General features: G+C 33.6%; 2 protein-coding genes and 1 long non-coding RNA gene across 3 annotated transcripts in view; 2 read left to right on the top strand and 1 right to left on the bottom strand.

The window, feature by feature from the left end:
* The window catches only part of LOC115965870 (myb-related protein 306), a 1,970-nt gene extending 18 nt beyond the window's left edge, over positions 1-1,952 (bottom strand). The window contains exons 1-3 of the mRNA XM_031085162.1: positions 1,651-1,952; positions 1,231-1,360; positions 1-980 (exon numbers count right to left, since the gene is read on the bottom strand). The exon at positions 1-980 is cut by the window's left edge and continues 18 nt beyond it. Coding sequence (XP_030941022.1) covers positions 272-980; positions 1,231-1,360; positions 1,651-1,783 — 972 coding nt within the window. The 5' untranslated portion in view covers positions 1,784-1,952 and the 3' untranslated portion in view covers positions 1-271. The remainder of the gene's footprint in view (positions 981-1,230; positions 1,361-1,650) is intronic.
* A 38,703-nt stretch (positions 1,953-40,655) lies between these two features.
* LOC115964424 lies at positions 40,656-41,171 on the top strand. Its single transcript, XM_031083735.1, has one exon. It carries the CDS (start codon positions 40,656-40,658, stop codon positions 41,169-41,171), a length of 516 nt encoding a protein of 171 aa, XP_030939595.1.
* Positions 41,172-46,682: 5,511 nt separating this feature from the next.
* On the top strand, positions 46,683-47,823 carry LOC115966109. Its single transcript, XR_004086309.1, has 2 exons — positions 46,683-46,958; positions 47,552-47,823. It is a non-coding gene; the product is annotated as an uncharacterized LOC115966109 (long non-coding RNA).
* Positions 47,824-72,089: the final 24,266 nt, after the last annotated feature.

The raw sequence follows: 72,089 nt of genomic DNA, 5'->3' as shown, positions 1-72,089 counted from the left end.
ATTTTCAATATTCTTTAGATATACCAAAAAACAGGAGCACAAAGTACAGTTATCAGCTTAGCTCTAAGAAGATAAGAAGAGGTTTATTACTATTTTCCAGTACACATAGCGTATAATATAGATGAACTTATTAATTTACAGTTTTACTTCCTCCAGTGAGGGATTGTTATCTTTCTGCTTGGGCTAGAAAGGAGTTATACAAAAGCTTAAAGACCTAAACCACAAAAAACAAAGGGGAAACCCCTAAAAACCTAGGCAGCTGGACTTCATTTTAGAAAAACACTGCATTGTCCTCTAGTGGCATGTTAATTAGGTCATCTTGCCCCTGAGTTGTGCCATCATCAAACAACCACTTCTCTATCAATTGGAGAGGGACTTGAGTCTCCATATTTGACTTGCTTTCATCTTGGAAGAGGCTGGTTTCTGGTGTCAAATTCGCTGTCTCATCCACCGACACAGATTCAGAGGTGGAAGAATTGAAGCTCAACAGTGAGTCAAAAGCTTGATCTGGTGTTGTGGCACTTTGTGCCCCTTCACTAGAACTGGAACCAGTTGCCCCAAGGTTGTTGTTTGAGGAATTCTGAGTGGTTTCTGAGTTTGTCTGAGCTGATTTTGGTGATGAATTTTTCTTCCAGTTCTCGAGCAATCGAGCTATGTTGTCAGCACTTGATGCATATGTGGATGATGCTTGATATGGTTTGGTAAAAGGGTGATAGCTACTATTAGAGGGCTTTGAATCAGGCAATTGGGTTGGTTTGTCAAGGGATAAAGCCTCACATAGAGCTTGCTTAGCCATATGGATATCTGTCTGGAGCCTTCTCTCCCACTGACCCTTCGGCTGTGAGGATAAGAACCCATCTTGTTTTTGTCCATCAGGACCAGAATTAAGCTTGCTGAGTTTCTTTTTTAAATGGGTGTTCCAATAATTTTTTATATCATTGTCTGTTCTCTGTGGAAGATAGGATGCTATGGCTGCCCATCTGCAACAATTTATAATAAAAAAAATTCACATCAACATATGGAAATAAAATATCTCACTTTCACTCCCACAAAAATAATTAAGCAACTTAAAAAGCACATCTAAAATCATTACTTTTCATTAAAAAAAAATAACAATGAAGGAATCTTCCTGTTGGGATTTGGAAACCTAACAAATGAAAATCATAACCGAAAATTTTGGAAACCATGAATTTCCACTTCACCTCAGCTAGGGAGAGAGAGATTTTTTACCTATTACCCAAAAGAGCTTGGAGGTGGACTATCATCTTCTCCTCATGATCAGTGAAGTTACCACGCTTAATACCAGGCCTGAGGTAATTAGTCCATCTAAGTCTGCAGCTCTTACTGCATCTGAGCAAACCTGAAAACCAGTGAGTAAAACCAGTGAGTAAAGAATACAAACCAGTGAGTAAAACCAATTCTACCATAGAAAGAAACTAAAAACTCTTCAATATATTACAATTTACTACCAAGAAAAAGAAAGAAAAAAAAGCGACAAAGAGGACAGTAAGGAAGGTACACGGGTATTAATTACTTAACTTTAATGATCAAACCAACCCAAAAGCAAACAAAAAGCATAGAAAACGGGGTAAAATTTACTATCCCAGAAGAAGAAACTTTAAATAGAGAGAAAAATGTAATTAATTTTACCTGTATTGGTGGGAACTGATCTCCAATTTCCTGGACCATGTTCTTGAATGTAAGAGACCAATATTATGTCTTCCTCTGGAGTCCACGGACCTTTCTTCACTCCAACTTTGTCACAGCAAGGTGGCCTTCCCATCTCTCTCTCTTTCTCTCTCACTCAAAGTTTTCAAAGATTCCTCAACAAATAGTCTTCCTTGTGATCTCTATAAGGTCTCCTTTCTTTCTAATAAGAGATGTATAGACAGGAGTCCAAGGTAGAGTGTGCCTTTTCTAAAGGGCATACCTAATACTGAATATATATAGAGAGCGCGAGAGAGAGAGAGAAGGCTAAAAAACTGTTTATTACACGCTGACCAACAAAGAGAGGTAAAAGGGTTTGCAACAGGAGTCAAAATGGACAGCAAAGGGCATTTACTCATTGCTTGTAAAAAGTCAGCTATGCCAACACACACTCTCTTTCTCTCTGTCTAAACCGTGTGGCGTTGAATATCGATCCAGTGGCGGCACCGAAAAGGAAAAAAAGAAAAAAAGGAAAGAACCCTAATTTACTGTTCTCTTCTTAATCGGATATGTATTAATATGAAGTGGGGAAGCGGCTAGCTTTTCTAGCAAAATCCTTGGCATTTTTTACACAAATGAAGTTGTTTTCTTTTTTTTTTTGGTTAAAGAGGATGAAGTTGTTTTCCTGGATTTGAACTTCAATCCTCGTGAAGTGTGCAAAATGTTGATGTGGCCTTTTTAACTTCTCATAGATATGATGAATAAAAACTATTCCATTTGTATTACTGTATTGTTCTGGTTCTAGAATTATGTGTCAAAATTAATCTTGTCTTTCTAAATTATTGACTGTGTTAATTCAAAAAAAAAATTTTAATTTTTTTCCCATGGTTATAGAAAATGCTAAAACTTAAACTATTATAATTTTTACCATATAAAACTATCATTTAATTTGTTTTGGTCAGTCATCAGTGATGGAGTCCGAATTTTTTTTTGGGGAGGATCATGGTTAACCTTAAGAGAAAAAAGAATGAATATCACAAAACTGCGTGCCTAATAACAAATTTTAGGTCATTATTATTTTGATTTTATTAACATATATCCTTTTATATATATTATCTTGTTAGTCTATATCTCATATCAAATTTAATTTTTCTATTAATGAGTTTCATGATTTACATATGTTAATATGGAGAATGTGATACTTTTCCAATATATTCGTAAGTATACATCGTAGCATGGATATTCTTAAAAACTGTTTTTTTTTTTTTTTTTTTTTTTTTAATTTGAGAAGAAGTTGGAAAATTCATACCATAAAACTTGTGTACTTTGATCTATAAGAAAGTGAGCACTTTTTATGATTTCCTTTAATGGTTTATATTTTTGTGCAAGTCCTCCAGTAGTTTATAGGATATAGAAGAAATATTTTTGAAATTTATTAGTAAATGATAAAATAAATTATGAAGTAGTATATAACACATAACTAAAATTAACCCACCTAATTTGCCGAATTAAAACTGCCCAAATTTTCAACCACAAGAATTTTTCCAACCCACTAATTATAGCTTCATTAAAATTTTTTCCCTCAACCCATCGAATCCAACTGTACACCCCTAAGACCAAGTGGTATGTTTTTAAAGGTCTACATACAAATACTTGACTTTATCACAATAAAAATACATAATTTTAAAAGAAATTAGGAAAGGGGGAGGGACATTACAATAAAATAGTCTACATGTGGCTCCACCACCAAACAACAAAGAGTCAAGCAGTATTTATTCTTGACAGATCTCATGTCCATTTGGCAGGATTAATTTTGTCAACTTATTTTACTATTCAACTTATTTTTATTACTATTTATGGGTTCCATTTCACTTTTTCGTACTATTTATGGATTTCACTATATTATTTTAGTTAACTTTTACATTTATTTAAGTACTTTCAAATTCAATAAAAAGTTTTCAATTTTAATAAAATAAGTGGATTCTAAACAAACTCCTTGTTACATCACAATCTGAATTTTTTTTTTTTTTTTAGAGAAAGTTTGAAATCCTTTTAATTACGCATGCATGTGAATTAATTAGAAGAAAAAGGAAGCTAATTTTTATGGATAATTAATACTAAAATATATAAAAATCACTTTTGCAAGATTTTTCTTGATGATGGAGTGGAATATTCTTTGGTTCTTAAAAGTACGATTGAATTATCAAAACGTGTCATGGTTTATATATCTTTTTTTGAGAAAGACATGGTTTATATATCTTATTTTAAAAAATGTCACAGTTATTAATTTCATGATAAATCTTAAGTCTGAAATTATTATTGATTTTAATTTGAGCCTATCACTCGTATCAGTTTTTTATTCACTAGTAATAATCTAACACTTAGAGTTTATTCTAAAATTGTTGTAATTAAATATATGATGGACGTACCATTACTCTAATATTAGATTTTAAATCATGACTTGAAATATTTTTAATGTTATTCAAATTAAGTGTGTGTTTGTATAGGCCGATGCAAACTTGTATTTTAAGTTTAAAATAAGTATTTATAAAAAAAAGAAAAAAAATTATGAGAAATTACTGTTGCAAAATTATATTTTAGATTTTAAAAATGGTCTTTTTAAGCTCCCAAATCACCTAACCGGACCCTAACTAAACAAAGAATTATCCTGAAAACTAACAAATGAAAGGGAAAAAGAAATGGAATCAAACATAGCTGCGATTGGTTCTTGGTTACATCATAATGAAAAGGACTGAGAGCAAGAGTAGATAGCATCTCGAGTTCTAGAAGATTAATAGTACATATACAGAGAACTTGACACTGTTAATTTTTTACTGACATGTGATACGATGACGTATAACTAATTTGGATTTTTATGTGTGATGCACTGATGTGCAGACAATTGGACGATCTACAGCGAGAAATTTATATGTAAGAGAGAGAGAGAGAGAGAGAGAGAGAGCTATGTCAAGAAAAAAACACAGAATAAATGATAGTGTGAGAAACATACTGTGCCTAGTGGGAAACAAGGTATCTCAGTACAATTTTATGACCCTATTTTCTCACTTATATATGTGGAACTCACAGATTATATAATATATATGGTATGAGTGAAAGAGATTGAACCATTCCAAAATTTTCTACACTCATCTTTTATTTTTAGATAGGATAGAATTAAACTTATAGTATCTCTTAATATTTAGGTCAAGACACGAGTTGTTTTACGACGATGTAGACTGAGTTTGAACTCTAAATTTTTTATTCAAGCATAACAAAATTTATTTGTTCAAGAGCTAATTACTCGAGTTTTTTTTTTTTCTTTTTTCTTGAACCATTTGTTTCCGACAATAGGAAATAAGGGTAACTAAACATGAACATTAAATTACTACAAAATAATGTTTAGATATAAAGAATTCAATACATTTCTACACACACATATTTTTTATATTTTTTGTGTCACAATGAATTCCTATATGTTCATGATTGGTGGGAGTTTCTTGTGTGTCATTAAGAATGATTGATAGGAGTCACTCAAGTTTGATTCCAAATCCTGTGGTTTCCATCCCCATGAATGGATTCCAAATATTCAATAATTTTTATACCTAGCAAGCGCTCGCACGATCGTATTTAATAAATTGACGTTCATCTCATTGATTATTATATACAACTAATTTTTTTCTTTGAATTGATTATTCAAGTGATGCTAACATGAAGCAAAATGATTTAATTTGCAATGTTGTACCGATTTTTAGCCTTATATTTTATTGGTATACCAGACAGAAAAAAAATGGGACTTGTGATTCTCATTTCATTTATTTATTCTTATTTTCCTTTTGGGAGAATAAGGAGAAAAATTATTCAGTACTCGAGCATACTACTAGGATAATTCATTCTTTTTTGGAAGTAAATTCGCATAAACAAAAAAATAAAAACATAACAAAACAACAATATTTAACATGTTTTAGTTAGCTCAATGCCTACATCTACAAGAAATGCTAATCAAACCCACTTTTAATGATTTGATTAATAACCACTTTTAACCAAATCTCACAAATACAAACCAACCCAAAACCATATATACAAAGATATTCTCACACTAACACACAAAAACAAAGTCTTATCTTCCAAAAACATAAATTAACCTAAATCTCCAAGATACCCTAAATTGCTCACAGTAATACACAGAGTCTTGTCATCTAACTCTTACACTAGACACAATTTTATTTCTCTCATGACGCATACCAAAACTACACCAGTAAATCCCTTATACATGTACTGCCTATTCCTTGATTGCCAAATAAAATAACATTATTTATTTGATAATGAATAAACTTGTCTTCCACTAAGAAAACTTAAATAAGTAACCAAGTCAAATTACCCATGAGATGCCTTCACTAGTACCTTTTTGGATACCCTCTTTGCACCTCTCTGTGGGTAGGAGTTTTGCACCACATACTTATCAAGAGATGTGCTAAATTGAGTTCAAGTAATGCTTGAGTGTTTGCTTACTGACCAATAGTATAGTTACTATGTTTTCATATAAAAGAATAAGCACGGTTAAAAACAATAGGGATTGCACCAAAAAGTAGTAAACTATAAACATATTATATGTATTAAGACCAAGGTTGTCAAAATTCTGATTTGGATCCTACGATCCTATGATTTTACGATCTCACATGCTCAAAACAATCCGGATCTTTCAAGGATTTTTGCGATCGTTCAGGATTGATAGGATCATACGATTCAGACGATTCCAAATGATTTTGGTTTCTTGTAATCTTCTTTAACTTGACAAAAGGCTCAGTTGAATCCAAATAAAAAATAACATCTCAATAGACCAAGTTTTACTATTCAAATGTAGAGAGATAGAATGTCAGTTAGACTCAAATAAAAAATAACCTCCCAATATGCAATACAATGTCATGTTTTGAGATTTTTTGTCTCTTTAAATGATACTTACAAATGGATGTAATGATGTATGGTAATAACATCAAATGGATGCACATTTTTGGTTTTTTTCTTTTAATTTTTTATTTTTTTTATGAATGAATGTATAATTTATGTAATTATTTAACATACCAATATGTTTTTTTTATTATTAAATAATGTAGGATCTTACGATCTACAATCCAATCCTACGATCTACGATCCCACCTACCTCCCACAATCCTATGTAGGATCCTAATTTTAATAACCTTAATTAAGACGATGCTTAGTAGTAGTACCTTCCTTCATGTACAATTGATAAAACTCTTTCCTCAATTACGAGTGATTCATAAGCAATTTCGACAGGTGTATCATTTTCATTCCACATGCTTTAGTTTACAATTGAGATAGGATTCAAAAATTTCCCATTCATTATGATGATTAGTTGTTGTAGGGACGGAGCCAGAACTTAGAATTAGAGAGGGCGGCTTTGTTGTTGGTTGTGTGCAGTAACTTCGACCTTCAATTTTGTTGCTACTTAGTAGCTTAGCTACTAGTTGTTTAAAATTTTTTAAAGGCCAGATTGTTTGTTTTAGGTAAAATTGGTTGACTAGGCTTAATTAGTTAATTTTTTTTTTTTTTTTTTACTATTGATAATTTTTGTTTTTGTACAAATCTTTTTGGGCTTGTATATTTCTTTTTTTAGATTTTAGACTTATAAATATTTTTTAATGGTCTTTAAAATGAGGAAAATGTTTGAACTACAAACTTTTTTACAAATGTTGATAATGTAAGTGGTGAGCCCAAATGTGAACTAATAAGAATTTGCTAGGGCCATTCCCCCCCCCCCCAAAGTCCAATCATGCCTCCGTCCATGGTTGTCGGCTTCTTTGACTTTTTAAACAATACATTAAACAATCCTTTTGTTATATCCCTAACACTATTTTTTTTAGACAAGAAACATAACATTAATTTTAATTTGTTGAAAATGAATAAACATAACCACCACGATCCTAATTAAGATCCCGGTTTTAACAACCTTAATTAAGACAATGCTTAGTAGTAGTACCTTCCTTCATGTACAATTGATAAAACTCTTTCTTCAATTACGAGTGATTCATAAGCAATTTCGATAGGTGTATCATTTTCATTCCACATGTTTTAGTTTACAATTGAGGTAGGATTCAAAAATTTCCCATTCATTATCATGATTAGTTGTTGGCAGGGACGGAGCCAGAACTTAGAGTTAGGGGGGGCGGCTTTGCTGTTGGTTGTGTAAGCGATTTCGACATTCGATTTTGTTGCTACTTATTCGCTTAACTGCTAGTTATTTAAAATTTTTTAAAGGGTCAGATTGTTTGTTTTAGGTAAAATTGGTTGACTAGGCTTAATTTTTTTTTATATTATTTACTATTGATAATTTTTGTTGTTGTACTAATTTTTTTGGGCTTGTATATATCTTTTTTAGATTTTAGACTTTTAAATATTTTTTTAATGGTTTTTAAAATGAGGAAAATGTTTGAACTACAATTTTTTTTACAAATTGTTGATAATATAAGTGGTGAGCCCAAATGTGAACCAATAAGAATTTGCTACCTTAACAGTTTGTAAAAATGTTATTGAAAAATTTGTGACTATAACAATACTCTTAAAAGAATCAATGATATTTTTAAGGGAGCAGAAGTGTAATTTTCTAAAACAAAATTGCTAAAATTAGTACCCATATATATAATAATATTTGTTTTAAAAAAATTTGGGGGCCATTGCCACCCCCCCCCCCCCAAAGTCCAATCATGGCTCCGTCCATGGTTGTCGGCTTCTTTGACTTTTCAAACAATACATTAAACAATCCTTTTGTTATATCCCTGGTACTATTTTTTTTAAGACAAAAAACATAACATTAATTTTAATTTGTTGAAAATGAATAAACATAACCACCACGATCCAAATTAAGATTCCGATTTTAACAACCTTAATTAAGACGATGCTTAGTAGTAGTACCTTCCTTCATGTACAATTGATAAAACTCTTTCCTCAATTACGAGTGATTCATAAGCAATTTCGACAGGTGTATCATTTTCATTCCACATGCTTAGGTGTATCATTTTTCATTCCACATGTTTTAGTTTACAATTGAGGTAGGATTCAAAAATTTCCCATTCATTATCATGATTAGTTGTTGTAGGGACAGAGCTAGAACTTAGAATTAGGGGGGGTGGCTTTGTTGTTGGTTGTGTGCAGTAACTTCGACCTTCAATTTTGTTGCTACTTAGTCGCTTAGCTGCTAGTTGTTTAAAATTTTTTAAAAGGCCAGATTGTTTGTTTTAGGTAAAATTGGTTGACTAGGCTTAATTAGTTAATTTTTTTTTTTTTTTTACTATTGATAATTTTTGATTTTGTACAAATCTTTTTGGGCTTGTATATTTCTTTTTTAGATTTTAGACTTATAAATATTTTTTAATGGTCTTTAAAATGAGGAAAATGTTTGAACTACAAACTTTTTTACAAATTGTTGATAATGTAAGTGGTGAGCCCAAATGTGAACTAATAAGAATTTGCTAGGGCCATTCCCCCCCCCCCCCCCCAAAGTCCAATCATGCCTCCGTCCATGGTTGTCGGCTTCTTTGACTTTTTAAACAATACATTAAACAATCCTTTTGTTATATCCCTAACACTATTTTTTTTAGACAAGAAACATAACATTAATTTTAATTTGTTGAAAATGAATAAACATAACCACCACGATCCTAATTAAGATCCCGGTTTTAACAACCTTAATTAAGACAATGCTTAGTAGTAGTACCTTCCTTCATGTACAATTGATAAAACTCTTTCTTCAATTACGAGTGATTCATAAGCAATTTCGATAGGTGTATCATTTTCATTCCACATGTTTTAGTTTACAATTGAGGTAGGATTCAAAAATTTCCCATTCATTATCATGATTAGTTGTTGGCAGGGACGGAGCCAGAACTTAGAGTTAGGGGGGGCGGCTTTGCTGTTGGTTGTGTAAGCGATTTCGACATTCGATTTTGTTGCTACTTATTCGCTTAACTGCTAGTTATTTAAAATTTTTTAAAGGGTCAGATTGTTTGTTTTAGGTAAAATTGGTTGACTAGGCTTAATTTTTTTTTATATTATTTACTATTGATAATTTTTGTTGTTGTACTAATTTTTTTGGGCTTGTATATATCTTTTTTAGATTTTAGACTTTTAAATATTTTTTTAATGGTTTTTAAAATGAGGAAAATGTTTGAACTACAATTTTTTTTACAAATTGTTGATAATATAAGTGGTGAGCCCAAATGTGAACCAATAAGAATTTGCTACCTTAACAGTTTGTAAAAATGTTATTGAAAAATTTGTGACTATAACAATACTCTTAAAAGAATCAATGATATTTTTAAGGGAGCAGAAGTGTAATTTTCTAAAACAAAATTGCTAAAATTAGTACCCATATATATAATAATATTTGTTTTAAAAAAATTTGGGGGCCATTGCCACCCCCCCCCCCCCAAAGTCCAATCATGGCTCCGTCCATGGTTGTCGGCTTCTTTGACTTTTCAAACAATACATTAAACAATCCTTTTGTTATATCCCTGGTACTATTTTTTTTAAGACAAAAAACATAACATTAATTTTAATTTGTTGAAAATGAATAAACATAACCACCACGATCCAAATTAAGATTCCGATTTTAACAACCTTAATTAAGACGATGCTTAGTAGTAGTACCTTCCTTCATGTACAATTGATAAAACTCTTTCCTCAATTACGAGTGATTCATAAGCAATTTCGACAGGTGTATCATTTTCATTCCACATGCTTAGGTGTATCATTTTTCATTCCACATGTTTTAGTTTACAATTGAGGTAGGATTCAAAAATTTCCCATTCATTATCATGATTAGTTGTTGTAGGGACAGAGCTAGAACTTAGAATTAGGGGGGGTGGCTTTGTTGTTGGTTGTGTGCAGTAACTTCGACCTTCAATTTTGTTGCTACTTAGTCGCTTAGCTGCTAGTTGTTTAAAATTTTTTAAAAGGCCAGATTGTTTGTTTTAGGTAAAATTGGTTGACTAGGCTTAATTAGTTAATTTTTTTTTTTTTTTTACTATTGATAATTTTTGATTTTGTACAAATCTTTTTGGGCTTGTATATTTCTTTTTTAGATTTTAGACTTATAAATATTTTTTAATGGTCTTTAAAATGAGGAAAATGTTTGAACTACAAACTTTTTTACAAATTGCTGATAATGTAAGTGGTGAGCCCAAATGTGAACTAATAAGAATTTGCTGGGGCCATTCCCCCCTCCCCCCCCCCCCAAGTCCAATCATGGCTCCGTCCATGGTTGTCAACTTCTTTGACTTTTCAAACAATACATTAAACAATCCTTTTGTTATATCCCTAACACTATTTTTTTTAGACAAGAAACATAACATTAATTTTAATTTGTTGAAAATGAATAAAGATAACCACCACGATCCTAATTAAGATCCCGGTTTTAACAACCTTAATTAAGACAATGCTTAGTAGTAGTACCTTCCTTCATGTACAATTGATAAAACTCTTTCTTCAATTACGAGTGATTCATAAGCAATTTCGATAGGTGTATCATTTTCATTCCACATGCTTTAGTTTACAATTGAGGTAGGATTCAAAAATTTCCCATTCATTATCATGATTAGCTGTTGGCAGGGACGGAGCCAAAACTTAGAGTTAGGGGGGCGGCTTTGCTGTTGGTTGTGTACAGTGATTTCGACATTCGATTTTGTTGCTACTTATTCGCTTAACTGCTAGTTGTTTAAAATTTTTTAAAGGGTCAGATTATTTGTTTTAGGTAAAATTGGTTGACTAGGCTTAATTTTTTTATTTATTATTTACTATTGATAATTTTTGTTGTTGTACTAATTTTTTTGGGCTTGTATATTTCTTTTTTAGATTTTAGACTTATAAATATTTTTTTAATGGTCTTTAAAATGAGGAAAATGTTTGAACTACAATTTTTTTTTACAAATTGCTGATAATGTAAGTGGTGAGCCCAAATGTGAACCAATAAGAATTTGCTACCTGAACAGTTTGTAAAAATGTTATTGAAAAATTTGTGACTATAACAATACTCTTAAAAGAATCAATGATATTTTTAAGGGAGCAAAAGTGTAATTTTCTAAAACAAAATTACTAAAATTAGTACCCATATATATAATAATATTTGTTTTAAAAAAATTTGGGGGCCATTGCCCCCCCCCCCCCCCCTTCCCCAAGTCCAATCATGGCTCCGTCCATGGTTGTTGGCTTCTTCAACTTTTCAAACAATACATTAAACAATCCTTTTGTTATATCCCTAGTACTATTTTTTTTTAGACAAAAAACATAACATTAATTTTAATTTGTTGAAAATGAATAAACATAACCACCACGATCCTAATTAAGATTCCGATTGTAACAACCTTAATTAAGACGATGCTTAGTAGTAGTACCTTCCTTCATGTACAATTGATAAAACTCTTTCTTCAATTACGAGTGATTCACAAGCAATTTTGACAGGTGTATCATTTTCATTCCATGTGCTTTAGTTTACAATTGAGGTAGGATTCAAAAATTTCCCATTCATTATCATGATTAGTTGTTGGCAGGGATGGAGCCAGAACTTAGAGTTAAAGGGGGTGGCTTTGCTGTTGGTTATGTGCAGTGACTTCGGCCTTCAATTTTGTTGCTACTTAGTTACTTAGTTGCTAGATGTTTAAAATTTTTTAAAGGGTCAGATTGTTTGTTTTAGGTAAAATTGGTTGACTAGGCTTATTTTTTATTTTTTATTTTTTACTATTGATAATTTTTGTTGTTGTACTAATTTTTTTGGGCTTGAATATTTCTTTTTTAGATTTTAGACTTATAAATATTTTTTAATGGTCTTTAAAATGAGGAAAATGTTTGAACTGCAATTTTTTTTACAAATTGCTGATAATGTAAGTGGTGAGCCTAAATGTGAACCAATAAGAATTTGTAACCTTAACAATTTGTAAAAATGTTATTGAAAAATTTATGACTATAACAATACTCTTAAAAGAATCAATGATATTTTTAAGGGAGCAAAAGTGTAATTTTCTAAAATAAAATTGCTAAAATTAGTACCCATATATATAATAATATTTGTTTAAAAAAATTTGGGGGCCATTCCCCCTCCCCCCCCCCCTCCAAGTCCAATCATGGCTCCGTCCATGGTTGTCGGCTTCTTCGACTTTTCAAACAATACATTAAACAATCCTTTTGTTATATCCCTAGCACTATTTTTTTAGTCAAGAAACATAACATTAATTTTAATTTGTTGAAAATGAATAAACATAACCACCACAATCCTAATTAAAATCCCGATTTTAACAACCTTAATTAAGACAATGCTTAGTAGTAGTACCTTCCTTCATGTACAATTGATAAAACTCTTTCTTCAATTACAAGTGATTCATAAGCAATTTCGACAGGTGTATCATTTTCATTCAACATGCTTTAGTTTACAGTTGAGGTAGGATTCAAAAATTTCCCATTCATTATCATGAATAGTTGTTAGTAGAAACGAAACCAGAACTTAGAGTTAGGGAGGCAGTTTTGCTGTTGGTTGTATGTAGTAATTTCGGCATTCGACTTTGTTGCTACTTAGTCGCTTAACTGTTAGTTGTTTAAATTTTTTTAAAGGGTCAGATTGTTTGTTTTAGGTAAAATTGGTTGACTAGACTTAATTATTATTATTATTATTTATTTATTTTTTTTTTACTATTGATAATTTTTGTTGTTGTACTAATTTTTTTTGGGCTTGTATATTTCTTTTTTAGATTTTAGACTTATAAATATTTTTTAATGGTCTTTAAAATGAGGAAAATGTTTGAACTACAAATTTTTTTATAAATTGCTGGTAATGTAAGTGGTGAGCCCAAATGCGAATTAATAAGAATTTGCTACCTTAATAGTTTGTAAAAATGTTATAGAAAAACTTGTGACTATAACAATACTTTTAAAAGAATCAATAATATTTTTAAGTGAGAAAAAGTGTAATTTTCTAAAACAAAATTGCTAAAATTAGTACCTATATATAATAATATATATTTTTAATTTAGGGGGCCATTCCTCCCCACTCCCCAAAGTCCAACCATGGCTCCGTCCATGATTGTTGGCTTCTTCGCCTTTTCAAACAATACATTAAACAATCCTTTTGTTTTTGTTTTGGGTCCTAGAATATCCCTAGTACTATTTTCTTAGACAAGAAACGTAACATTAATTTTAATCCGTTGAAAATGAATAAAATTTTTCTTCCAAAATAGGAACACAAATTAGAAAAAATACTGTAGTTTCAGCAATTTTGATATAAAAAGGGAAAAAGGGAAAAAAAAGAAAGAAAGAAAGAAAGTATATATCCCACCTCATGTTTTATATTATTAGGACAACATATACATGCGATATATGCTTGAATGCTGCATTAGAAGGTTGTAAGAAAGTCAAAAAGTGATAAGAAATACACAAATCGTAGTATGATGCTAACTATGTTGAGTCTCTGTATTGTTACACGTATGTCGACATTTAATTGTCTTTGTTGATGGTATTCGATTAATGATAATGGATCTAAGTACTACTTATCTTTAGAAGGAAGAAGATAGAGACTTCTTGTTCGGACTCAATTAAACTCTTACGACTATTTCTTACTCTAAAGTCCAAGTATTTATTGGCCGGGGAAGCCGATGTGGACCCATCAAAATTACAAATTCCAGTACGTCATGTAATTTTTAGTCTACGTTCATTAATGTTTGATAACAAACATGAAAACAAACGAGGCTTATCTTGGCTTACAAGCGTTGCGATTTCATGTTCAAACTATTCAAAAAGGAAGTAGAGGTCACAGGTAAGTAGGTACATGATTTGTTTATGGAATTTGTTTTTATCTATGTATTTATAGGCATGGCCGATCTTCCTTCTGTTTTCTTCTTCAATTTCAATTGCATTTCACATTGTTGACTTGTAGATATGTAGTACTAGTGGGGGTTGAGGAGACATAATTGGGAGCTAGGCAAATTATACAAAACACACTTCCATTTCCAACCAAGAAAACTTTTTGTTTCATATATTATAGCATAAATATCACATGTCAAAAAGATTAAAAAAAAAAAAAAATTGTAGTAGAAAGCTCGGTTTGGATCACGGCACGTCTGCATTTTTGCTTTTTTTTTTTTTTTTTTACCAGCGTCTCTTACACTATTCATAAGACATGAACAATGCATTAAGGCAAAGTTATAGTGTTTTCAACAGTGAACAATAACTCAAAAATGATTTTTTTTTATTATTTTCAGTAATAAGTTTTTAATTTTTAATAAAATAAACGATATTCAAATATACACAAAATGTTACTTAGGGGGGTTTGATAGCTTTAATTCTATGATAATAATGTTTGGAAACATCATATCAACAAAAAAGAAAAAGAAAAAGAAAAGAAAAGAAAAGTTTATTGTATTATAACCACATCTAATAATAACTTCACTATAGAGTCTGTAGTGTTAACTGTTAGCAAATAGTAGAGAAGCTTAAGATCCTATCTATCTATCTTGAAATGAATCGATTAACTTTTGCCATGATATTAATAATTTAAACAAATAACAAAATTATGTCAATCACACGATTGACATTATTTAAATTATTTAAATGTTTATCACAGGATTCTTATCCACACACACACATATATATATATATATATATATATCTCACATGGTAGAATTTAATTAATTCACTCATATTAAAACTAATAGATAGGGTTTTAGAAACTCCAAACTAAGGTCACTCTTGGACTCTAAAAAATCCTAATTTGTTGGCCTTTGTAGTTTAGTAAATAGTCATTCATCCCATATTATTGATCATTTTTAGAAAATTTAAATTTAGGTAATACCATTTAATGAATTGTATTTTTAAATAAAAGGTACAAATTTTCAAAACCATCTCTTTTAATTTAAATTTTAAAATTAAAAGTTAAACTCTAGTGAATGAAGGGTATTGAATTAAAGCAAAGAGTAAAGAAGAAAATTCATTGATTAACTTTTCAAAGAAGCCCACTTGAGATATTTTAAAATAAAATAGAGAACTAACAATTTGAGACAGATGGAGTATATTTGGCAAAGTTTATGTTTTCTACAGTTTTTTTTGCTTAAATGTGAGATATAAAATGACTTAAAGCAAATAAGTTAATTTTTTAAAAGAAAATAAACCTTTTTACTTGTTTAAAGTCATTTTCTTCCTCACATTTAAGTTTAAGCTACCAAAATATAACCTACCCAAACTCACTCAATTTTCTTGAAAAAAATCTTAGATTTAATTTTAAGTATCAGAATTATAATCCAACATAGACAACAGAGCTAATAACACAATATAATTGTTTAAGGGGCCATTTGGTAACATTATTCTAATAACGTTGTTTATATTTTTTGGAAATATATATTAGTGAAAAAGTGTGTAAAAATACATATAATGTTGTTTAAAAACTGAAAAATGTTTCTTAAACTACCAATGTCACAAACTTACATTTGTTATTTTGATTATAACACATTGTTAAGTTTCTTTCTTGTTTCCATTCATTTTCTATTTAGGTCTTGAACTACAATTTTCAATGAACAATTAAAGATGCAACACTTCCTTCCTAACTTGAGAAGCCCTGTTGTCAACATAGTAAGTGTGCAAGTGGTGCAATTGTAACCTCTCTAAAAAAAATACTATTATACACTTTGATCTTTGTAATTAACTAAGCCTCCCGATTTTCGAGCTATTGTTATCCCACATAAAATTTGGGCCCACAAGCGCCATGTTATCCATACATGTGGCATTACAGGACTGGTGAATGGTCAGAAATCAAGCCAACGTGGAATTTACATGTATGTAGAACTTTCAGGAGAACAAAAGGAACAAATAAGAATTTGCCACGCAACCCAAACCCAGCCACTTTCATAAAGTATACTCACATCAAACAAACGGATCAAGTCTGCCATGATTGGGCTTATTAGGAGCCCACCACTCGAGCATGGATTTCTTTATCCCAAAAACGACTTTTGCCTATTATATTTTCATAATAAATTATAAGTTATAAATTAATAAAAAAAAAATAACATTAATGATAGTCTCAAAAATAAAATCCGTATCAACTTATTATAATTTATTTATAAAAATAGTGTGAACGCAACTTTTCTATATATGGATTATTTCGGTAGGATTTGTCTTTTGTTTGGTGTCAGGTGTCACAATCATGACGCAATAGGAATTTAAAAGTAAGGTTGTTTATATGGGCACTGTTTACATTCAGATAAACTAGATGAAGGTGAAGATGATAATGTAGGTAATAGAGTTTTTTGGGGGTTCACACCTATAAAATGTGAAGGGTAGACACGTGGGAACTGTTGGGTCCCACTGCCGACAAATGATTCAATATAGTTTTATTTATTTGATTTGATTTGGATTCAATGTAGTTTTGATAGATGCGAAGGTGTTGTTGTTGACTGAGTCCCCCTTGATACTGAAATGATGAGTCGAAGGTTAGGTTTAATGTGTGGCCTACAAGTCAGAGTCTCTGTGCATGGATTTTCACAACTAAAAGCGTGCATTTGCAAACAGTATTTTTGCCTTTTTACGTTTTAAATTTTTAGTCTCACGTTACTGTTTACGGTTCAGCTAACTTATTAAAAAACACAATAATAAATTTGCTACAGTATTTTATGTTTTAAAAATTATTTTATTATAATATTTTCAGTAATAAATTTTTAATAAAATAGATAGTATCCAAAAAACCAAAAAAAAAAAGGCATAATTTTTATTGTAATTTCCTTAATAAATTGTGAGGGTTGGAAAATAAATAATAAACCTATATAACCTATCACGTAAAATAATTATAATAAAAGTTTTGATTTTTTATATGATACTGGGATTATTCGTTGGTACCTATCATGCATGCATTGCATATGCAAAGTTTCCTTTTCTGCTGAAAAGGCTCTCATTTATTAGGCGAATTGTAATCACCACCTAAAGGTGTCATAAATTGATAACAATTTCAGAATTCTCCTAGCTAGTTTTCACATATGCTTAGAAACTTGATGTACCTATGGTTTAGTTTTTTATTTTTATTTTTTTATTTATTTTTTTTTTAAGAGTGTATTTAACTTCTTCATTTATCTCGAGTTTCCTAAATCTTCACTCTTTCTTTTTAAATTACAAATGTGTTATGTCTGTTTTCAATTAAAAATAAAAAGTTAATTCTAATTTATTCTATAAAAAAGTATCAACGTTTAGAATTTTTTATTTTTTATGTTAGGACATATGTGATTCAATGTTAGGAACATATGTCAACATTTTATGTAACTAGCTAATCATTTGACAAAACATACTTTATTTGTAATTGGGTAGATCTAAAATGTGTTTAATGTTTCAAGAAATAAGGTTTCAAGTTCAAGTCTTAAAACCATGCAAATTTGTCTAAGAATCAAGTCAGAAAATGCAGGATTTTAAAGTTCGACAGCTAGCATTTATAGAGATTTAAAAGCTGCTGAAACTCGTGGCTCGACAGCTAGCTCGATAGATGGCTATCTATCGAGGTTTATGAAACTCAGTTTTTCAGGACTATTTTTCATCCAATTTGTGAATGTATGTTTGGGCTTTCTTTTCTCACAACTCTAAACATATATAAGGATTATTTTGAGGGGCATAAAAGGTTACACAAGTTGCATAAGAGCAAATTCCACAAGTGTGAAGAAAGGTGTGACCGGAAACCTAGTTTGTCCTAGTTCTTGAAGAAACTGCTGTGTTTGTATACCATAGGATTTTGTGACCAAGCAACTTCATGATCTTCATCGTGTGATGAACAGAAGAACTTTGCAACCAACATCCTTCTCTAGTTGGTGATCAAGTTGCGTACTAGGATCTGCGTATCTATTGGTTAGTCACGTACTGGGAGTCGTGCATTGAAAAGAGAGACTGTCACTACAGAATAAGTCCAATCGGGTATTGGGGTAAGGGTTCAATTGTAGGTTGGTATAAGGTACTAGGATTCCTTTACTCGTAACCGCTTGTTTTGATAATAGTGAATTATCGGGAGTGGTGACTTTAAAATTACCCGATGAGGTTTTTGCTGTGTAAGTTTTCCCTATTCGTAAACAAATCACTGTATCAATTTATTTTCCGCTGCATACTTTAGTTAATTGGTGATTTATTTGTGCTGCCACGTGCAATTGCATGTTAATTAGATTAATTAATAAACTTGGTTAATTAATCAATTAATTAATCACAAGGGGTCAATTCGTCTTTGGCCTATCAAGTGGTATCAAAGTAGGCACACTCTGATTAGGGTTAATCTTTGTTGTGTGATCCATTAACTCCTGTTATCATGGAAATTCTTGATTGTTTTGATTTGCATGATCTTGTGTTGAATGATGATGATGATATTCAAGATGCCTATTGTAAGTGTTATAATTTTTGTATGAGATCTCTTAAAAGTTCTACAAATTTAAAAGCTAAATTTAAAAATGTCAAGCTTGAAAAGGATGATTTGATTGCAAAATTGGATGAAGCCAATAATTTGAATGAGAATTATAAAAATCAAATTTCATCTTAAGTGGACAAAATTAAGAGTTTGGAAGAGCAACTAGTTGAATTTAAAACTGAAGTTGAAAAATTAACTAGTGTCAAACTTGTTGTTGAGCCTAACTCAAAAGAAAAATATTTTTATATTATTCAATTTTGAAGGAATAATGAAGAGTTGAAGGCTAATATTGCTAAGATAGACAAAGGTAAATATTTTGATATTAGCGCTAAAATTTCTAAATCTATGTCTAAAACTCCTCCTAGGAAGAATAAAAATTCTGAATTTGTCCCCACTTGTCTTCATTGTCATATTGTTGGTCATATTAGGCCATACTGTCCTAAATTAAGGTCTTTGTCAACCTCTAAGGTTAGACTACCTTCTAGGAAGCATAGTAGTTCAAAAACTACTCATGTTTATCACTATTGTGGTTTTTCTGGTCACACTTGTCCTAATTATTTCAAGTTTTTTCCTCATAAGCGAGTGTGTAATAGGTCTCATCCTTTGTCTAAAGGCTCTGTACCTATTCTTGGTGAGTTATTAAAAACTTTGAGCTTTTTGACTTAATTTCAGGGGAATTCTAATTCCTCTACGTCCTTTAGTAGTCATACTAGGACATGTGCCTTTTCATCTTCACGGCTAAAGACTCATGTTGTGTGGGTGATGAAGGATCCTAAGACTTAATTGTCTTTCTGTTTGTCCTCTGCTTTTATTCTTTCTATCTAGAGTAGGACTCTCTTGCTTGTTTTCTTATCTTTTTGGAATCATACTTTTATGCTTTTGCATCTAGTTTTTATGCTATGCTTTGTTTAACATGTTTTTGTTTGTTTGTTTTCAGTTTTTGCTTTATTTTGTTTTTCATAAAAATAAATAAATAAATTGAAAAATTAGAAAAATACAAAAATAGTGTGTGTTTTGAGTACATTGGTACTTGTGTACCTTGGATGGCCATTGAAACACAGTTTTCTAAACTTTGTATCTTTTGTAACTTAGATGAACATCTCTATGCACAACTAAGCAAGTGAGCTTTGTGGCTCGTGTTTGTGATGAGTAAGGTTAAGTGATCTCTTGTACTTAACACTCATATCATTCTTTTTGACGAGAAGGACTAGAAAATCTTAAGAGAAAAACATAAATAATCATCTCACCACTGTTGACCGCCAATCATGAAATGACATTTGTATGCTTCGGCAAAAGTGGACTGTCAAATACTTAATAGAATTAGGTATTTCTTTTCTCTCTCTTATATACCCATGCATGGTTTGCTTAAAAAGAAAAATATGCAAAGAAAAAATAAAAGCAAAAAGATCAAAATGCTTTATATATGATTGCAAACGTGTATTCTAGGAGATGTGGGAGTTATAAGATGTACCTTGATGGTGATAATCCCCATCAAACAGTTATGATTGTGTGTGAGTTAAAGTGATTTTCTCATATCTCAAATCGTCATAACATGTTGACACTTATGCAATCTTGCAATGTTTTTCACATACAACACACAATATTCTTTACTACTCTTGATACATGTGCAGGTACAATATGATTTGATCATCACAAGAAATATATGTGTTAATGTATGCTCACTAAACTGTCGTAACTTGTTTTTGAAATATAAAATTGGTTAGACGTGTTTAGTGTGTGTGTGTGTGTGTTTTGGATCTATGTGCATAACATTTTTCTTGTTGAGAGATGCTTTTGAGAGGTTAAAACGTTGTTTGGATCCTTAGTTGAGTTGCATGTTTGATTACATTTATGTCTATGTTTTTCTCTTTTTGAAAAACCGTTTTTAAGCAATCTTGATAGCTTCTTGACACCTCTCGGCACCTGGTTTATCTATTGAGCTCTTCAGCTTCTTTTTATCGCAATCTCGACAGTTTCTCGATAGCTCCTTGATCCATCGAGAAAGTTTCTCTTTCCTTGATAGAAGCTCGATAGCTGTTCGATCCATCAAGGTTTGCTTGATAGCTGCTTGACAGCTTCTCGATCTGTCGAGATCCTCTTGCATGCATTGTTTTTTACATGTTTTGCATCTTTTTATTATCTTGTCATCCATAGCATCTTGTTTCTCTTTTTCGTGTAGGCCTATGGTTCCTTGTTCTCCTCGTTCCCTCTATGTCTGTTTTCTGTCTGTCTCCTGTCATGTCTTTTGGCTTTTTATGTCCTTTGACAATCATGTCAAAAAGGGGGAGAAATTTGAGAATTAAATGTCTTTCCTCAGGGGGAGTAATAGATTTAGGGGGAGAACTTCATGTTAAAGGGAAGAAAATTTTTATTGTAACTAAATTAAGGGGAGAGTAAGTTTGATACACTTTGATATTGATATAATTTTTTTGTTGTGTATTTTTTGGTTTTGTAACCATTTACATACATCATGTCTTGTTTCTATATTTGATGATGATGTATGTGTTTCACTCTTTATCTCACATGTGTTATTTCTTTTTTCTATTTATACACGTGTTTCTTGTTTATTTAACTTGTCATTATTTTCCACATGGTACCTTGATGTGTTTTGTTTAGTGCCTTTCGGGAAAGACAAGTTAAAGCCAAGTCAAGATTCCGAACCTTCTTCTTGCAGCAACTTCCAAGGTTCAGATCTTTTAGACTAGACTTATTTATTCTGTAATCTTGAGTAGAATGTATTTTAGGACATTCAATGTACTTCTGTGGTTTTGTCACGGATTGCCAAAGGGGGAGATTGTTAGGACATATGCGATTCAATGTTAGGAACATATGTCAACATTTTATGTAATTGGTTAATCTTTTGACAAAACGCACTTTACTTGTAATTGGGTAGATCTAGGATATATTTAATACTTCAAGAAATAAGGTTTCAAGTTCAAGTGTTAAATCCATACAAGTCTGTCCAAGAATCAAGTCAGAAAGTGCTGGATTTTAAAGGTTGACAGCTAGCTCGACAGCTAGCATTTATTGAGATTTAAAAGCTGCTGAAACCCATGGCTATCTATCGAGGTTTATGAAACTCAGTTTTTTAAGACTGTTTTTCATCCAATCCGTGAATGTATGTTTATGCTTTTTTTTTTTTCTCACAACCTTAAACATATATAAGGATTATTTTGAGGGCCGTAAAAGGTTACACAAGTTGCACAAGAGCAAATTCCACAAGTGCAAATTCCACAAGTGTGAAGAAAGGTGTGACTGGAAATCTAGTTTGCCCTAGTTCTTGAAGAAACTACTGTGTTTGTATATCATAGGATTTTGTGACCAAGCAACTTTATGATCTTCATCGTGTGATGAACAGAAGAACTTTGCAGCCAACATCCTTCTCTAGTTGGTGATCAAGTCGCGTACTGGGATCTGCACATCTATTGGTTTGTCACGTACTGGGAGTCGTGTATTGAAAAGAGAGATTGTCACTATAGAAAAAGTCCGATCGGATATTGGGGTAAGGGTTCAATTGTATGTTGGTATAAAGTACTAGGAATCTTTTACTTGTAACCGCTTGTTTTGATAATAGTGGATTCTCGGGAGTGGTGACCTTAAAATCATTCAGTGGGGTTTTTGCCGTGTAGGTTTTCCCCATTCGTAAACAAATCACTGTGTCAATTTATTTTCCCTTGCATATTTTAGTTAATTGATGATTTGTTTGTACTGCCACGTACAATTGCATGTTAATTTGATTAATTAATAAACTTGGCTAATTAATCAATTAATTCATCACAAGGAGTCAATTCGTCTTTAGCTTATCATTTTAGTTTTTGAGCTTAAAGCTATTTTTTTGGAGTTATGATAGAGGCCATGTATTAGGTATGATTTCAAAACAATCTTGGTTTATTTTTGATAGAAAAGTCAATAATATATAAATTTTGTACAATTTTTATTTATTTATTTTAAATTATCTTTTTGACAAAGAAAAGTCTTTTTTCAATCTTCCATCACCAAATTTGGTCTTTCTAGTCTTCTCCTAAATAAATATATTGTCGGCCATGGCGGCTCTAGAATTTTTTTCTAGAGGGGTAAATAAGAAGATGTATCTTAGGAGGAGATATATCTTGCGATCTACGTGGTTTCTTTATTCAAATTTGTACATAGTACTTGTAAGAGAATAAAAGATATACTATAAGTTCTTTAGGCATATTGTTTCTTAATATAATGAACATACTAATTATTGCTTCTAAGATTAAATATCGGAAATCATCTATTGTTTTTATATACAATAAACATGTTAAGTTTTGTTGTTAAGTGAATTTTAATTATTAAAACTTAGAATGTTTTATTTATTAGTTTATGTCTATACTCTTACAATTATTTGATTTAACAATTCAACTTCACTTTGATAACAATTGGTCTTTGTAATTGTATTAAAGAAAATTTTTGTTGTGTTAACATTTGCTTTTATCTTCAGCCAATCAATCTCCTATCCCACACCCCTGGTCTAATTTTTTTTTTAATTTTTTTTAAGAATCACCATCTATCTAATTATTTGATCCTCTTTTAGTGTTAGCATTTGTTACGCACTAACTGATTGATCCACACCCCTAGTCCCCACTCAAGAAATAACAAATTAAAGGTACATTCAAATTTAGCCACTCTAGTCACATATTTGGTCAAAACTATAAATTACTTGAGAATTGTTATACCTACAACATTTTCACAATAAATTCTTGGTGCTAAGTTGTTTCTAATTCTAATTTGAAACTACCACTGAAATTACTTTTTTACCTAATAGTAATAGCCAGTAACAACTTGCCACTTAATTTTTTTTTTGTAAAAATGCTGTGAAAATGTTATGAACATAGAATTTCTCAAATTAATTATAACGTTATTTGCAAAAGTAGATTGTTAATAGGGTCATTTTCAAGCTTATATCAATTGAGCCTAAAAAAAATTAGAGTTAGGGTGTTGAAAATTTTATTTTAGGAAGTCGAAAGCTACTCAAAACATTTTTTTTTTAAAAAAAATATTATATAAAAAAAAAGTTGCCATCAAATGAACTCCCCTGAACTAAAGGTGGCGCCTTTGTCGGTCATGACAAATGGATTACATGTGTAAGTACTCCTCTATTTTTCAGGAGATTCTGGCATTTTACCCTTAATTTTAAAAAAAATTGGCAATATGCTCCTATTTGCAAATTATATAGGAGAGTGCCCCTGTTTCAATACTCGATTATCCTAAAATTGAGTTCAATTAAATACTCGATTTATAGAAAATTGAGTTATGCCTGATCAAACTTAAAAAAAAAAAAAAAATTGCATGGAACTCGAGTTCCATGCAAATTTTTTTTTCTAAGTGTGATTGCCCCATATTCAGGGAGTCCTATAGTGGCGTTTTTAAGCCCTATAGTGACGTTTTAAAGCCCTATAGCGGCGTTTTCTTGCAAATTTTTTATAAGTATGATTTGCCCATATTCAGGGTGCTCTATAGTGGCGTTTTTAAGCCCTATAGTGACGTGTTAAAGCCCTATAGCGGCGTTTTCCTGCAAATTTTTTTTATAAGTATGATTGCCCTGTTCTGGGAGCCCTATAGTGGCGTTTTTTAAGCCCTATAGTGACATTTTAGAGCCCTATAGCGGCGTTTTCCTGCAAAATTTTTTTTCTAACTCCCCATTCCAAGTTCAAGGGGACCTATAGTGGCGTTTTTAAGCCCTATAGTGACGTTTTAAAGTCCTATAACGGCGTTTTGGAACTTGACATCCCTAAAATGAAGTTCCATGTTTTTTTTTTTTTTTTTTTTTTTAAAGTTTTATTTGGCATAACTCGATTTTCTACGAATCGAGTATTTAATTGAAACTCGATTTTAAGGTAATCGAGTATCGAAATAAGGGTATATCCCTATATAGTTTTGAAATAGGGGCATATTGCTAAATTTTTTAAAAATTAAGGGCAAAAGGCTAGAATCTCCCTATTTTTCATACAAAAGTGCTTTAGGTATTCTCATTTTATACCATATTTTGTCCCTCATCTTATAACCTACCCCTTCCCTTTTTTCTTTAAACAAACTCCTGTGTAAGCCGACTATTCAATCATATCATAAAGTATTTAATTCTATGTCTTATCTTAGCAAAAATATATATATATATATATGTATATATATCATAAGCATTTTACCTTTTGCTCCTCTTGATAAATTTTTTACTTCGAATAGTTATTAATGGGGAAACTAATCCTCCATCTTATTTTACAAGAGAAAATGGCCGCACCATAGAGTTAAACTTAAAGGTCATAAGCATAACAATCCTCCTCTTCGAATATACCTTAAGACACTTGATTTGCTAGTACGTAGAAACAATTTATCCATTAAAAAAAACAAAAAAAAAAAAAAAATCTAATTATCCATTTCAAAACCTCTAGTACATAGCGATGGCAACACTAGAAACTTTGTGGCTGTAGCGCAGAGGAGGGGGACAAAGGGATTGAGGAGGGCATAGAATTAATTTTTTTTTTTTTTAATTTGAAAAAAAAAATAGTGATATCTAATATTATCTATTGTAAAATAAAAATGGTGCCCTACACTTTGATTGCGTCAACTAGAAGTCTTCTCTCATTCTTTCCTTATATTTTCTTTTTCGTTTTTTCTTCTTATATCATATGAATAGTCTTTAACTCATTTATAATGCACAAGTAGAACCTTTTTTTTTCTTATCCTGATAACAAAAGAATTCTCAACTCATAATTATATTAAAATTATCAAGTTAATTTTTCTATGAGTGTGTCTCAATAAGCTTAATTTTGTTTGAAAATTAATTTGTACTTAAAAAAAAAAATGTCAAGTTTTAAAAAAAATACATAAACTGGAAAATAAGTTCATCCAAACATGCCACCCAAAACTCTATTACCAAAGTCCCAAGTATTTTAAACTTCAATTAAAATTTTACTACTAAAAGTTTGAAATAATTTTTTTAAAATCACTATTTATTTCAAATTAAAAATATTTGGTCGTTCACTATATATATATATATATATATATTTTGTCATGTATCTTTATGTAGATGTTTATTAACTACTTTATTACTCAATTTTGATGATATTTGACGTATGAATTTTAATTAATCTATGCATCATAAGGAAATAATGCTAGCTAGTTTGAATAATTATTTTTTCTTTTATTTTTATTTTTATTTTTGATGAACTAGTTTGAATAATTCTAGCTGGGAACAAACATAATTTTGTATATTTATTAAACACTTTAACTAAAACCATTAACTTTATTGTGGCTTCCCTTATAATTGTAATGGTGACTTCAAGAGTTCCTCAACAATTCTCACCTCTACTTTCATTCAAATATAATAGCAAGAGCTAGATGATGCATGTATCGCAAAATGTGAACTATTCGTATATCTGTATAAGTGAAATATCATTACAGCACTGCAAGACCAGACCTAACCAAGTTGAAACAGTTGCATGGAGGCCCCAATAATTGATTGGCCGAATGAAAATAATGTACTTAACATCAAAATAACCAAACCAACCCTCGTAAACAAATAACAATCCCCCATTTTTAAAAGTTTAAGGACTGGTTTGGTGTGTTTTAGGTTATGATACATTACATATTAACACTGTTAATTATCATTTATGAAATTCTAGTTTCAAATACGTGATAAGGTTCAGCTTGACCAAAACAGAAAAGCATTAATGTCCATAACATGCGTGCACATCTAGAATTCGTACATTTTTATCTTTTCATGGTGTCTAATAGTTTTGGATTCTTAAATGCTACGTACCCAAAGTTAGATTCATGTTCTACCTCAACAGCTATATAGGCATTGTGAAATGTTTGCCTATGCACATTCTTCACAAGAATCGTGAAAGCTTTATTTTGACCAATAGTGTGTGTCAAATCAAACAGAAAAACTGTTTAATTTGTGTATTTCCGAGGAACACGAATGAAGATGCATCTTATGAACACCGTATCATACTTTATTTTAGTTGTAGGTCTAAATCGCATTACTTGTACTGATGAGAGCTTGCTCTATGGTCATACGTTGGTACAACCATGAATATATGTAGCTAGGAGTTATGGGTCGTGGTCGCTTTAACCTGAAAATGATAATGTTACCTTTTTATTATTTACTTTTTCCCTAGAAAAACATTGATCAAAAGCCAGGTGAGAGTGACGAGTGAGTGATAAGGATTGGATTTGGATTTGGGCGTCCCAATCACATCCCAGGTGTTTTTTCATTCTTTATTTTTCAACTCACCTCTCTTTCTTTTTTTTTCTCTCTCTCTCTCTCAAAAGACAAAAGACCAAAAAAAAAAAAAAAGTCTATAAAAACAATTTTCCAAAAATAGAAAACTATAAACAACTTTCTAGCTACAACTCTAAAATAACATTAAGCTTGTTCAAAAATTTTTACTTATTTCACATATTCACTTTTCAAAATACCTCGTATCAAATTATTTATTTTATACTATATTTTATTAAGAGATTAATTTTTTTTTTTTTAATTTCTCTTTCTTGGCACACAACAATCATTCACCTTTTTCCTTTATCCAAACTACATAAAGATGGAGTTATGATTGAGCATCTCTCCAATTGATTTTTTAGGGAAATTATGAGTGATCCCTCATAATTAATTTGGAAGTAAGTCTTTGTTTCTACAATGCTACTATTGTTATTGTATTGAGATTTGATCACGGGGATTCACTTTTTCATTGGAATTTAAAGTTTAAACTCCCTTAATTTTATATATTTATTGTAATTTACCCATTTCAAAAGTTGGGACTCACCTTTTATTTTAAAATACATGTTTATTACACATAAACTATTTATTTTAAAGGAGTACTGCATCACAAAGTACCTAATAATTATCCGTATTTGACAAAAGATTATTGTGAATTTAATTTGTGCAAAGAAAAAAAATTCATACATAAAAAAAGAAAAGAAAAAAAGAAAAGGAAAAGGATATGTGAGGATGATGGGAATTGAGAAGTATGTTTGGCCCCAATTTTAGAGAGCAAAAAATAAATTTTAACCAAAAATGTAAAAAAATGTTGTGTTTGGGTCCATTAGATTTTACTATTTTAGAGAAGCTACATCTTCAAAACACCCCAAAATTACATTTTAAAATAGGGAAGTATTTGTTGCACACAAATTATTTTACATAATTTTACACAACTAAAAAAACAACTAAAGTCACAATTTCCAAGTTTCCTATCTCTCACGTTTATGGTAAATTTCACTAATTAAATTTATAGTAGGGTTGATCATAAATATAAGAGAAAAGAATACTATGTCACCGTATTTCAAGAGTATCTAATAATTTTCCGTTAAACACCTACCACATATAAGAAGTAATAGTTCTAATGCACAAATTTCCCTTTTATGCATTTGCGCAACATTATATTCTATCATTTACGGGTGCTAGAGGTAGATTTTGTAGTATTTTTTTTTCATAGTGCATATTCTGCTTTTCCTTAAGCATTGTTATGAGGCATCCCCTCCGTGGTTCAATTTCTAAAATTGACATCATGGCTAGTTTTTTTCAAGTAATCTTCCGGCTCCAATAATCTTTTATGATGATAAGAAACCAAAAACAATAAATATTACTAATAGAACTTTCAATTTCCATTTTATAGTCCTTTAACAAAAAGAAGAAGTTGGGATTTTCAACTTTCAACTTTCAACTTCCATTCCATATATAGAGAGCTTTCCTTAAAATTTTGGTATTGCGTTTCAATTCTGATGGAAACATTGCTTGGGAGTTGGGAGTTAGGAGCATATATAGGACAAGGGTTGGTTTTGTTTTGGTTCTTTTGGTTTTAAAATAAGAATTAAAGGAAACCGCAATCCAATTGACGAGTCCGCTAACACACACCACATCTTTGATTTTGGTATGGAAACCAATTAATGATGGAGAAATTTTCAATGATTTTAATTTTTTTTAAAATCTTTCTCGTTTTCCTTCCTTTTTTGAATGTCAGTAGCATTCTTGGCTGAAATTCTTCATATTCCTTCCTCTTTCCAACTGTTTTAGCTAAATTGTTTGATGGACTAATGTCTCTTCCTTTTTATTGTGTGTGGAAGAAGTAGTTCAGATTAGATTTTTTATTTTTTATCTTTTATTTTTTTGTGTGGAAAATTCGATAATTGGGGAAGAAGAACCTAAATCTTGGATGTCTCCATTGAATGTATTAAGAAATGTCAATCAGTTGAGTCGCAACTAGTTAAAATCTGTTATAATTAATTGCTTAAAAAAGAGAGAAGAGGGGAGGAAAAAGAATTGAGTGAATATAGGAAGAAAAGTGGGAAGAATAACGGGCAAACATGACGAAGATAGCTAGACAACTTCGAGTATGAGAATGATCAAGATTATTGTACAATATAATTGTTTTTATTGTTAAATTATATTTATCATCAAAGTAAGTGCCTAAAATCTGATATTTGGTGCGTAAGAGAACAAGAAAGATCAGTTGAAAATGAGTAATGTTATATAGAAAAATCAGAGGATAATGTATATATATGTGTGTTCTACAATCCTGTGTAGTGAATTCAAAATACGTAATTCTTGCTAGAAATATAAGTGCAACAAATTCAACTTTTGTAAGTGTTGACATTTATCTCTACATGAGAAAGATTATAATAACATGAAGAATTGAATGAATTAAGCACATATCTTGTAAAAGCCAATTAGGCAATACAATATTCAACTCAAAATAAACTTACCATAAGAATCAAATAATCATCATGCCCATAAAATATCTTTCATCAACATGATTTGTTAACATAAAATCCATGTCAATATAGGATTTTAAAAATCTCACAAATATTTCTAGGCATTCATCATTATGATAATGAACAAATTAAATGGTGAAATTACAAATTCTTAGGGATCAATTGAGTGAATTAAGAGTGTTGCATGTAATAGTTGTTCATAGTGAAGAGCAGAAGCGCAACGTTTACTATTAACTTGTTGTAAAATGAAAGAAATAGCTAGTATAGATAAAAAAAAAAAAAATTGAAAGATACAAAAACTAGTTCTTTCAGGTATTCTATATTATTCATTCCTTTTATTGGCATAGAGTTATAATGATTGAATACTTTAAAGGTGAGAAATTTAACCTAGGAGAAGTCAATGAATGCCTTAAAGATATCAGTTTAGAAAGTATTTTTAGAAATTTTTATGAGAAAAGAAAAAGGTAATTAAAAATTTTGATATTTTTTCGTATTTTTCATAAAACTGGTATCAATATTTTCTTAAAATGGTCGATTAACAAATACCCTAATGACATTTTTTAACCGAACCTTTTAACTAAAACCGAACCCAAGACAAGAGGTAGAAACTGAAGTGATGGAAACCAAAGTGATTGAAACTCAAATGGACATTCACTACCATTATATTAATTGAAAGGTTGTCATTGACTAGTAATACCGACTGAGTTAGAAATTTTTTTAGGGACAGTGGCGGCTCCAAAATTTTTTTTGAGAGTCGTCATTGAGAAACTTAAATTATACAAGATCTAATAAAAATAGAACTTCATATATTAACAAAAAAAAAAAAAAACGAACGCACACACACACATAAATGCAAACACATAAAGTCTAACAATTTCCTTTTTCAAATTTTCTTATTTTGAAATTGTTATATGATAGTTTCATTATCAATGTTGCAAGCTACATCTTTTTTAAAATTTTAGTTAAATAAAATTTTTTGAACTTTTTTTTTTTTTTTTTTAATGTAAGGACCTAATATATTATTAAGGGGACTAAAGTTTAAGGACAAATTTGTCTACAAACTAAGTTGTAGCACAAGGCTACAACTCTCACTAAACAAATTAACATTGTTAGAACATATATGAATTATGTTAGGAACATAAGTCATCTAGAATTGGTTAATACTTTGACAAAATGCACTTTATTTGTAATTGAGTAGATCTAAGATGTGTTTAATACTTCAAGGAATAAGAGTTCAAGTCCAAGTGTTAAAGCTAAGTAAACCTGTCCAAGAAACAAGTGAAAAAGTGCTAAATTTTAAAACTCGACAGATAGCATCTATCGAGGTCTAAAAGGCAAACTTAGCCTGATGCTCGACAACTGCTCGATAGATAACCTATCTATTGAGATTTATGAAAATCAGTTTTTCAGATTTAATTTCACACATATCTATGTATACATGTTTAGGCTTTCTTTTCTCACAACCCTAAATATATATAAGTATTATTTTAAGAACCGTCGCAGCTGATAAAAGTGGATGCAACTTAATGCAAAAGTTTTTCACAAGCATATTATGATCGGAGACATATGTCCTAGTTCATTTTTCTCTTAAAGAAGCTGTTGCGTTTGTATGCCGTAGGGTTCTGTAACCAAGGAGCTTCGTGATCTTCATCATGTTGATGAACTGAAGAACTTTGCAGCCAACATTCTTCTCAAATTGGTGGTTTGTCACGTACTTGGATCTGTGCATCAATTGGTTAGTCACGTACTAGGAGCCGTGCATTGAAAATGAGAGATTGTCACTACAGAACAAGTCTAATTGAGTATTGGGGTAAGAGTTCAACTGTATATTGGTATAAGTACTGTGATTCCTTTTCTTCTAACCGCTTGTTATGATAATAGTGAATTCTAGGGAGCAGTGACCTTAAAATCACCCAATGAGGTTTTTACTTTAGATGTTTTCCCCGTTTGTTAACAAATCACTGTGCTAATTTTATTTTCCGCTGCATATTAACTTAATTGGTGATTTGTTTGTGTTACCATACGTTTTGCATATTAATTGAATTAATTAATTAACTTGGCTAATTAATTGGTTAATTTATCACAAGGGGTCAATACATTCTTAGCACATTACTACATATTTTGCAAATCTAATTGTTGAATTGCATGTTCTCTATATTCTTAAAATACATGTTAAGTTTCATGTTAATCAGGTGTTATTTAATATTTGATCCATAACTTATTTTTTATGTATAATTTTAGATTACAAAAACTTGAAATTTAGACATTTGATTGATGACATAGTTATTGATCTTTGATTTTTTTTTGAAATTTTGTAAGTGTGGGGACCGTTCGATTGATGGGCCCATAGGGTTCAGAATTGGTTCGGGATTGTTGGGCCCGTGGCCCATCCGAGGCCGTAAACCCGTCCGAGGGCACCATGCTCCTCGGCATTATGCGTCCGAGGACGATCGCATCCGAGGACGATCAGGACGTGGTCTCACTGTGATCAGGTCTCAGAATTAGGTCACCACAATGGATAGAGTAGCCGACTAAAGATGAAAGAGATAAGGCAAACAAATATCTGTAACTACAGCTGCCTCCGCATTAATGACCTCTCAACCAACTCTCTAGCCGCATTAATGTGGAGGTGATACCTGAACAGTAAGGAAGCAGCCTTACAGCTGCCCATAGGAAGTTCCAGGAGATACCAGATGGGACAGGAAGAAATCCCCCGGACACAACCAACACGTGTGCGGTAAGGATAGAGCGCAAATGGGAGTATATAAACTAAAAGAATAGCCTGAGGAGAAGGATCGGGACAGAAAAAGAAAAAAGAAGAACAGACGTAAACTAGCAAGAAGAAAGTGAGAGAAGAAAGAGAGAGTTGCACTATTCACTAAAGAAAAACATCCATTATACCAATTTTAAACCTTGATCGTACTAGAGAGTAAGTCTTTGGAGGAGATATTACAGTTAACCTAGTTCTTTACACCCACGCTCTAAAATCATATTGTCTGGGCCTTTTACGTATGAACCCAATACTGTTTAGGTTCGTCACCAAATCGTGTCCTTACAGTAAGTATAAAGGATATAAGAAGAAAATGTAATTAAATTGTGGATATGTTAAAATTCACAACCAATAAAAAAAAAATATTGAATGGAGTTGTAGCCTTAACTTACAACAAAGTTTGTTGCCAAATTTTGTCCAAAGTTTAGTTATGTTGGGCCTAAAAAAAATTTAGGGTTGTCACAAATTTTTTTTAAGGTTAAAAAAATTGTAAATTTTTAAAATTTATCCATAATAATTATTATTTTTTCCAGGCCAAGGTGATTTTGTGACCACCCTAGACTCTATGTAGAGCCGCAAGTGTTTAGGGAACCAAACTATATATATATATATATATATATATATATAAATAGAGGTAGTTATTGGCTACCATAGTCGTGTGTTGAATTTTATTTATGATTTCTTGTTTTGATAATCCATCTATATTCCATTCATAGAGTTTATTAGAAGATATTGAGAACTGGTTGTTGACATTTTTCTCTTCAAACTGGAGATTAGGGGGTGTTGGTCTAGGATACCAATTTTTGGTAAGATTGGTTAAGGTTACTCTTCGGTGGTAAAGTTTATTTACTTGTAGTCCTTAGAATTGGTTTTCTAGTTTTTCTATTTCCTCTTGAGTTTCTTTGATTTTATGTTGAAGGTCGTTAACTGTGATTTCTTTCTTAGCTTTGGTAAACCTATTGAAGATTTTCCCCAGGTTACCTGGAGGTTCAGAGTGCTTTGATTTGGTTTCCTTTGTTTGTCTGACTAAAGTTTTCTAAAACTGGCTAAGATATTGGGCTTTAACAACTGTCTTTACATCCTATCCAGATGTTTAGACTACTAGAGATGCTGGATGACTCTCTAGTCACTAGAAGATGATGACTGGTTTATTTGGAAAATCTCATGATCACTACAACTGCTGAAGAACTCATTGTCTGTGTGGTTAAGTTCTAGGAGCTTGAAAATTTCATCTTTGCTGGTTTGGTCCCCTTGGAGAGTGTTGATTAAAGCTTTAGCTTTGGATTTACACTCAGACCTAAAATGACCTTTCTTGCCACACTTATAACATTTGCTATACTTCTTATCAAATGTTTTTTGTGCTAGATTTTTTCTTTTACTATTGACCTTATGGTAATCTCTGGACTTCTTGCTTTTCTTATAGAAATCATTTCTGCTGAAGTTGTTGGGTTTCTTATGACTTTTATAATACTTGAAGACTGTTCTTTTCCTAGGGTATTCTTTTTCCCTAGGTTTTCTCTTGGATGGGGCTATGGAAGGTAAGCCATACTGAGTACAAAAGTTTCCTACTTCGTACTTAACTTTTCTTTTGTCCTTATTGGCCTGGTTTTGGATTTTCATATCTATGTACATCTTCAGCCTTTCCTTGCGGATGACACTAGATATGTCTTCATAGGTTAGGTCATCATAATTTATGACACCTGAGGTGTTGCTGAGGGTTTCTCTAATCTTATGACAAAAAGACTGGGTAAGCCATTGATAAACTTCTCCTCCCAAAAGGGGGAGTTACAATCATTTCTGTGCATAACTCTGGTGGTAAAGACATCTTCATACCACCTGTAGTCACTAAGGGTAGGACACCTAAGGTTACTTAACTAGTCATGTATCTTGGTTGTAATGTTGCTAGGGGTTCCTATGAAATGTCTTGTAATGGTATAGATTATGGTGTTTACTCCATCTAGGACACCTCGACCTATGGTTTCATCAAAGACTAGACGTCCATCCTCATCTTTCTAGACTACACTTTTGATGTTTGCCTTTGATTCTTCAGTTAGGTAGTGGTTCCACCATGATAGAAGTTTTCCTGTGAAACCTAAGACCAGAAGTTCAACTACTTCAGTATGGGGACGATTTTCATTGAGGTAGTTATTGGTCACCATAGTCATGTGCTGAATTTTATTTATGATTTCTTGTTCTGATAATCCATCTATATTCCATTCATAGAGTTTATCAGAAGATACTAAGAACTGGTTGCTGACATTTTTCTCTTCAGAATGGAGATCAGGGAGTGTTTGTCTGGGATATCAATTTTTGGTAAGACTAGTTAGGGTTACTCTTCGGTGGTAAAGTTTATTTACCTATAGTCCTTGGAATTGGTTTTCTAATTTTTCTATTTCCTTTTCAAACTCTGAAGAGGTTTTGCTGCTGCTGCTACTAGAAGCCATATGGATGTCTAGGGTGTTTAACTTGGGGTCTTTGCTAGTCGAAGAGGTAGTTGGTTCCTTTTTGACTAGTTCTTCTAACTTCTGGTTGACTATTTCTAGTGCTGTCTTGTTTTAGGACCTGAGACTGGTTTGTTGAGTTATTGGTAACTTGACTAAAGGTTTCTCTAAAGATTGGATGGGCTGCTTAACAAGGTTTCCTAACTGGGGAATAGCCTTGGCTTCTAACTTATCTTCTATTCTGTCTAGCTGTTTTCCTATGACATCTAAACACTGGTTGGTGTAGTTGTTTTGTTCTATGTCCTTTTTTACTAGTTTATCCTCACTAGAAGGTTTCCTAAAAGGAGTAGCAACTACTTCAAAACCTTGATATTTGATGGTTATATTCTATAGAGGAGGGTGACTAGAGCAGACCAGTTCCTTGTTTTCTTTGGTCCAATTTGTTTTGGTGATGACACAAGATTTTCTGTGCCATTGAAAATGGGTCTCAAAATATTCAAAGAAAGGGATATTTGTTGATATCTCTTTCATGAACTCTTGCCATTTGGTGTACACTTCTATCTTATGTTCTTTGGTATGATTTGCCTTATAGGCTTATCTTTTGACTTTGTTTGTCTTGGAGTCAAAATCATCTCCTAAAGACTTATGATCTGGGGTGAAATCTTGTTTCATGACAATAAGCTGGTGACCTATTGAGGGTTCAGCCTACTCAAAGTTTGACTAAGTTGGGGAGGATTGGCTGTGATTTTCCTCCTCATCAGCAACTGACTTTTGTTTGGCTGTGTAGCATGGTGTGCTAACTTGGGATCTAGTCTTAGCTCCTTGGAGTTCTAAGTCCAAATTTTTCTTAAGGGGTGGGTGTCTGGATGAGCTACACTAGGATGCAAATCTATCTCTGAGGAGAAAAGGGGATTGCATTCTGGGTTGCTGAAGATCTAAGGGAAATCTAAACTTGGACTAATCAAAACTTAGCTTGACAATTTTATCAATTAACTATTGGACAAAGTCTAAATCTGGGGTTTGGGTAGGGTGTTGGATCTGAAAAGAATAATTTTCATTTTGCAGAGTCTAATCTTGTGGGAACAAGATCTTTGTCCACTTAAAGGTCTTGGGTACTTGAATTTGAGATCCAGGGGTTGTGGTCTGGATAAGGGTGGTTTCCCCTTTTGCTTTCTTTTTAAGGGCTTGGACATTTAGGTTTGTCCTGATACACTTGTAGTAGACTCTATATATTAAAGCTAATTGTTTGGTTCCTGGTACCATGAGGGTTCCGGAAGTCTTGATGTTTAAAGTGAGGGCTTTCTTGATATGTGGGTCATGAAGGAAAACTATAAAGTTAGGGAAACAATCGAAATGGATTGGTCCACTGCTAAGACTGGTTTGGATGGTCCTTAAGAGACTATCTTCAAATATGATATATCTTCAAATCTGAATATAATTATTCTTGTCTGTGGAGTTCTCAAAAAATACATCACATCCATGAGATCACTAAAGAAGCAGAATTTAGAGAGGGTGGTAATACATTGTTCATAATATGCACATTTGTGTACAAGCATTTCACCAGGAGTATAAAACTATAAATTGCAGCCCTACATAATTGTGAACCTTTTTGTCTGAGAGAGAGAGAGAGAGGGAGGGGGGTGGAATATACCAATTTTAAAAGTTGGATTTAAAATTATCCTGCAAAAATTTGTAAAGTTACTAAGCAACCATGGCAGGATACTCCTCTTGTGGAAGACCTGGAACCTCAACAAACTTGCTCACTCCTTTGGCGGACACAACCAGCACAGGTGTCTTTCCCTCCAAATTTGCAAAGAAAGCGAGTGTAAAACAAGAAGGAAAAGAAGATGAACAATTAAAGATGCAACACTTCTAACTTGAGAAGCCCCGTTGTCAACATAGTAAGTGTACAAGTGGTGCAATTGTAACCTTTCTTTAAAAAAAAAAACTATTATACACTTTGATCTATGTAATTAATTAAGCCTCGCGATTTTCGAGCTATTGTCAGAATTCAAGCCAACGTGGAATTGACATTTATGTGGAACTTTTAGGGGTAACAAAAGGAACAAATAAGAGTTTGCCACGCGGCCCCAACCCAGCCACTTTCATAAAGTATACACACAACAAGCAAACGGATCAAGTCTGCCATGATTGGGGTTGTTAGTTGCCATTTTGGGGCCCATCACTCGAGAAGGTATTTCCTTGTTTAAAAAATGGTATTATGTTTATAATATTTTCACAATAAATAATAAGTTATAAATTTTTATTAGTATATAAAAAAATTAGCATTAATAATGGACTCAAAAATAGAAGCTGTATTAGCTTATTACATTAGATTTGTTTGTGAAAATATTGTTATCTAAGTTTTTTTTACTTGGTGTATGGATTATTTAGGTAGGGTTTGTCTTCTGTTTAGTGTCAGGTGTCACAATCATGACGCAATAGGAATTTAAAACTAACGCTGTTTATATTTTGGGAGAGGGGGGGAGGGGGTGTGGGGTTCATTGGCACTGTTTACATTCAGTTGAACTAGATGAAGGTGAAGATGATAATGTAGGTAAGAGAGTTTTTTTGGGGGTTCACACCTAGAAAATGTGAAGGGTTGACACGTGGGAACGTTGGGTCGTACTGCCGACAAATGATTCAACGTAGTTTTGACCTTGAAGAGATGCAAAGGTGTTGTTGATGATTGAGTCACCCTTTTTTTTTTTTTTGATTGCCAACATATTAACTAGATTTCATTGATACGGACCGAAGTCCATTGAGATACTCCCCTGTTATTGAACTCCAAATTCAAAATGATTGAGTCACCCTTGATACTGAAATGACGGGTACCTAAGGTAAGTTTAATGTATGGCCTACAAGTCAGAGTCTCTGTGCGTGGATTTTCAGACTTTCGATTCGAGTGATTTTTTGTTTGTAGTAAGTACTATTGGGTCCCTAAAAATTTAGTGACAAAAAATATTTTTTCATAACTGTTTATACTGTAGACTGTAAGTAGTGAAGAATATGTAATAGGCAATATAAAAGTGATAAATAATTAATTATAATTTATTATGTAGGATAATTATAGTAAAAATTGTGACTGTTTTTGTTTGAAAATCGATGAAAAATAAAAATTATTTTACTATTTAGTTTATTTTTGTTATTATTTATGGACTTCAATATACTTTTTGATACTATTTATAGGTCTCATTATACTATTTTAGTTAATTTTTACCATTATCTACCATACTTTCAATATTAAAATTTTTATTTTAGCAAAATAATCGGTATCTAAACAGACCATTTATATAATATTAAAATTATTCCTTGAAACCTATCATGCATGCATTGCAAATGCAAAGTTTCCTTTTATGCCGAAAGGGCTCACATCTGTTAAGTGAATTGTAATTCACCACCTAAAGGTGACATAAATTGATTACAATTTCAGAATTCTCCTAGTTTTCACGTATGCTTAGAAACTTGATGTGCCTATATATGGTTTAGTTATTTTTTTAAGAGTGTATATAACTTATTCATTTTTGTCAAGTTTCTTAAATCTTCACCTTTTCTTTTTAAATTACAAATGTGTTCTGTCTGTTTTCAATTAAAAATAAAAAGTTAATCCTAATTTATTCTATATAAAAAAGTATCAATGTTTAGAATTTTTTATTTTTTAGTTTTTGGGCTTGAAAAACTATTTTTTTGGAGTTATGATAGAGGTCATGTATTAGGTATGATTTCAAAACAATCCTGGTTTATTTTTGATAGAAAAGTCAATAATATATAAATTATGTACAATTTTTTTTATTTTAAATTATCTTTTTGACAAAGAAAAGTTTTTTTTTCAATCTTCCATCACCATTTGGTCTTTCTAGTCTTCTCCTAGATAAATATATTGTCATTTGTCGGTCATGACAAATGAATTACATGTGTAAACTCCTCTCTTTTCCATACAAAACTGCTTTAGGTATTCTCATTTTATTCCATATTTTATCCCTCATCTTATAACCTACCCCTCCCTTTTTTCTTGAAAAATACTCCTGTGTAAGCCGACTATTTAATCATATCATAAAGTATTTAATTCCATGTCTTATCTTAGGAAAAAAATATCATAAATATTTAACCTTTTGCTGTAAGCCGACTATTTAATCATATCATAAAGTATTTAATTCCATGTCTTATCTTAGGAAAAAAATATCATAAATATTTAACTTTTTGCTCCTCTTCATATATTTTCGATAATTACAAGAAGGGATTGAGATATTTTTTTAAAATAAATTACACATAAATCAAATAGTTCTTAACGGGGCAACCAATCCTCCATCTTATTTTACAAGAGAAAATGGCCGCACCCTAGAGTTTAACTTAAAGGTCATTAGCAGAATAATCTTCCACTTCGAATTTACCTTAAGACACTTGATTTGCTAGTAGAACCAATTTCAACCTAATTATTGTTGATGATCATTTTTGGAAGCCCAATAGAAAGAAGAAGCCCAACAACATGGGGAGAAAAGAGTTAGTAAGTGGATAGAAAAACCATTAAACCCAGATGGCAGGAATAATGGATTGCAAGCCCATAAAACAAGTAAATGGGCCTTGAGGAAGTAGACATGCCTAAAAGAGCCCGGAAATAGAGAAAAAGCAAACCCTTGGGCAGTATGTGATATAGAAAAGTGAGAATGGGCCACAGCAGACCCGAAGTAATGAAAGTAATGAAAGTAAGGGGTTGATGGAAAGTCCATGAACCTCAAAGATGAAGGATAAGTTAATTAGGCCAGGGAAGCTCAAAGGATAGTCGTCCATTCCAAAAACGAGGCTTTGATGTGCACAGTATTTCCGTCCAGTTTAGGACCAGTGGCGATGAGATGGTTTGATGGCCTAAAACCAAACTCCATAGTTTCCTTTAAGCAACTCACCCAGGCCTTTGACTCTCGCTTCATCACGTGTAGCAGGGTTCCTCGACCTTTGGATTCTCTACGGTCTTTGTCCATGCGAGAAGGGGAAACCCTGAAAGCCTACTCGGACAAATACTAGGAGATGTACAGCAAGATAGAGGGTAACTTTGATGATGTCACCATCAGTACCTTCAAGAGCATGGTTTAAGAAAGTCCCTAACAGGAAAGCCTGTCACTAGCTTGCACTAGCTCATGGACCAGATCGACAAGTATAAAAGGGTTGAAGAAGACTAGCAATTGGGCAAGGGTAAAGCAAAGATTATCCCTCAAGAGAAGAGTGACTTCAGGTTGGACCGATTTAATAACAGCAATCGACTGAGGAGAGACTTTACAGAGCAATCCGGATCTGTCGACGTGTAGATAGTCAATGCTGTGTTCTGAGATCCAGTACATCAAGTTCTGGAGAAGATCAAGAACGAGCTATTCTTCAAATGGCCAAATAAGATGGCAAGAGATCCCATGAAGCGCAACCAAAACCTGTATTGCCAATACCACCAAGAACTAGGGCACACCACTAAGAACTGCAGGAACTTAAGGAACCATTTGGACTAGTTGGTCCGAGAGGGAAAATTAAGGCACCTCCTACATCATTCCAGTGGTCAACAAGGACAGGCGAATCCGGAGTCCTGGAGAGACACCTCTTAAGACCTCCTATAGGCACTATAAATGTCATTCTTATTGCTCTGAGAAGGATCGGCTCTTATCCTTCTAGAGTAATGTTTATGGCTTGGCTATCCACCGAGGACGACGATCGGGAGTCCAAAAAGGCCAAGAAGGAAGCCTCACCGGTGCTGGGCTTCTCGGACGAAGATAAGATCGGAACCATCCAACCCCATGACGATGCTCTGGTAGTCACACTTAGAATTGGAGGATATGATGTGAAGAAAGTGCTAGTAGATCAGGGCAGTGCTGTGGAAGTAATGTACCTCGACCTGTACAAGGGGCTGAACTTAAAACCCGAGGACCTAACAACGTACGATTCCCCTCTAGTAAGTTTCGAGGGAAAGACCGTTACTCCAAGAAGCCAGATTAGACTACCCATACAAACCGGTTCGGATGTGGTGGAGGTGGATTTCATTGTAGTTGATGCTTATTCACCCTACATAGCTATTGTGGCTAGACCATGGCTTCATGCCCTAGGAGCTGTCTCTTCTACCCTGCACCAGAAGGTGAAGTACCCGTCGGAGGGCCAAGTTAAAGATATTGTAGGGAATCAGACCATGGCCAGATAGTGCATGGTGGCCGCCATCTTACGCCAACCCAATGCTAAGTCCTCGGCCTCTATTGAAAGGGGCTTATAGTAATCAGTCACCTCGGCATTACCCAATAATGGAGTAATCGAAGAGGTAAAATGTGAGGAACTAGAAAAGGTAGTTGTTGACGGTGATTCAGAAAAATTCTTTCAAGTTGGCTCGGAACTACCTCCCCAAAAGAGAGAAAAGCTAATTGGGTTTCTTAGAGAAAATGTGGACGTATTTGCGTGGGACGCCTACGAGGCCCCAGAGGTTGATCTGAGCTTCATTTACCACCACCTAAACGTTAACCCATCCATTACTCCCAAGAAGCAACCACCTCGGCGCCAGTCGACGGAGCATGCTAACGCTGTTAAGGACGAGGTGATGAAGTTTAAAAAAGCAGGGGCTATCAAGGAAGTTTTTTACCCTGAGTGGTTGGTCAATACCGTACTAGTAAAGAAGAAGAGCGAAAAATGACGAGTCTGTGTAGACTTCACGGATCTGAATAAAGCCTGCCTAAAAGATTCGTTCCCTATGCCTCAGATTGATCAGTTGGTAGACGCGACCGCGGGCCATCCTCGGATGAGCTTCTTAGATGCCTTTCAAGGATACCATCAGATACTACTGGCCGCAGATGACCAAGAAAAGATAGTTTTTGTCACTCCTATTGGAAATTACCATTACAAGGTGATGCATTTTGGTTTGAAAAACAACGGGTCCACCTACCAGAGAATGATAACCAAAATGTTTGAGCCGCAGCTGGGCAAGAGCATTGAAGTCTATATAGATGGCATGGTGGTAAAGAGTAAGGTGGTGTCCGAGCACGTGAGAGACCTCGGGGACATCTTTGAGATTCTAAGGAGACACAAGCTGCGTCTTATCGCATCCAAATGTTCATTTGGGGTAGGATCGGGAAAATTCTTGGATTATATGGTGACTCACAAGGGGATCGAGGTCAATCTCGATCAAATCAAGGCTGTCAATAGCTTACAGCCACCTTGGAATCCCAAGGAGGTCTAAAGGCTTACCGGCATGATTGCTGCCTTAAACCGTTTTATTTCTCGGTCGGCAAACAGGTGCAGACCCTTCTTCCTCTTGATGAATAAATGGAAGGGATTTGAGTGGACTGAGGAATGTGCTTTGGCCTTCCAACAACTTAAAGAATATCTATCTCAGCCACCAATTATGTCCAGTCTCGAGGCTGATGAAGTCTTGTTCACCTACATCGCTGTGACCCCTCATGTAGTAAGCCTAGTGCTAATATGAGTGGACAATGGTGTACAACGACTAGTTTATTACGTGAGTAAATCATTGCATGAAGATGAGATCCGCTACTTACCACTAGAAAAGGCCATTCTAGCGGTGGTTCAAGCAACACGAAAGCTTCCCTATTATTTCTAGGCACACACAGTTATCGTTCTAACCCAGCTTCCGCTCAGGTCCATACTTCGGAGTGCTGATTATATAAGGAGAGTTGCTAAGTGGGGAACGATTCTAGGGGCTTTTGACATCAAGTACATGCCCCGTACCTCCGTCAAGGGCCAAGTCCTCGCAGATTTGGTGGCTGAATTTGCTGAACCCTCGTTAGAAGAAGCAGAGGCACAAGATATGGATGAAAAATCAATTGGCCCAATCTCTCTACAAGGGCCCACATGTTGGAAAGTATATGTTGATGGCGCAGCGAACCAAAGGGGCTCCGGAGTGGGGCTAGTCCTGATTTCCCTTGAAAGGATTACCATTGAAAAATCGCTAAGACTGAGTTTCTCAGCCACGAATAATGAAGCTGAATATGAAGCCCTATTGGAGGGGATGTCCATGGTTCAGAAACTTGGCGGAAAAGCAGTAAACTTGTTCTTGGACTTAAGACTAGTCGTTGGCCAAGTGAATGGGGAATTAGAAGCAAGAGATGAAAGAATGCAGGGATACTTAGACCAAGTTAAGCACTTACAATCACGTTTCGATTTTTTTAGCTTACTGCATATCCCTAGAAGTGGAAACACACATGCCGACTCCTTGGCCATGCTTGCCACCTCCTCGGCTCAAAGTTTACCCTAGGTCATCCTTGTTGAAGATTTGTACAAACCCTTAGTGATGAAGAGAGAAGTAATCCATGTCCACTAGGTCAGAGTGAGACCTAGCTGGATGGACTCTCTAGTACTGTTTTTGAAGGAAGACATTTTGCCCGAAGAGAAGACCGAGGTTGACAAGATACGGAGAAAAGCTTCTCGGTTCTGGCTATCCGAGGACCAGAAGCTGTATAAACGTTCCTTTTCTGGACTATACTTGCTTTGTGTACACCCTGAGGCCTTAGAACTAATCCTGGAGGAATTACACAAAGCTATTTGTGGAAGCCATACAGGAGGCAGGTCCTTATCTCATAAGGCCATCACATAGGGCTACTAGTGGCCAAACATGCAGAAAGAAGCACATGAATATGTGAAGAAGTGTGACCAGTGTCAGAGGTTTGCGCCAAACATACATCAACTAGGAGGGGTCCTCAATCCACTGTCCAGCCCTTGGCCATTTGCTCAGTAGGGCTTGGATATCGTCGGGCCCTTTCCCAAGGCAGCAGGAAACAAAAGGTATCTGCTCTTCGGCACTAACTACTTTACTAAATGGGTTGAAACTGAACCTTTAGCGAACATCAGAGATGTGGACGTTAAAAAGTTTGTTTGGAAAAACATTGTTACCCGGTTCAGAGTCCTTTACTCCCTCATCTCAGACAATGGTCTTCAGTTCAATAGTAAGGCCTTCAGGAGGTATTGTTGCGAATTGGGAATTACGAATAGATATTCTACCCTAGCCTACCCCTAGGGGAATGGGCAAGCCGAAGTTGTTAACAAGGTCATAGTGAATGGACTTAAGAAGAGGTTAGATGATGCGAAGGGAAGATGGGTGGAAGAACTGCCACATGTTCTGTGGACATATCGAACCACACCCCACAGATCAACAGGAGAGACCCCCTTTTCGATGACTTACGGGGCTGAGGTTATTATTCCTCTAGAGACGGGCTTTCCAACACTAAAAACCAGCTCATTCTGTCCAAGCAGCAACAATGAGTTGCTAGAGAAAAGCTTATATCTTATCGAAGAAAGAAGGGAACGAGCAATGGTCCAATTGGCGTACTACCAACACAAACTCAAGCAAGGTTATGATGCCAAAGTAAAGTTAAGGCCACTAATGCCTGGTGATTTAGTGTTGAGGAAGGTTCTGGACACTGCAAAAAACCCAGCATGGGGAAAGTTAGGACCAAATTGGGAAGGACCATATCGTGTCACAATGGTCCTCATCCTGTGTAATACTTCAAATGCTATAGTAGTATTATCAGTAATATTTGGTCTTTCACAATATATATATATATATATATATATATATATATTTGTCATGTATCTTTAAGTAAATGTTTATTAACTACTTTATTACTCAAATTTGATGATATTTGACGTAGGAATTTTAATTAATCTATGCATCATAAGGAAATAATGCTAGCTGGTTTGAATAATTCTTTTTTTTTTGGATGAACTAATTTGAATAATTCTAGCTAGGAACAAACATAATTTTGTATATTTATTAAACACTTTAAATAAAACCATTAAATTTATTTTGGCTTCCCTTATAATTGTAATAGTGACTTCAAGAGTTCTTCAACAACAGTTCTCACCTCTACTTTCATTCAAATATATTAGCAAGAGCTAGATGAATATGCATGTATGGCAAAATGAGAACTATTCGTATCTGTATAAGTGTAATATCATTACAGCACTGCTAGACCAGATCTAACCAAGTTGAAACAGTTGCATGGAGGCCCCAATAATTGATTGGCTGAATGAAAATAATGTCTTTAATATCAAAATAACCAAACCAACGCTCGTCAAGTAACAATCCTTCATTTTTAAAAGTTTATTATGGCCTGTTTATGTGATAATTTCTGTTTTCTTCAATCTTTACTATTTTTTTAATTAGTAATTACTGAGGAAAACAATTTTTTAATTAGTAGTTATTGAGGAAAAGAAAAGAAAAGAAAAGAAGGATCTATGTTAATTTTTTGGTTTGTAATTTTGTTAATTTAAAAAGGGTAAATTGGAGAATTCATTTGGTCAATAATTTATCTACTTTACTTTCTCCAAATCTTTCCAATTTGGAGAATTAAAAATAAGGGGTTAGAGGTAGTTGAAACCTTTCCAAATTCCTCTAAACCTCTCTCTCTCTCTTTCCTTAAAAAACTTTCAAATAAGCCCCCTCCTTCCTTAAAAAACTTTCAAACAAGATAATTGAATTACTCTCTCTCCCTTTACTCTACTTCCTCTTTTTTTTTTTTTTTAACATCCAAACATACCATCAAAGACCGTCAATTCTCATTGTGAACTTATAGTTTCAAATACGTGACTAGGTTCAGCTTGACAAAAAAAAAAAAAAAAGCATTAATGTCCATAACATGCATGCGTATCTGGAATTCGTACATTTTTATCTTTTCATGGTGTCTAATAGTTTTGGATTCTTAAATGCTACGGCCACAAAGTTAGATTTCTGTTCTAACTAAACAGCTACATATGGACCATAGGGCATTGTGAAATGTTTGCCTATGCACATTCTTCGCAAGAATCGTGAAAGATTTATCTGGACCAACAGTGTGTGTCAAATCAAACAAAAAATGTGTTTAATTTGTGTATTTCCGAGGAACACGAATTAATGACGTGCATCTTATCAACACTGTATCATACTTTATTTTAGTTGTAGGTCTAAATCGCTATACTTGTGCTGATGAGAGCATTGCTCTATGCTCATACGTTGGTACAACTGAGAAGGAAGGAGTTATGGGTCGTGTGTCAAATCAAACAGAAATTGACCTTTTATGCATTATTATGAGGCATCCCTTTTGTGGTTCAATTTTTAAAATTGACATCATGTGTAGTTTTATTTCAAGTAATCTTCCGGCCCAGTAATCTTCTATGATAATAAGATACCTAAAACAATAAATATTACTAATAGAACTTTCAACTTCCATTATATTTTATAGTCCTTTCAACTTTCATTCCATTCATAGAGAGTTTTCCTTAAAATTTAGGTGCTGCGTCTCAATTCTGATGGAAACGTTGCTTGGGAGTTGGGAGTTAAGGAGCATATATAGTACAAGGGTGGGTTTTGTTTTGTTTTTTTTGGTTTTAAAATAAGAATTAAAGGAAACCCCAATTCAATTGACGAGTCCGCTAACACACACCACATCTTTGATATTGGTATGGAAACCAATTAATGATGGAGAAATTTTCTTTGATTTTAGTTTATTTATTTATTTTTTAAAATCTTTCTCGTTTTCCTTCCCATTTTGAATGGGATCCGGATCCTCTCCATTTCATTAGAAATGAAGAGTGTCCAGTTAAAGGCTAAGATTGATTTAAAATAAATCCACGACTTAAAATCTGCCACGTCATTTAAAAGCACTAACAGGAGACTTAACTGAGTAAAGGGCTAAACTAACGTTAGTTCCAACGTCTAGGTTTTCTTCTCTAACTCTCTATCCCTCTCCTCTCCATTTCTTTCTCCCTCCCATCAAACCCAGCAATGGTCATTGGTCAAGCTTCTCTAGTTCTTCATACCTACACACAGTTGTGCATCAATTGTATTTCAGCCATCCACCTCTCTCTCTCTCTCTCTCTCTCTCTCTCTCTCTCTCTCTCTCTCTCTCTCAGGTTTCTCTCTCTCATCGAACCCAATCGAATCAAGGGGGGAGGGGAGGATGGGTGTTTGTTTCTCGAGAATCTGAGAAAGATTTTGAATCGGCTTCTAGTAAATCCCCTTTATTAACAACTCTCTGATTTTTTTGACCTTTTTCTAGGCTTCGATTATACTCGGATCTACGAGCTTTGTTGTTTTGCTTGTTATTGTTGTGTTGTGTATCTGGGTGGTGGTGGTGGTTTGTACAAATCGGCTTCGGGAAGCTTGTGATGTAGTAGTTTGATTCAAATTTTGGAACTTTTTGTTGATTAGGGTTCTGGGCTTTGGGTATTTTTGAAACTTTGTTATTGTTGTGATGTAATGTTTTGTTGGAAATGGTAATTTGGGGGTTTGAGTTGTGAGAAAAAAGGGTGTTTTGGATATGGGTTTGTTGTGAATTTTGATTTGACTGCTTTGTATGAACTTAAATGATAGTGAATTCATTTGCTTAATGCTTGTTGTAGTTTATGCTTTTGTTGTTTTTACTTTACAGTTAAAATTTTGAAATTGTTGTGAAATATTGATTAATAGCAGAAATCTTTGTGATTGAGTAATACAGCTGAGTTTAACTCACTGTTGCTTCTGTTTCTATAGGAAGTTTTTAGTTTCTAAAGGAAGTTTTTTGTATCTAACATGCCTTCTTTCTTATTTTCTCCTTTCTATAGGGCATCATTTTGGTATAATTGTTGGGGAGTCAAGCCATCAGAAATTGTCCGAATCTGCAAAATCTTCTCAAAAAGTAGATCTTCAAGGATGCAAGACTTTCTTCTTCTTTTTCTTGCCCAATTTTCTATGAGAATCATGTATTATAGTGGTGAAAGTTGTTTATTGTCAACAATCATATTGTTATGGTTTCAATAGAACTCTTGTTATCATGGATTCATGGTCTTGTGATCAAAATGTTCATTTTAATAAACTTTTGTGCATTTTTGGATCACTGCCCATGTAGATTTTCAATGAAGATTCCTAAATTCAAAATTTCCTTTGTACTAGTGTAAAATTTGAACGAGTTTATTAGCAAAAAAATTGATATTTAATCAAACAGATAATGTCATTGATTTTATTTCATAGCTTATGTAACTTACCCTTGATACAATGTGTCAAACTTCAATGTTCAAAATTCTTATTAAGCTATGAAGCATAATCCTGTTTCAATTTGTTCAAACTTCAAACTAAAATCACAAGGTGACAAAGTTCACCACTCAACTTGGCACATTGCTCTTCAATCATCTCGTGCTTAACATACTGCTGAAATCCATATTAATCATGGTAGTGGTAAGACTTGAATATTTATTCTTTCAATATATTCTGATGTTGGAAAAAATCGTCCACTACAAGAATTAACGTACAAATACATGGTCTCTCTCTTTTTCCCTCTTAAATGATCAAATGAGCAAGTATTTGTAACTTAGCAGGAATTATTATATGTATTTGGTTTGAAGATTGCTTTCTTTGTTGAAAATGTGAACCTTGAATGGTTTCATGTTGAATTTCTTTTGCAACTCTTGTATAAGTGATAAGAGGTACTTATCTTATGTATTTAACAAGCAAGATTTCTAATAGTAACTTCTGTTGTTTCTATTCATGAATTAGATTTGGAGGATTTTTCTTTTTATGATCATCTTGTGCTTCAAAACAAGCTATGAACCTAAAATGTATCCTAATTCCATATATTCAAATGTACAAAGTATACTCGAAACACTAGTACACCATTACCAAACCAATTGGTATATAAACAACTATTAGAGCATTTGTTCACAACTTATGTCAAAGATTACAAAACATGATTCTAAATTAGAAAAACAATATCCTAAGCTAGAAAAATGGCTTGACTATGTGCACCATCCTATACACTCCACTTAAGACTAATTTCATAGATATTTGGCTCAACTAGTAGAGAGTTGAGTTCAATTGCAAACAGGTAGTCATGCAACAAGATGGATCTGATCAATACCAAGAGGATTCCTCAAATAATCAATTCCTGCAAACACAAAACAAAACCATGAAAAGAGATGATACCTGTAAGCCTTATTATTTGACAAGTAAATCAAGTGATACAAACTGTATTAGTAAACAGTTTAACCAGTATTGTTTCATCGCATTTTTACTAAGGTTGAATTTTATCAACCTTCTTGTTGGCTTTATTTCGTACCAAATTTGCTTGTATTTTAGCAATTAGTATCCCTATATTTAGGTGGGAATCATGTAAGGGTAGTGAGTGAGAGAGTGTGAAGAAATGCTCAAGATTGTGCAAAGATGTAGAGACTTGCGGTTGGACTCGCAGGTGACTGGCAAACGCCAAAGTTGGCACACGTGTGGAGCATGTAGGGGAGTTGAAGAGTCATGCCAGCTATTGCACTAAAGGACAAAAGTCCCAGGCTAGCCAGGCTGTTAGTTTGCAGCTTGAACTCGCGACTCAATCCAGTCGCGAGGTCAAGTCGTCAAACCACCTTGTTTGGGAAAAACTAACTTTTCACATTCCTTCTCACCCTACTATATATATACCCACCCACGATATTCATAGAGCTTCTAGAGAGAATTTTGAGAGAGAAATCCTAGAGAAAAACAAGACTGATTCATCCACAATCTTCACATAGAGACTCTTCAAATTCTTCTACTCTTTTCCTCTCCATTGTCAAATCCTTGAGAGGTACATTACCAAAGCCTTTTCTCACCACACCCATATCTATGAGAAGGCCATTTGGTGTTTGGGAAGCAGTTAAGAAGGGATCAATTTCATATTGGTAGATGCTATGGTCAAGTAACGAAATCCTGTAAGTTAAAGAAGAAATAGGTTCGGCGAAACCTCGTTGAAGTAGGAGCTTGGAAGGCTTAGGTACATTGGGTAGATTAGGCTTGGAGGGTCTTCTGCTGTTCATGTATCCCAACTACATTCTTTAGTGGATTTTTTACCACTTGGAGGGCGGTGGAGAGGTTTTACGCCGAGGGCTTCGGTTTTCTCTTCGATAACACATCGAGTATTGTCCTTGTGTTTGCATCTATCTTCCTTTAATTTTTTTCATTTAATTTCTACTGTGGATGTCATTTTATTTGGTTTAGATTGTTTATCAATTCTATTTTAAGCTTATGTTCATATTTCGTACATTAATTGTTTGACATTAAGCTTGAATTGGTAATTTATAAATTGAGGGTCTAAATGTTCATAGTGTTTTATACACTAATTGAACTTTCAATATACAAGCATCATACTTTTTTTTTCGGATAAGTATATACAAGTAGCATACATAGACTCCCTCATAATAATTATAAACTAAAAACTTCCTTTAGAAACAGAAGCAGCAGCGAGTTAAACTCAGCTGTATTACTCAATCACAAAGATTTCTACTATTAATCAATATTTCACAACAATTTCAAAATTTTAACTGTAAAGTAAAAACAACAAAAGCATAAACTACAACAAGCATTAAGCAAATGAATTCACTATCATTTAAGTTCATACAAAATAGTCAAATCAAAATTCACAACAAACTCATATCCAAAACACCCTTTTTTTTTTCTCACAGCTCAAACCCCCAAATTACCATTTCCAACAAAACATTACATCACAACAATAACAAAGTTTCAAAAATACCTAAAGCCCAGAACCCTAATCAGCAAACAGTTCCAAAATTTGAATCAAACTACCACATCACAAGCTTCCCAAAGCCAATCCGTACAAACCACCACCACCACCCAGATACACAACACAACAATAACAAGCAGAACAACAAAGCTCGCAGATTTGAGTATAATCGAAGCCTAGAAAAGGGTCAAAAAAAAAAAAAATCAGAGAGTTGTTAATAAAGGGGATTTACCAGAAGCCGATTCAAAATCTTTCTCGGATTCTTGAGAAACAAACACCCGTCCTCCCCTCCCCCCTTGATTCGATTGGGTTCGGTGAGAGAGAGAAACCTAAGAGAGAGAGAGAGAGAGAGAGAGAGAGAGAGAGAGAGAGGTGGATGGCTGAAATACAGTTGATGCACAACTGTGTGTGGGTATGGAGAACTAGAGAAGCTTGACCAATGACCATCGCTGGGTTTGATGGAAGAGAGAAAAAAATGGAGAGGAGAGGGATGGAGAGTTAGAGAAGAAAACCTAGACATTGAAACTAATGTTAGTTTAGCCTTTCACTCAGTTAAGTCTCCTGTTAGTGCTTTTAAATAACATGGCAGATTTTAAGTCGTGGATTTATTTTAAATCAATCTCAGCCCTTAACTGGATACTCTCCATTTCAAAGAGAAATGGAGAGGATCCAGATCCGAATGAATGTCAGTAGCATTCTTGGCTGAAATTCTTCATATTCCTTCCGTTTTCCAACTGTTTTAGCTTAATTGTTTGATGGATTGATGTCTCTTCCTTTTTATTGTGTGTGGAAGAAGTAGTTCATATTATTATTATTTTTTTTGTGTGGATAATTCGATAATTGGGAAAAAAAGAATTTAAATCTTGGATGTCTCTGTTGAATGTACCAAGAAATATCAACCAATTGAGTTATAACTAGTTAAAATTAGTTATACTTAATTGCTAAAAAAAGAGAGAAGAGGGGAGGATAAAGAATTGAGTGAATATAGGAAGAAAAGTGGGAAGAATAACAGGCAAACGTGACAAAGATAGCTAGACAACTTCAAGTATGAGAATGATCAAGATTATTGTACAATATAATTGTTTTTATTGCTAAATTAGATTTATCATCAAAGTAAGCACTTGAAATTTGTTGTTTGGTTTGTAAGAGAACAAGAAAGATCAATTGAAAATGAGTAATGTTATATAGACAAATCAGAGGATAATATATATGTGTGTGTGTTCTACAAACCTGTGTAGTGAATCCAAAATAAGTAATTCTTGCTAGAAATATAAGGGCAACAAATTCAACTTTTGTAAGTGTTGACATTTATCTCTACATGAGAAAGATTATAGTAACATGAAGAATTGAATGAATTAAGCACATATCATGTAAAAGCCAATTAGGCAATACAACATTCAACTCAAAATAAACTTACCATAAGAATCAAATAATCATCATGCCGATAAAATATCCTTCATCAACATGATTTGTTAACATAAAATCCATGTCAATATAGGATTCTAAAATTCTCACAAATATTTCTAGGCATGCATCATTATGATAATGAACAAATTAATTGGTGAAATTACAAATTCTTACGGAATAATTGAGTGAATTAGGAGTGTCGCATGTAATAGTTGTGCATATTGAAGAGCAAAAGCGCAACTTTTACTTTTAACTTATTGTAAATTGAAAGAAATAGCTAGTATAGATTGAAAAATTGAAAGATACAGAAACTAGTTCTTTTAGGTATTCTATATTATTCATTCCTTTTATGGGCATAGAGTTATCATGATTGAATACTTTAAAGGTGAGAAATTTAACCTATGAAAAGTTAACAGATATCTTAAGGGTATCAGTTGAAAAAGTATTTTTAGAATTTTTTATGAGAAAAGAAAAAGGTAATAAAAAAGATTGATAGTTTTTTTTGTATTTTTCATAAAACTAATATCAATATTTTCTTAAAATGGTTAATTAACAAATACCCAAATGACATTTTTTAACCGAACCTTTTAACTAAAACCAAACCCAAGACAAGAGGTAGAAACTGAAGTGATGGAAACCAAAGCAATTGAAACTCAAATGGACATTCACTACCGTTATATTAATTGAAAGGCTGTCACTTGTCAGTGGTCACCCAAGGTTGTTCTGGTTGGGCCACTCACCGGAGAACCCATTTTTCATTCTTTCATCGTCCCTCTCCTTCTTTATATTTTACTTGTTCATGGTGAGATGGGCTGGACCCTTAGTGATCTTTTTGGTCCTGAAGTATTATTTAGCTTGAAAAGAAATGTTGGATTTTAGTTTATTTTTTTAATTTTAGAAATGAGAGAATTTGAACCCTCTTATAGAAATACTAAAAAGTATCAGTTGAATTACAAAATTCTTTGTAGATTATAGAGTAAAAAACTTGGAAAACCCAATTATATTTTTCAGCCACTAATGCTACACTCTATATGAGAAAGGAATATCACACAATATCTTGCAGAACGTTGACACAAACATGGTACAAGCTCATGAAAATTGCATTGCCATATTTTAGTTTGAATTTGAAGAAAGGAATTCAATTCACCTGTTAAAAGGTACAGAAATCACACTCCTAATGGATTACTTTTCTTTCTGTTTCACCTTCTACCCACTTTCTTTCAATAAATTTTAACTTGCACAAAGTCAGAGCTTCAAGTAATATCTAAAGCCCACTGGAGAGATGACACAAGAAAGTGTACCCATTGTTTTGTGGGCACCTCTTAAGATATCGTTTAATGTAACTATCTGGTTAGTGGTTGTATCAAGTCAGGTTGAACAAGTCAATCTCATTTATAGCTAACTAGTAATACTGACTGAGTTGGAAATGTTTTTCAGGGATAGTGGCGGCTCCAGAAATTTAGGAGGCATCCCTTTCGTGGTTCAATTTCTAAAATTGACATCATGTCTAGTTTTATTTCAAGTAATCTTCCGGCCCCAGTAATCTTTTATGATCATAATAGATACCTAAAACAATAAATATTACTAATAGAACTTTCAACTTCCATTTTATAGTCCTTTAAAAAAAAAAAAAACTTCCATTCCATATATAGAGAGCTTTCCTTAAAATTTAGGTATTGCGTTTCAATCCTACTCCCAACTCCCAAGCAATGTTTCCATCAGGATTGAAACGCAATACCTAAATTTTAAGGAAAGCTCTCATATAATGGAAGTTTTTTTTTTTTTTTTTTTTGGTTTTAAAATAAGAATTAAAGAAATCCCCAATCCAATTGATGAGTCCGCTAACACACACCACATCTTTGATGTTGGTATGGAAACCAATTAATGATAGAGAAATTTTCTTTGATTTTATTTTATTTTTAAATTTTTCTCGTTTTCCTTCCTTTTTTGAATGTCAGTAGCATTCTTGGCTGAAATTCTTCATATTCCTTCCTCTTTCCAACTTTTTAGCTTAATTGCTTGATGGACTGATGTCTCTTCCTTTTTATTGTGTGTGGAAGAAGTATTTCAGATTAGATTTCTTTTTTTTTCTTTTTTTTCTTTTTTTTTTTTGTGTGTATAATTTGATAATTGAGGAAAAAGAATTTAAATCATGGATATTTCCGTTGAATGTACTAAGAAATGTCAACTAGTTGAGTTACAACTAGTTAAAATTAGTTATAATTAATTGCTTAAAAAAGAGAGAAGAGTGGAGGAAAAAGAATTGAGTGAATATAGGAAGAAAAGTGCGAAGAATAACGGGCAAATGTGACAAAGATAACTAGACAACTTCGAGTAGGAGAATGATCAAGATTATTGTACAATATAATTGTTTTAATTGCTAAATTAGATTTACCATCAAAGTAAGTGCCTGAAATTCGTTGTTTGGTAGTAAGAGAACAAGAAAGATTAATTTAAAATGAGTATTGTTATATAGACAAATCAGAGGATAATATGTATGTGTGTGTTCTACGATCCTATGTAGTGAATCCAAAATAAGTAATTCTTGCTAGAAACATAAGGCAACAAATTCAACTTTTGTAAGTGTTGACATTTATCTCTACATGAGAAGGATTATAATAACCTGAAGAATTGAATGAATTAAGCACATATCATGTAAAAGCCAATTAGGCAATACAATACTCAACTCAAAATAAACTTACCATAAGAGTCAAATAATCATCATGCTTATAAAATATCTTTCATCAACATGATTTGTTAACATAAAATCGATGTCAATATAGGATTCTAAAATTTTCACAAATATTTCTAGGCACGCATCTTTGTGATAATGAACAAATTAATTGGTGAAATTACAAATTCTAGGGACCAATTGAGTGAATTAGGAGTGTCGCTGGTAATAGTTGTTCATATTGAAGAGCAGAAGCGCAACTTTTACTATTAACTTGTTGTAAAGTGAAGGAAATAGCTAGTATAGATAAAAAAATTGAAAGATACAAAAACTAGTTCTTTCAGGTATTCTATATTATTCATTCCTTTTATAGGCATAGAGTTATAATGATTCAATACTTCAAAGGTGAGAAATTTAACCTAGGAAAAGTTAATGGATGCCTTGAGGGTATCAATTTAGAAAGTATTTTTAGAAATTTTTATGAGAAAATAAAATGGTAATAAAATTTTTTGATAGTTTTTTGTATTTTTCATGAAACTGGTATCAATATTTTCTTAAAATGGTCAATTAGCAAATACCCTAATGACATTTTTTAACCAACCTTTTAACTAAAACTAAACCTAAGACAAGTGGTAGAAATTGAAGTGATGGAAACCAAAGTGATTGAAACTCGAATGGACATTCACTACCATTATATTAATTGAAAGGTTGTCACTAACTAGTAATGCTGACTGAGTAAAAAAAAAAATTTCAAGAACTGTGGCGACTCCAAGAATTTTTTTGAGGGTTGTCATTAAGAAACTTAAATTATACAAAATCTAATAAAAAGAGAACTTCATATATTAACTCCCCCCCCCCCCCCAAAAGAAAAAAAGCACACACACACATATGCAAACACATAAAGTCTTACAATTTCCTTTTATAAATTTTCTTATATTAAAATCGTTACATGACAGTCTCATTATCAACATTGCAAGCTACATTTCTTTTAAAATTTTAGTTAAATAAAATTTTCTTGAACTTTTTTTTTATGTAAGGACCTATTATATTATTAAGGGGACTAAAGTTTAAGGACAAAATTTGTCTACAAACTATGTTGTAGCACAAGGCTACAACTCTCACTAAACAAATTAACATTACTATATTTTGCAAATCTAACTGTTGAATTGCATGTTTTTTATGTTCTTAAAACACATGTTAAGTTTAATGTCAATCGGATGTTATTTAATATTCGAGCCATAAACTTATTTTTTATGTATAATTTTAGACTACAAAAATTTGAAATTTAAACATTTGATTGATTACATAGTTATTGATCTTTGATTTTCTTAAAATTTTGCAAGTATGAAGGATATAAGATGAAAATGTAATTAAATGGTGGATTTGTTAAAATTCACAACCAATAAAAAAATTATTAAATGGAGTTGTAACCTTAACTTACAACAAAGTTTGTTGCCAAAATTTGTCCAAAGTTTAGCTATGTTGGGCATAAAAAATTTTTAGAGTTGTCACAAATTTTTTTTATGGATAAAAAAATCATATGTTAAGGCATATGTGGAGATTGTTAGAGACATATGTTCTGTAAATTGGCTAATCCTTAGACAAAACGCACTTTACTTGTATTTGAGTAGTTCTAGGATGAGTTTAGTACTTCAAGGAACAGGAGTTCAAGGTTAGTATTGAAGCCATGCAAATCTGTCCAAAAAAACGAGTGAAGAAATACTGTTCATTAAAACTCGATGGATAGTTTGATAGATCCATATCCATCGAGGTTTAATGCCGATGCTCGACAGAATCTATATCTGTCGAGAATTACGAAATTTAGATTTCCAAATCTGATTTCACGGACATTTATGTATATTTGTGTAGGTTTCTTTTCTCACAACCCTAGACATATATAAGGATTATTTTAACAACTGTCAAAGGTGATGCAAAGCGATGCAACTCAATGCAAATTGATTGTGCATGCAAATTATGATCGGAGATAAAATTTTTCCTAGTTCATCATATTCTTTGTAGAAGTTGCTGCGTCTTTGCGCCAAGGGTTTTGTAACCAAGGAGCTTCTTGATCTTCATCGCTGGATGAACTGAAGAACTTTACAGCCAACATCTTCCTCAAGTTGGTGTGTCAGTCACGTACTTGGATTCGTGCATCAATTGGTTAGTCACATACTGGGAGCCATGCATTGAAATGAGAGATTATCAATACATTACAAGTCCAATTGGATATTAGGGTAAGAGTTCAACTATAGGTTGGTATTAGGTACTGGAATTCCTTTTACTTGTAATCGCTTGTTTTGATAATAGTAGATTATCGGGAGTGGTGACCTTAAATTCACCTGGTAGGGGTTTTGCCTTGGTGGTTTTTCCAATTTGTAAACAAATCACATGTATCAAATTTATTTTCCGCTGCATTTAACTTAGTTTGTGATTTGTTTGTGCAATCACACTTATTGTATGTAATTGGATCTAATGAATTTCACTTGGCTAAATTAGTTGATTAAGTTACCAAAGGGGTCAATATATTCTTGACTTATCAAGTGGTATCAGAGCAGGCACACTTTGATTATGGTTAATCTTTGTTGTGTGATCCACTGACCCCTATTTGTCATGGATAGAGGATAGTCTCTAATTATACCTCCTTTCTTTGATGGCACTAACTATGTGTCGGGACGGTTTTTTGCGCGTAGCCACGTGTCTTTTGTTGGAGGTGTGACTTTGCTAGGCCTGAATTTGTTTTGGGGAGTCCAATCCAGAACTCGACATTGAGCTGCATAAACCAATGGCTTCTGGTGCATTTTATGCCTATAAAATAGATAAAACCCAAAGTCTTAGAATCACGATAATGATTGAAATATATAAATAATATGCTGAGCATGATAGTTTTGATTAAATGGTGAGTTGATACGTTATTATTATGTTTATTAAGTGATGTCCAATATTAGAAAGTGGTTAATTAAGTGTCATATATCCGTTAATGGGATGAATCCAATAGTCTATATCCAGCTGTGGTTCATGGTTCATGTTCAACATAATAAGGTATGTCCAGCAATGGTCCATGTCCAAATAATATATGTTCAATGGTAGTTCATTTCCAAAAAATATGTGTCCAGTGGTGGTTCATGTCCAAATAATATATGTGTAACGGTGGTAGATCAATTTATTAATATATATGTTCATTAATAAAGTATTAGTGAGATCATATTTACTAAATAGTGAGATAATATTAAAGTAACTTGCATCCAACGGTGCAATAACAATGAATTAACATGTACTTAATAGTGTTATCTTGAAGATAGAGAGATTTTGACTTATCTTGTATGTTTCTAACTCCAGCGATACTGCATCACTTTGTTCTTTGTATGATTTATGGTTCCAGCTGTATAGCGTTAGTGAGCTGATAACATTTCAGTAGCAGAATAATATAAGTACAACAGTACAGTGATAATAAATTAAAATATACTCAATAGTATAATTTTGGAGATAAAAATATAATGACTTATTTTCACAATTTGTAGCTCCAACCTTATAATAGCAGTGGACTTATAATATTTCAACAGCATGATGAAGTGAGTCCAGAGGTGTGGTATGATATTATGAGTCCTTTCATGGAGATTTCATGATTGAAAGGGAAAAATGGGTGCCACTAGAGGGAGAGAGAACATGTCCAGCTGTGTGCATAGGTTGGTTAAATTTGTCCCCTTAATCATGCACTTAAATGATTTTTCTCATATAATGCTTTTTTAGTTTTTAGTCAAGTATGAGTGATATTTTCTTCCATAAGAAGGGCTTTTAATTTTATAAGTTTATGTCTTTCATAAGAATATTTTTTAAGTATTAGAAATGTATGTCTTCAATGAGAATGACTTTAATATGAAGTCTTTGTGCCTTTTAGGAGAAAGGACTTAGTATTGATGTTCATATGTCTTTCATGAGAAGGGCTTTTGTAATATATTCTTGGAAGAGTATTTGGCATCTTTCAAGATGTATGGAGATAGTAAGAAATATATATATATATATATATATATATATGCTGTTGAGGGGGAAATTTTGATGTTCCCAAATAGAATATGGGGTAGCCAAGCCGAAACTCAACGATGGGCCCTTGAAATAAAGTCCAAAGGATATTGGTGTGGTATAAGTCTGCCCAAGCAAGAAATAGAGGCTACATCCTAACAAGAAGACAACAATAAAGCATAATAAACACGTTAGTGTTGTTAATTTGTTATATTATTAGTCCTTTTACGGCGTCATAGTTCAAATCAGTTCTCTAGCGGTACGGTATTATCTCCAGCGGTAGGGGTGAAATTATACTTAGAGTCCAGTAGTCAATAATCAAATATATTTAGGAAAGTGTTCACTCCTAGGGGTCCTTATGTGTCTTGGTCAAGGGAATTTATAGTACTTTCAACCATCATTACATCAATGGAGGGAAAAATTCAATTGTTATAATTACATTATATCCTTCATCATAATAATAATGATAATAAACAATAATTAAAGGTTCCATAATTACAAATAAAAGAGGAAAAATAGGATGGAATAAAGGGAGAGAAAGATCCCCAGCTCAGTGCAGCAAGTATTAAACTAAGATTTTGATGAGTGTATAATTATAAGGCATGAATGAGGTGAGTGTGGGCTATTTTGAGTGAGTGAGATGGGATTAACACTGAGATTGAAGTTTTTTGTGAGTGATTTTGTGTCTAGTTGGAGGACATTTTTGAGTTGTGGTTGTGTAGAGGGGTGAGAAGAATATTTGAAATTAGATGAGTGTAGGCTGAAGATGATAAGTGGTGAGCTTAAGGAAAGCTAAACCACAAGCAAAGTAGTAAACAAACCAAGGGTTTCAGAGGGAGTGGCTGTCCTAGTCAGTTATGGGATGTTTATGGAGTAGGAAAGTGTAAGTAAGGTGGTGAATGTTGGTGTTATGGTGACTATAGTCTGAAGAAGGTTGTGAGTGAGCTCAAGAGAGCTTGGGGAAGCTTAAAGAAAGCAAATAGGGATTGAATTTCTGTAGAGTGTAGTCAATGACAAAAATTTTCTAGAGAGGCTTCTCCCTACAGTGGGCTAAGGTGTGTATGTTTTTATAATGGAGTTTTAGAGAAGCATTGATTGACAAGAATCCAAAAACGTATGACTCATCAAGGGTGACTCATCAAGGTTTAACTTTCCTGAGATTTTGATCAGAAGTAGGAAAATCCACTTTGAGGGGTTGTCTTACTTCTTTGGGTAATGATGGGATTTTAGAGCTTTCTGCATTAAGTGCCAAGATTTTCGGGGCTGAACTTAATTATTATGTATCAAAAATGAATCCTAATGCTGCAAACTGAGATTTGGTCCCCCAAGAAGTAAGATTTCAACACCCCAAGTCAGGTGTCAAGTTCTAGTCTACTTCAGGGGGTTCCGCTGGAGATCTCTTTATGCCCTCCAAACCACATGTTCCCAAATTTTCCCCTTTAGGATTCATGGGCTTGGTACATGAATCATGTCTTGATCGTTTTTAACATTTATAGCATCAATTTGTTGAAATTTGGATAATTTGGTTTCAGCTCCCCTTCCGCTGGAGGTGCAGTTTTGAGGAAGATCATGGAGTCTTTTCATCCTTTTGACTTCAACTGATATGATAGCCCTTGGGCACTGTTCATGTCAGGCAGAGGGTGGCAGAAAATTAATGGGACAACCTTTAGTCCATTCTCAAAGGCTTGGTTCCCTTGTATGAGTCTCTAGTTGCCTTTTGGTTAGTTGCTTGTGTTTTTGGCTTGGGCTTGCTCACATGGGCTAGGTTGTGTGCACATGTTGCCATGGGCTTTCATTCCTCATGGATTTTATTAGTAAATATTTTTGGGTTTTTCATAAATATTTGCAATGGGCCTTTGAGCAATTAGTTGTAATGTTTGAAACAATAGGACAAGTTTCAAAATACTTTTGTAAATACTATTTACTTTGATGAATTCCAGGTTGCAATAATGTTCATGGTTTCTAATAATCACATCATAACTTAAATGATGAGCTTGTGGGTTTGAATGTTTACCCTGAGTGTCGAAGGCGTATATTATGGATGTTGCGATGCAAATGATTTCCATGTATTTCATGGGTTTATTACAATAAATATATGTCATGGGTCTAACAATCATAACTTTCCATGGGCTTTTACAAGATGATTGCCATGGGTTTTGAGAATAGATAATTTATAAATTCCATGAGCTTGTAATATTGTAATAATATGTTTAAGAATAATTATGATATAGTATTTTGCCGAGTATTTAATAACCTTGGGCTTTTGATAGAATAGTGCCAAGTAGTTAGCTTGGGCTTTTAATAGTGCCAATGCAAGTTGGGTTTTGATATTGGCAATGAAAATTGAGTTTTAAATAGTGCCAACGTAAGTTGGGCTTTTAATGTTGCCAATGAGAATTGGGCTTTGATATTGCCAATGAGAATTGGCTTTTGATGTTGCCAATGAAAATTGGGCTTTGGATAAATAAATTGCCGTGTGTTTAAATCATGGGCTTTGATCATGGATTTGAATTCCATTGTTAAAATTGTTTTGCCATGGACTTGAATCATGGGTTTCTTAAATATTGCCAAGCATAAGTATTCTTGGGCTTTAAATAGAATATAATAATAAAATTGGATAAAATATGAGTTTTAGGGCTTTTTGTGATAGTTTATATCATAACCCAATTTAGATAATGAGATATGAAACATTTGTGATTAACATAATAATAGAGCAAAAAATATTTAGGAAAACCCAATAACTTATTAGTAGTGTTTGAAAATAAATGGGTGGTACCCAAATAAAATTAGGTGTAAAAAAAAAAAAGTACCCTAACATATACTTTGTGAGATATGGTATTTGTAAGATAGATTAGAAATATATATGTGAGAAATATGTATAGATAGTTTGTGAGGAATGTATTTGTGAAATATATGGAAGTATGAGATAGATAATATGAATGAAAGCTCGAAAATGTGTTGAAAGCACAAGAGCTTGTATAGACCCCCAATTCAAATTACGGATTGATTGATTTTACACTAACTTAATACTAAGTGCGGAATAGTGTAAACACAAGCAAACAAATAAGAGAGCTACTCTACTTCATAATTAAAGCAACACAGCAGTAAAATGAAAGAAACAAGAGTAGGGAAGAGAGATGCAAACACAGATAACACCAAGACGTGTTATCGAAGAGGAAACCAAAGAACTCGGCGAAAAACCTCTTCGTCGCCCTTCAAGCGGTAATCGATCCACTAGACAATCAGTTGGGATACATGGGTTAGCAAGAGACCTTCCAATCCTAATCTACCCGCTGTACCTAAGCCTTCCAAGCTCCTACTCCAACAAGGCTTCTCGGAACCGTGTCTTTTCTAACTCTCCGAATCTCGCAACAAGCTCCATATTACATCTGCCATCCTTGGCTTCTTCCAATGCTTCCCAACAACACCAAAAACTCATTGGACACTCTCAAAGGGTGTGGTAAGTGTTTGGGCTGTCAACCTCTCAATGGTATAGAAATAGAGAGGTAGGAGATGAGGAAATCCCACAAACAAAGGTGTAGAGAATTGTTGGTATATCAATTTCTAACTCTCAAGTGTTTTAGTTAGGGTTTTCTCTTTGAAGCTCCCTTTTACATTTGTGGGTAATGTGGGTATAAATAATGTAGGCACAGAAAGTGTGTATCAGACTGGACAGGCTGGCAGAACAGAAAGTCTCACGAGTGTCTCGTGGGAAGGCCTTACCCGCGAGATACTCGCGAGACACAGCTGTCTCCATTTGGCCTGACTCTTCGTATTCCAGTCATGTGCAAGGTACATGCTTCCTTTCGCGGGATGCTTAGTCGCGATATACTCATGAAAACTCTTTAGTCTTCAATAGTTTAAGTCTTCGCACTCTCTCTCACTATTATACAACCCTTACAATAAATTCCCATAACAAATACAGGATACAAAAGATTGAATAAAATTACAATCAAATTTGGCATGGAATAAAAGCCAACAAAATACAAATTTGTAAATCACAACTTTGCAATGAAGGTTAAATATAATAAATACATGAGCTGATAGTTACTGCTGGAGTGGTTTTTTGTGTTATGTCATGGGTTATGTTGTTTTCTAAGAAGAGAGGTATTGTAAGAGAAATAGAGAAAGAGATGGAGATATTTTTTTATTCAGCAAAATGATGAAGTTTCAGAATATTAAAGTGTGGGAGAGATGGGTCGTAGTGTGTGTAATAGGTGTTATCTAAGAAAATGAATTTTGTAAAAGAGATGAAGAAAGATAAGGAAATGTTTAGAGATATGGCAGTAAAGTGAAAGAAGTTTTAGAATGAGGGGGTAAGAGAGGGATGGATAGTGGTTCTCTTTAGTGTGTAGCTTAGTCCTCTTTGTATAGAGCCAAGTATGTAACTAGATTAGAATTAGTTGAAAGGAAATTTAGCAAATAAGGAAAAGTCTTTGACAAAGTAAGTGGTTTCATTAGTGGGTTTTTGTTTTTTAGCCAAAAGAAGAAAGTTTGAGACTTTAATTCTATTGGAACTGCTGTTACAGCTGTCAGTCACAGCTGTAGTTGCTGGATGATGTCATCTGAATGACATCTTTTGTTTGGAGGAAAATATTTGGCATTAAATTCATGGTTTGGCTAAAAATGGTAAGATAACCTTTATGGAATCCTTCTATTTCTGGTACTGCAGCTGGAGGCTAAGGATCTTATCTTAAAATGGTATGATTTCTTTTATAAGACCCTTACTTCTTTAGGTATGACAGCAAGCTGCTGGGATAGGGCATTAATGGGCAAGTGATGTTATTTTAGGACATGTGTCAATTACCTAAGTTGCTACTGGAGCTATTGCAGTTGCTGCTAGAGCTACTACAATTTCTGCTGGAGCTGTTGCAGCTTCTGCAGGAGTTGTTGCAACTTCCACTGGAGTTGTTGCAACTTCCGTTGGAGTTGTTGCTAGTATTTTTGGCTAATTTTCCTCTTTTGGAAAATTATATGTTTAGTCCATATATAATTTTGGTAAGTAATAGACTAGTTGGTTGATATTTGATGAAGTTTTAGAGATGTAATTACGGTTTCTTTGTATTTTAACCAAATCTTGGAAAGTAAGGAGAGCATTTAATGCTAGATATGAGATATTAATATATATTTAACCATGTGTTTGGGATTGATTTAAATGAAAATAATAATATAATTAATATTAAATGATATTATTATATTGTTAAACTTATATTATATAATGGACATTAATTTTTATGTAAAGAGCATGGGGAGTTTTATCATTTTAAGTGTTATGTGATATGAGAGGCTTACAAATATCACCTATTGCACACTAACCCGTCAAAGTTCAGGGAATTAGGGAAGATATGCCAAGCAACTTGCTTTTCTTTATCAACTTTGAACTACTGGAGTTTTACTGAACATACTTCTTGGCCCTCCAAACCACGACTCCCAAAATTCCCCCGATAAGACTCGTGAGCTTGGATCATGAGCCAAAAAGTGAGATGATGTGCTATGAGCTTGAACCATGAACTTTGATGCCTTTTTGTGTAAATATGGGTTGTTCTGGGCTTCAAAAGAGATTTTTCCAAAATTCATGATAATGTTGATGTGGTGCGGATTGCCAATGAAATAAAGGCATGTGGTGTGAAAAATTTGTCCTCAACACTATGCATACTTGAAAGTACGCATAAGAGCTTTCCTGTAGTCTTTAGATGAGAAAGGTGTGGTAAGCTGTGGAGATTGGCTAGAATAAGCCAAAGGAAGTGCCGACTGATTAGGATGATGCCAAGATCAAAGCGGCAAACTTCAATATTAGAACATTGAATGCTTTTTTCAGTGCGGTCACAAATGAGGAGTTCAAGAAGATATCCTCTACTGAAACTGCTAAGGAAGCATTGACTATCCTTTAGACAACTTATGAATGGACTAAGGCTGTCAAGGATTCAAAGTTTCAAAAGCTTACTACGAGCTTTGAAGAGATTAAGATGGAGAAGGATGAGTCATTTGATGAGTTCTATGCCAAGTTAAAGGATATAGTTAACTTTGCCTTTAATCTTGGGGAACCATTTCCGAACCCAAGTTTGTAAGAAAGGTACTCAGAAATCTGCCTGAGAGAGTCTATGCCAAGATCACTACTATTGAAGAATCAAAGGATATTGACAAAATTCCTTTGATAGGGTTGGTTGGCAACTTGCAAACCTATGAATTGGGTTTGACTAGGATCGAGAAATCAAGCAAGAGTGAGAGCATGGCACTGAAGGCCAAAAGCAGTGATACTGATGAGTCTTCTAATTTTGAAGATTCCAAGATGAAATCTTACCTCACTAGGCAGTTCAAGAAGTTCATGAAGAATGCCAATGCGAAAGGATTTGATAAGGACCATAAGCAATCCAGTTCGTCTCAGTTCAAGAGCCAAGACAGAGAAAAGAAGGATGCTAAGGATGGCGGTCAGTACATTGTTCCCTCCGGACCAAAGTGTTTCAGATGTCAAGGTTTTGGACATATGAAACAAGAATGTCCAACATATCTCAAGACTATTAGAAAAAGCAAGGTCTTTGCTGCTACCTTGAGTGACACCGAGCCTGATGATGATTCAGATGACAATGATGATGAGAGAATCTTGAATGCCTTCACTGCTACAGTTGATCCTACCGATGGGGTTTTAGACATAGTAGATGATGAAGAGGACTTGGTGGACTCTAAGTTTGAGAAAATAGATGAACAAGATGAAATCCATACAGCCTATGCAAAATTGTACAAGATTTTTAAGAAGCCTGAGAAACTGTATAGGTTGGCCACTAAGAAGCTAAGTGAAGTTGAGCTAGATCGAGAGGAACTCTCCACAAAGTTTGATGAAGCAAATCAGACCATTGGAGCTTTACGGTTCGAGAACAACTTCCTTGCTAAAAAGACAAAAAAACTTGAAGCAGAACTGTTACAGGTTAGAGCTCAACTAGAGAGGACTTCTAATGCAAAACTTGATGAGATGCTTAGCCTTCAGAAATCTGCTTCTGATAGAACCGGTTTAGGGTATGATTTCTCTTCTTCTAATATTGCCTCATCTAGTACTGCTGTGTTTGTCTCACCTGCTAATAATGTTAATTCTGAGAACAATGAATGTAAAACTGATATAACTAGTGAGAACGTAGATAAGGGTAGATCTATTTTAGGTGCACCCCCTAAACTTGAAAAGAAAAAGACTAGAAACCCTAGGACTAAGAAAGTCGTTAAGGACAAATTTTTCACACCACATGGTTTCATTTCATTGGTGACCCACACTACGTCAACACTATTATGGATTTTGGGAAAATCTCTTTTAAAGCCCAAAAGAGTCCATATTCACAAAATGACGCTGAAACCCATGGTCTAAAACTCAAACTCATGGCGATATTATCTCATCAAAGCCCATAGTTCGAGCTCATGGCACAACATCTTATTTTCAGCTCATGATCCAAGCTCACAAGTCTCATCGGGGGAATTTTGGGAGTCGTGGTTTGGATGGCCAAGAAGTATGTTCAGTAAAGCTCTAGCGGTTCAAAGTTGATAAAGGAAAGCATGTTGCTTGGCATGTCTTCCCCAATTCCCTGAACTCTGACGAGTTAGTGTGCAATAGGTAGCATTTGGTAAGCCTCTTATATCATAAAACACTTAAAATGATAAAACTCCCCATGCTCTTTACATAAAAATTAATGTTCGTCATATAATATAAGTGTAAAAATGTAATTATATCATTTCATATTAATTTTATTATTATTTTCATTTAAATAAATTCCAAGCACATGGCTAAATATATATTAATATGTTATATCTAGCATTAAATGTTTTCCTTACTCTCCAAGATTTGGTTAAAATACAAAAAGATTATAATTACATCTCTAAAATTTCATCAAATATCAATCAACTAGTCCATTACTTACCAAAATTATATATGGACTAAACATATAATTTTCCAAAAGAGGAAACTTAGCCAAAAATACCAACAACAGCTCCAGCAGAAGCTGCAACAGCTCCAACAGAAGCTGCAATAGCTCCAGCAGAAGCTGTAGTAGCTCCAACAAGTTGACACATATCCTAAAATGACATCACTTGCCCATTAATGCCCATTCCCAATAGCTTGCTGTCATACCCAAAGAAGTAAGGTCTTATAAAAGAAATCCTACCATTTTAAGCAAAGATCCTTTGCCTTCAGCTGTAGTACCAGAAATAGAAGGATCTGATAAAAATTATCTTACCATTTTTAGCCAAATCATGAATGTAATGCCAAATATTTTCCTCCAGCAAAAGATGTCATTTAGATGACATCATCCAGCTATAACAGCTGTGACTGATAGTTATAACAATTGTAACAGCAGCATCAAAGTCTCAAACTTTCTTCTTTTGATTAAAAAACAAAAACCTATTAATAAACCACTTACTTTGTCAAAGACTTTTCCTTATTAGTTAAATATCCCTTCAACTAATTCTAATCTAGTTACATACTTGGCTCTATATAAAGAGGACCAAGCCACACATATTACGACCACAATCCATCCCTCCCTCACCCCTTTATTCTGAAAGTTCATTCATTTTGCTACCACATACACATTTTCATACTTCTCCATCTCTCTTACAAAATCTCTCTTCATAGATAACAACACAACACACATATTACAACACACCATTATCCATTACCCATCTTTCCCACACTCCATTATTTTGAAATATCATCATTTTGTTGCTCATAAACACATTCTCCATCTCTTTCTCTATTTCTCTTGCAATACCTCACTTCTTAGAAAGCAACATAACCAATGTCATAACACAAAAAACAACTCTAGCAGCAGTTTTGACTAGATTTAACCTTCATATTATCAATCTTATACTTCCATATATTTTACAAATACATTCCTCACAAACTACCCATATATACTTCCCACATATATGTTTCTAATCTATCTTATAAACACCTTATCTCACAATATATATATATATATATATATAAATATATATATATATATATATATATTTCTTACTATCTCCATACATCTTAAAAGATACCAAATACTCTTCCAAGAACATATTACAAAAGCCTTTTTCATGAAAGACATCTTACTATCTCCATACATCTTAAAAGATACCAAATACTCTTCCAAGAACATATTACAAAAGCCTTTTTCATGAAAGACATATGAACATCAATACTAAGGCGCTTATCCTAAAAGATACAAAGACTTCATATGAAAGTCATTCTCATTGAAGACATACATTTCTAATGCCTAAAGCTATTCTTATGAAAGACACAAACTTATAAAATTAAAAGCTCTTCTTATGGAAGGCAATATCACTCATACTTGACTAAAAACTAAAAGAGCATTATATGGGGAAAATCATTTAAGTACACGATAAAGGAGATAAACTTAATCAACCTATGCCCATGGCTGGACATATTCTCTCTCCCTTCAGTCGCACCCTATAGAGAGGGAAAATTCCCAACCTATCACAAGCTGACATGTCATATTACCAAGTCCACAAAATACAGCCAATTACAAAGCACCACATATTGCTGCTAGGTTTTGCTATCACTATTTAGAAGCCAACTGAAATTTGCCAAGTGTCATGCAAAAACCAATCACACATCAGCGCACGTGTAAGCGATGACACAAGCAGCCTCGCATGTGTAAGCGATGACACAAGCAGTCCAGCACGTATAAGCGATGACATAAGCGGACCAATCAGGTGGTGACATGTGTCACCAATTAGACTCCGCCGCATGTCGTTCACCCACCCCCAAACTCCTATAAATAGAAGCCTTCCTAAGACATTTAGAAGGACCAAGATTCAGAAGTGAAAAAGCTCTGCAAGAATCAAGCCTTAAAGCCTTCAAGAGCATCAAGAACTTCAACCCTAAAATTGAAGAACATTCGAAGCAGAATCATTCAGACTATCTGCCTAGATCTTAAAGTTTGCGGGAATCAAGCCTAAAGTGTTCGAAAACATCAACAAATCACAAATCAATGAAGCTCTACGGATCCAAGCTTCTAAAGCCCCGAAGAATTTCCACCACAAACCTTCAAAGATGAAGAACACGAAGAACGTGAAGAACAAAGGATTTCTAACAAGCTCATAGCCAGAGATTCATTGTAATTTCGTTTCAGCAATCTTCGATCCATCCCTCAACCAAATTGAAGGATATTTTGTGTTTAAGTCAAAATCATATTACCATAAATCCAATCAATAGGTCTTGCAAGGAGATCGAATCAGAGGATCATTCTTTTGTAATTTCAGAAAATTGTACCACACAATCATCAATACAAATTCGCATTTGTGAAACTATTTTACTTGTTTGATTTATTTCAAACGAGAAATTTAGTCGTCCACAAATTCTGGCATGCCCAATGGGACCTCTCTGCGTCCCATCTCATTCTCCTTCAAAGAAAGAAATCAACATCACCTTGCTACCAACTCCAATGGCCTCTAGCAAGAACATTCAAGCTTTAACAATAGCTACTTCAACTAAAGTTGGTATGGCTACCGCCAGCAACTGCATTGGTGTAATCAATTGTAGCCAACCTAAAGCTCATAATCAACTTCAATCTCAATCAACCAAGGAAGCCAAGGTTCAGACAATGATCTCCTTAGACTCTCTTACAAGAAACAAGGTCATCAAAAAGGACATCTCCACCTTGGAACACCTCAAGTATGGGGGCAAATCCCCTTCTTCCTTCACAAGAAGTTGGCCGCACAAATTCTCTCCCACCAAAGGGAACCCAAAAGATGAGATTTCACGTGCTCACTTTAATTCACTTCCTTCTCCATCATCTTGGGAAGTTGTGTCAGTCATGATGACTAACACCTCTACCATAGAAGAAAAGATGGCTGAAATGGAACAAAGAGTTGTCCTTCTCACAAAAGCACTTGAAGATAAGGACCTCCAAATTGCAACTTTAATGAACAAACTCGAAGTACAAGATCTTGGTGAATCAAGCCATGGTCATAAATTCACATCTGCAAAGGATGATGAAGAGAGAAAAATTGAAAACACTCCCTGATGAAAACAATCTACTTCGGTTGCTTCGTTGTCAGTCCAACAATTACAAGATATGATAACAAATACCATCCGAGCATAATATGGAGGTTCTTTTACAAGTTCTCTCATATATTCAAAACCCTATACAAAGCGCATCGACAACATGAGAATGCCAAATGGGTATCAACCCCCCAAGTTCTTGCAGTTTGATGGCAAAGATAATCCTAAGTAGCACATTGCTCACTTTGTAGAAACTTGTGAGAATGCAGGGACTCAAAGAGGCCTCCTTGTAAAGCAATTTGTTCGTTCACTCAAGGGAAATGCCTTTGATTGGTATACAGACTTAGCACCTGAGTCAATCGACAGTTGGGAGCAACTTGAAAGAGAATTTCTAGACCGATTCTATAGCACGTGTCACACGGTGAGCATGATGGAGCTTACTAATACCAAGCAATGGGAAAATGAGTCGGTGGTCGATTATATCAATCGATGACATTCTTTGAGTTTGGATTGCAAGGATAAACTTTCTGAAATATCTACTGTAGAGATGTGCATCCAAGACATGCATTGGTGACTTCTTTACATCCTTCAAGGGATAAAGCCCTAAACATTTGAAGAGTTAGCAACTCGTGCCCATGACATGGAGTTGAGCATTGCTAGCCGCGAAAGTACAAAACCTCCCATACCTAAGGAAAACAGAAGGGAAGTAAGGAAGAATGATAGGAATGCAAAAGTCAGCCTCAAAGACCCAATGGTTGTTATCACTGCCGAAGTCAAGGTTCCAAGAAGAGGAGCAAATGCAAATGAAAAACAACTTGAAGGATGGCAAAAGAATGAGGTACGTCGCCTAACTTTTAAGGAACGTGAGCAAAAAGTATATCCGTTCCCCGATGAAGATGTGCCAAACATCTTAGAACAATTATTGCAATTGAAGCTGATTGAATTGCCAGAATGCAAGTGGCCAGAAGACATGGGGAAAGTTGATGACCCTAACTACCGCAAATATCATCGCATCATTGGCCACCCAATCCAAAAATGCTTCGTCCTCAAAGAACAAATCATGAAGCTTGCCAAAGAAAACAAGATCGATCTAAACTTTGATGAAGTTGTTGGGTCAAACAATGTGATCGTTACTTGTGATGTACTTCCAACTCTCAAGCAGGGGGCAAACACTAACCAAGCTCACAAGTTGATCAATAATGACGATGCAAGGATTGACCCCATCAATGGGAAGTTCCTTAAACATTTCTATGCTTCAACACCAAGGATTGCTCCTTGGTAGGAGTTTAAACTGCCCACTGTACTGCTGCAAGAGTACATGATGTCTTCCCATTACCCTTGAAAGCGTACTAATAAGGAGAAATTAGTCCTACTCCATGTCACCAATTGTGAGTGTGGCGTAGTGGTTAGACGCCCATGTCTCCCTTGAGGCCAAGGTCTCGGGTTCGATTAGTAGTGATACCCACTATTACACACTGCGCCCCCCCTTTTTGCAAAAACACATAAGAAAAAGAGAAAAAAAAATTATAATAATAAATAAAAATAAAAAAACAAAAAAAAATCATCCAGAAAAAGAAATTATCAAAAAAAAAAAAAAGATCATAAAAAAAAATCATCAAAAAAAAAAAATGTTGAACTACATAATGACTTGATCCCTCTCTGGGGTATGTAGGCAGCTTAGTACTTTTCACTAAGTTCAGTCACATGAAAAGAAGAAGGATTGCCTATCCGGCTTGAAGAGTTTCTCCATAGGCCATCAACGTGCTTTCAAGAACCCTTTGATTGGCAAGGCATCGCTTAAGATCAGTCAATTGCTCACTACATGATGCTCAAAGATCATTATGGTAGAAAATGACAGCTGCAAAGAATTGGTGTTACTCAGCTTTCCTTGAACTAATGATAAACATAAGTTGGTTCTTGGTTGTGGAGTAAAATAAAATCTTCAACCTCTTTTGCAAGGAATGAAGTCTACATGGCATTGCTCATCTTCTGTGGACATCCTCCCACATCTTTGAAGTATACTTTATATCACTTATCTCCTGGGGGCATATTCTTGTACTTTACAAGTCGAAGCTAAATCGTCTCCCTTCCGAGTGGTGCAGTTTCACATCATGTCTCCAAAAGTTGGACAATGTCACCTTCCTCCAGCATCTGAAGTTGGTGTTGCATCATCTCTCCTCCAAGGGCATGTCCATGCAATGTCAAAGTCTTGATGGCATTCTTCTTGAAACTTCAAGGTTTTGTTGGCATCTCCTTGCATCTTCAAAGTCTTAATGAGAGCTCGTTGCAATGTCAAAGTCTTGGCGGCATTTTTCTTGAACCTTCAAGGTTTCGTTGGCATCTCCGAAATCTTAATGAGAAGTCCTTGCATCTTCAAAGTCTTGTTGGCATCTCTGAATTCTTGATATCTGGCTATAGTGCTATGTACCCTTGATGTTTAAGTTATATTGCTTCTGAAAATTGGTGCTAATGCAGCTTATTATAACAGCCAATGTTGGTGCACCTTTAGTGCAAGTGCAAGTGTCAATATGGCTTCAT

The sequence above is a fragment of the Quercus lobata genome, chromosome 10 (assembly GCF_001633185.2).
Source record: "Quercus lobata isolate SW786 chromosome 10, ValleyOak3.0 Primary Assembly, whole genome shotgun sequence".
NCBI lineage: Eukaryota > Viridiplantae > Streptophyta > Magnoliopsida > Fagales > Fagaceae > Quercus > Quercus lobata.
This window is presented reverse-complemented; position numbering and strand designations above follow the sequence as displayed.

What these genes read in the sequence shown, in the direction of transcription:
- LOC115964424 (XM_031083735.1), top strand. Translation starts at nt 40,656, where the DNA reads ATGTTTATGGCTTGGCTATCCACCGAGGACGACGATCGGGAGTCCAAA.